Genomic DNA, 64,656 nt, shown 5'->3' with positions numbered 1-64,656 from the left:
AAAAATGTTTTAAGGGTATGGAATAGCTTCTAAATGAGGGGAGATTTAAAAAGACTGGGACTGGTTAGCTTAGAAAAGAAATGATTGATGGGGGATATGACAGAGGTCTATAAAGCCATGAATGGTGTGGAGAAAGTGAATAAGGAAGTATTATTTAACCTTCACATAACACAGGAACCAGGGATCACCCAATGAAATCAACAGGCAGCAGGTTTAAAATAAACAAAAGGAAGCATTTCTTCACCCAATGCGCAGTCAACCTGTGGAACTCATTGCCAGGGGATGTTGTGTAGGCCAAAAGCATAACTGGTGTGTCAGGGTCAGGCCAGATGGCTACAAGAGAGTGGTCAAAGACAGATACATTAGTTCCAGGTTAAGCAGGTCCCTGTTCCCTGGGTAAGATAACAGGAACTATTCCAGAATACTCAGGAACTTTCTGGAACTAATTAAGGCAGGCAGGCTAATTAGGACACCTGTAGCCAATTGGGAAGCTGCTAGAATTAATTAAGGCTAATCAAGACACCTGGTTTAAAAAGGCTGTCACTCCAGTTAGTGAGGTGTGCGCGTAAGGAGCTGGGAGTGAGAGGATGTGCTGCTGGAGGACTGAGGAGTACAAGCATTAACAGACATCAGGAGGAAGGTCTTGTGGTGAGGACAAAGAAGGTGTTGGGAGGAGGCCATGGGGAAGTAGCCCAGGGAATTGTAGCTGTCGCACAGCTGTTCCAGAAGGCACTCTAGACAGCTGCAGTCCACAGGGCCCTGGGCTGGAACCTGGGGTAGAGGGCAGGCCCGGGTTCCCCCCAAACCTCCCAACTCCTGACCCAACACAGGAGCTTCCATCAGAGGTGAAGGTCTCTGAGCTGGTCCCCGACTCACAGGGTGGATCAGCAGAAACTGCGGGGATTGTTTTTACTCTTTTTTTTTCCCATGCTGGCCAGTGATGAGGTTATCTGAGTGAACAGCAGATTTGAGCCATGAAAGTGGCCAAACTGAGCGTTGCTGTGAATCTCTGAGGTGAGCAAAATCCCCCAATAAGCGCAGGACCCACCAAGGTAGAACAGGAACTTTGTCACACTGGGTTCAGAAAAGAATTAGATAAGTTCATGGAAGATAGGTGCATCAATGGCTATTAGCCAAGATGGTCAGGGATGCAATCCCATGCTCTGGATGTCCCTAAACCTCTGACTGCCAGAGGCTGGGACTAGACAACAGGGGATAGATCACTTGATAATTACTCTGTTCTGATCATTCCTTCTGAAGCTGCTGGCATTGGCCACTGTCAGAAGACAGGATACTGGGTTGGCTGGATCATTGGTCTGACCCAGTATAGTTATTCTTATGTTCTGAATGCAGAACTAGAAGACTGTCCCTGCCCTGAAGAGCTGACGGTCTCCAAATGCTTTATTGTACTGACTAGTAGGAAGTGCCTATGGACAAGTGGTGGTCCATCAATCCAACTGCTGGCCTGTTGGATGTAGCTGAGATGCAGGAACTCTAAATTCTAATCCTGCCTCTGACACTAACTCACTGGATGGGCTGGGGAAAGCCACTTAAAATTATGTTGATGACATTGAGAGTTACTTTGTATCCTCCTTTAGGTCACTGAGGAGTGATACTACCGAGCGCAGAAGGACAGGGACCAAAAAGAGGTGTGAAACAGAAAAAATGGGTGGAAGTCTGTATCTTTTGGGTTTTAAATATAGATGTGGCAGAGGAGCCATTGGTCTGAAGGAAACATCCATCACGTGGCTCATAGCCTCAAGTGGTCTTCATACATAATTGGATTGCTCTCACTGTGCACCACAGCCAGCAAATGCTTGTTCGCTAAGAGGAAGATGGGCTGTGCAGGAGTGTTGCCAGCCTGCTTCTGGGAGGTCATCTCCTGTCTTGATCCTCATGATACGATCTTACATACATTAGTAAACAGAGGACAGGTCTTTCTTGACCTAACAAAGAGAAAGGGAGTGTTTTCTAGGGCTGCTGTTCCAGAAGCAGCATGGTGAGATTTTTCTTATACCAATACATCTGAATTTTGTTCTGTCACAATAAGCTACTCCAAGCAAAACTAGAGAACACCGGTTCCTAGCTTCAGAGTACGTCAGCTAACCACCTGAAGAATAAAATGCCCTATTCAGGTTAAGATGCACCAGTCATCATGGTATTTGAGTAGCCAAATCCCTGCAGAGCTGCCAGACCAGAGAAAGCTTGTGCAGGGGATTCTGAACGCCAACTCCATTGCAGCTCTCTGGGCACTTTGCAGGGGTGAGACAAAGATATAGCCAGACGTTCTGCAAAGTGAACAGAACCATGTATCAACCCACTTATGCAGGACCTAGTAAAACTGATATTTCTGCTATGCCCACATAGCTGAAACATGCCACCTGCTGTAGATTGGGGATGAAGACCATTCCTCAGCTCCACATGGATTTGTCTGGACTGTGCACTCTACCTGGATTTTACCCTTTAACAGCAACCATGATTCATTTTGGAAGCAACTTCCCCTCTATGATGGGCATGGTGATGCTTATCTATAGAGCTTGTAAAGGTGCTGTGTAAATGTAAGACATTAATTACTACTATTGTTACTCTCTTCTGCATAATGTGGGCTCATAGTAATTTAGAGATTGGCAACTGTATCTGTGCAAATTCTTAATAGTCCTTTGTCAAACCAAAAGTGATGCATGTATCTGTATTCTGGCCAATGAATGGAACAGGTTGGGTTATTTTTCTTTTTTCTGTTTGCAAACTGCATGACCAGATAATGAGTTTTATTCATTATCTGGCAAACAGTTTGCGCATCAGTTTCAGTCTGTGGCTTGCTCCTGAGCTGCAACTGGTCCAAATTTTCTATTCAAACTGTGATTGGTCACATAATTTGCATATTCTTGTTTCTTGGTCCCTGATTGGATGACTGAAACTTTGGAAAGTACCTGGAGCCCAGTTTTGCTAGGTGCTGAATAAACCAGCAAAGTAGAAGGCAATCCCTACTCCCAAAGAATTCAGTTATGCAGGACCTTAAAGGGGAGCATAATGTTTACAAAATGATTTCAGGCTTTAAAAAAAACAATAGTTTTGTAAATCTTTTCAGTAGATCAGATGTATTTTGTTTGATTTTAAATTCTCCTAAGTAATATTTATCTGTTTTCAGAAGGAAAGTTAAAGTCTGTGGATTAATCAGAGATAATCCAGGATTACTGGACATCCTGCACTTTTTTTTTTAGTAGCAGGGAGTGCTTTAATTAGAAAGGTACTAATGTAGATTAGGGCATTAACTGAACTGGACTCCTCCCATATTGCCAATGAAATGACAAATGCATTGGGAGAGCCATTTTGATGATCAGAGCTCAAAAATATTTAATTAAACAGTACCCAATAATCCTCGGTGTGATTATAAAAATACTCCAAAGTGTGCAAGGCATTTGAGACATATGAACAGTTTCCTGTCCCCAAAGAGTTTGCAATCTTAAGTGCCAGCTCCTGCAAACCCTTATATGAGTATACCCAACTAATTCCACTGAAGTCAGGGGGCTCATTCATGTGAGTAAGGGTATGCAAGACCAGTCCCAAGAAGACAATTTTCAGACAAAGGATAGCAATGCTGTAAGCTAGCTAAACAAAATGAGTTTCTTCTTACCTGACTAAGAACCTTCCGCACTAAATATTCCATGCAGTGCCAATCAAATGATGGTCTAGAGAGAGTTTAGTGCCATAAGTAAATCAGAATGGTGGAGAAAAATGGGAAGATATAATTTCTTCCCTCTATTTAAAAAAAAAAAAAGTTCTGATCACACTAAGGATTCGTTCATCTGTCCTAGAAACCAACCATTTAAAAGGCTTGAAAAAGCAGATGAAGAAAACCCCCATTGTACTGTACTTTCTGTCCAATGGGATAAAAATATTAATGGATAAAAGGATTGTTTTTGCTTAATGAAGAATCCTAGTTTTCAAATCTCATTGGACTGTGTACATCCAACAGAATTTGCTGCTCAGTAGCCTGAATTTTACAATTCTGCTGTGATCATGGAATCAACCATGTAATCATCAATTTTATTTCAGATACTGTGTGTTCTGATTAAGGCTTTTTGGTCTCCGTGTAATTGAGAGTTTTAAGACTAAAATCAAAATGCTATTGTGAACTATGTGAATTTTTCTGTATTTACAATTAGCTTAAGGTATTAATATTAAAAGTAGGTAGCTGCATCTAATGACTTTTTGGAGTAATCTGAACCATCTGCCTCTAGATACTAAGGAGTTCACCACTTTAATCCAGATTATGGCTGACGAACTGTTTTTGGCATCCACTTCTCACTAGCATTGTGCCCTTGAAGAGCTGCTGAGGCTGTAGAAATTCCTTTGCTGACAAACGTATTGTTATCTTTCAGGAGCCTGTTTGGTTTGGTTTTTAAATTTTCTTGGGAAGAAAATGGCTTTCTTAATGAAAAGCATGTTGAGCAACCAGGTCAAGAATTTAGGACTTGGTGGTGGAGGTGAGGAAAGCAAAGAAGAAAGTGGTCCTTCCGACCCAGCTGCAGCAGCAGGAATGACTAGAGAGGAATATGAGGAATATCAAAAGCAAATTGTTGAGGAGAAGTGAGTACACATTCCCTTATTATCAATGTGTGACTAATTCATGATGACTTGGCTCATCTGAGAATAACCCCAGAAAAAGCCAGAACATTGTCCCCTTACCCCACATTCCTATTTTAAAGCATAGGGAACATTGCTTTCTGAACAGCCTCTCCAAAACAAAAGCTCATCTAGTTGAAAATTGTAAGATGTTTTGTATCATGGTTTCATCCTTCACCCTCATCTTCACCCTCATTTCCACCCTCCCCACCTCCCCACACACTCACCTACACATCTTGTGCTGGTGTTGCTTTCTGCTTCCATATGGGCAAGATAATTTCTTTCAAGTTTATTTCTGTAGGTTTAATGGTGTAAATGCTGGTTGCAATCTAAGAATGCAGTGGTTAATGCTGAAAATCATATGATTGACCCACTTAAAACACTAAATCTGATATGCTTAAAATATTTTATCTCCCCCATTTATTGTTGCAAAAATTGAGGACAGGGAAGAATGAAGAATGTAAAGCTGGTAATGTTTATTTGAAGGATGCTTGACTAATTTCAAAACTATAAATTTAAACCATTTTTCCAGTTGTCCAAACTCTCTATTAAATGAAGCAGAGAGGTTTGCTCTCTGTTTACAGCTCAGGAATTTTATTTGGCTGATAATTGCAATCTGTAACCACCTTCTGACAAATAAAATGCGTGGGCATTGTTTACATAGCAGATATAAAGTAAAATAATGGGTTTCAAGCAGATAGGAGTTTAAACCCTGCATAATAATAAAGAAAGACAATTGAATTCTAAATCTCCACTGCATCTAGTTCACTAACGATCAATTACATAATGGTTGTATAAATCCTACATTTAAGATGATTATAGGTGAAAGGTTAATGACTTATGGAATTTAAGAGGTATCCAGGTCTATATTTAGCAGCAGCAATTTCAGTCATAAAATTCTGAATAAATATAACCTGTTTGTAAAAACAATTCAAAATGTTACCTTCTTTTGTGGTACATTACATAGTGGGAGATTATTTTTTCTTTTCAATCAGCCGGCCAAAAGATGCTGTGCTGGAATAGATAAGCAAAGCAAGAAATCTGGAGAGGAGAAAAGATTCGAAAGAGAAGAACATGTTATTTCAATAATGTTTTGAAGTGTGCTGTGTTTTTAAATATGAAGCTGTGCTATAAGTCAATAAGTGAACAATTTCCCTTCCAGCACAGGTGGGGATAGGGAAACTGTAATGAAAATGGTTAAGTGTTTTTGCATAGAAAAACTGAATGATGGAATTGGACACTGCACTAGTTCTGTAATTGTATGTCAGTTCATCCTGGAAACATGATCACAGATGTAACATCTGGTTTTAGTGACCTCCTAATTTTACTCAGTTTTACGGCTGCACAGCCTGAGGATCAAAGAGGTTAAATGACTTGCCCAAGGTCACATAGTGAGTCAGAGGCTCAGACTGGATTAGAACCCCTGACGTGACCCCGTTGTCTCCACTATTTTTGTTTAACCTCTAACCAACACTGCTTAGGTTAAAAATGTGAAAATGCATCAATCACCATTCATCAGGAAGGCATGTAAACGAGCAAATGAGAGACTTGTTAACAGCAAAGGGGTCCTCTAATGAGTCACATAGTCCATTCTCCTGCATTATAAGCAGGTTGATTTCACTATTCATGATAGATGGGCATCAATTCTAGCCTTGATTTTCTAGAACTTCCTCTCTGAAGTCACACTTTAACCCCATCTTCTTTGTAAAGATTTGATGATAGCAATAAATAAGTGGGAAATGACTATCTACAGGTATGTGATGGATGTAAAAATGCAGAAAGAGAATCTCTTATTATTGTACACAGGCAGGCTACCTAGAGTATTGGGATGACATTAGGTGAGAAAATGTATGCTGAATATCAGAATAAGTTCCTGAGTGAGGTCTGCTTCGGCTGTGGAATAGCTTTTCAAGTGGATGCTTAAAACTAGTTTACATGAAACTCTAGAATATGTTCCACAGAAAATAATGTTGCAACGGCAAGAGAGTGGATTACACGACCTAATAGATATGTCACAGTTTGTTATGAATCCACAACAGCCCATTAGCCTCTAGTGGACAGGAACAGGAAACTGCATGGCAGGCAATTGCATATTATGTATGCAGGTTTTTAACTTTAAAGGAAGTTTTTCTGCTAAATCCATGTATATTGTTCTGAAAGCTTATGGTTAAGATTTGATCAAACCACTTTTGGGTTTTGTACAAAAACCAAACATGTTATGAAAAAAATTCATGAAAATGAAGAAGTTTGGAGAATGGGGGGGGAGGCGCGGGGGATAGTTCTCAACCAGCTGTAGTGTTATCAACTTTACAGCTAAAAATATAAACACTCTAACCAAAAATCACAGTGAATGTTTTTTAAATCAATTTAAGTCAGATTTTTCCTTGATTCAGTAAAATGGCCATTCATAAATTTGGCAGTGACGAATGTCTGTTTACCCCTTATTTGGCTTCAGTCTTGGAAGACATTTGATAGGAATGGCCAAATCCTGGAGTTTTGATTAAGGACTGTTGCATTTGGCCCAAAAGTAGCGTCCCTATCAAATATCGCTTGGAAGCAATGGTCATGTGAGAGGTAAACAGACCTATCACCACTTTTATTTTATTTTATTTTATTTTATTGCTCCCATTAAATTTGTGGTGATATAGCTGCCTCCCTTGAACAGGCATATTTTTACTGAATGGAGGGTAAGAGTCTCCTCTCAGATTATCAGGGAAAGATTTGAACTTTCAGATTCTGCTGTAAAGAGCTCTCCATTGATCTCAGTGATAATCAGTGCAAGATCCAGCCAAGCAGAGAGAACAAAACTGGAGGCGAGACCAAAACATAACTTACATCATTAGACTTGTCCTTCATTTCTTACAGAGATTAATGACCTACTAGTCTGAGCACAGGCCTGGTAACCAGGGACTCCTGACTTCTAGTGCAACCTCTAACCGTGACTCCATTTCTAGCTTTGGACCAGTAACTTAACTTTGTGTCTCAAGTTCCTCTGTAAAATGAGCATAATACTAACCTATCTTCTATAGGTGCGATGAAGCTGATTAGTAAATGTCTGGAAAGAGCTCTGCATCTGTTCGTTGTTGTTTGTTTAGTCTGATACAGACTATGCTGTGTTAAAGCATAAAATGGGATGAGAATGACTTCAGCCTTTAGTTTTCTATAGCTGAGTAATTAGTTCCGTGACAATGACGAGTTGTCACATGATGGGTTTCTGGTTACACTCCTCTTATTTTGATTTCAGGATGGAGAGAGATGCGGCATTTGCACAAAAAAAGGCAGAGAGAGCCTGTCTGAGGGTTCATCTGAGAGAAAAGTACAGGCTGCCTAAGGTAAGACCAAGTCACAATCATGACCTAGTTCGCAGGCCAATTTTAAAACAGCTGCAATCAGACCTGCTGTCTGGCTAGGGAGATTTCCATACCCATGTCATCTTCCAGCAAATGTGCACATTGAGACTGTCAAGTCTCTTGGCCAAAGAGATCCCTATGCTATGCTACACTACACTTCACATAACACAAAAATGGAGGAAGGCTGGGCTCTAGGTTCTCAAAAGCGGCTAGTGATTTTCACGTTTCAGAGTAGCAGCCGTGTTACTCTGTGTCCGCAAAAAGAAAAGGAGGACTTGTGGTACCTTAGAGACTAACCAATTTATTTGAGCACAAGCTTTCGTGAGCTACAGCTCACTTCATCGGATGCCTCCAATGAGGTGAGCTGTAGCTCACGAAAGCTTAGGCTCAAATAAATTGGTTAGTCTCTAAGGTGCCACAAGTCCTCCTCATTCTTTTTAGTGATTTTTCAGTGCCTCCATTTTAGGTGCCCAACCTGAGATGCTTTAAAGGGATTTCATTTTAAAGGGTGCTCAGATAAATCTCCATCAGGTTTGGCACTTAGAATTGCTAGTCACTCTTGAAAACCCTGTCTCGTTAAGAAATGGGGATTGGGATTTGGAGATATTAGTTTTATTCCTGGAAGAGGTAGCTGAAAATTTTCCATCAGTATGATTTTTCAAGAAAATTGGGGTTTGATCAAATGAAATTTTGAGCAAAATGTGTCTGCTTTAGAAAACGTTGAGGTTTTTGTCAAATATCTTTTGTTTTTTCAAAGGAAAAATCAAAATTGTCCGGGGGGACGGGACATTTTCTGACCCACTCTAATTCCTGGCTCTTTCACAGCCTGCCTCTTGCTTTGGGACCCAATATAATATCACTTAACCTCTCTGTGCCTTAGTTTCTCCACCTTACATCACAGGATTATTGTGAGGCTTCATTGATTAATATTTATATGAGATACTTCAGATGGGCAACACTGTAGGAATGAAAAATATTTCAATGATAAAATTGTGTTACTGAAATAATTTTTAAAAATAATCTTGTGGTTTCTTACTCCAGTTGTCCCACCTACAATAATGGGAGTGAACTGCCCTTTGCAATATTGCCGGGTATCACCACAATCAAATATTTGGGGTAAAATTTTCAAAAGTGCCTAGGTGATTTAGGAGCCTACATTCCATTTTTTAATTTTTTTTTAAAGCTACAAACACACTGAGGAGGCTAAATTCCACTGGTTTTTCAATGAGACTTCAGCTCATACGTATGTTGGTCATTTCTGAAAATGGGATATAAGCTCTTTTGAAAATGTTACCCTTGGTTCTTGGTATGTATGATTAAGCATAAAAAGGGAGGACAACTTGCGGGTGAGACTACTGTGGCTTTAGGTTCCTGTTGCTCATCAGAGAGAGAATTTTGGAAGGTCAGTAAGCAGAGTGCTTTGGCAGCAAAAGAAAAGAGGAAGTTGGAGCTGAATTGGCATTTGGAGCCTTTTTTAAATTTAAAGCTTCATATAGAGGCTGAACACCAAGCATTGCTGCTGGAATATTGTATGACAGAGTCTGCGGTTAAGTGACATGATTTAGTTAAGGCTTAATTGTTAGGTTTTAACAGCTGTACTTACACTGTAAATATGGGGGAATGAGCATGTTTCTAGCTTTGTTCTGTACTGCACTGAATAAAGGGCCAGTGCTCAGCAAGACACACACAATAACGTTGAAAACTAGGGCTTTCAGCATTTTGATGGCATTGCAAACTCCCATTTCAGTGTTGTAGGTTCAAACCCTCTGAACCTTTTGAATGCTGAGTTTCATTTATTCTGCCATTCTTATAAGGTCAGAAGTTTGTTGCAATGGGTCCTTCTCCTGTCCCTGTCCCTAATGCCACTGATCAAATATTAACTGAGAAACCAAAAGGTAACCCTGAAAAGTAAAAGCTGTCAAGCAACAAAGACATCTGGAACATTATTAACAGCCTGGGCAAGCTGTGATGGCATCAGACGCATTGTAGATAGCATGGTTAACCCTTAAGACAGTGACATTTCCTAGACTGGTATCCAAATGAATATGTAGAAAGATGTGTATATGTCTGTCCATAGAGTTAAGTTAATGAGAAATCATAGTATCTGAACTAGTTGCTCTGAAAATTGACAGGGATTCATTGAGACTCCATCCTGTTCTTTCTGAGTTCATGCCTGGCCTCCTCCAGCAGCTGCCAATCTGACCCAAGTATGTGATTCATCTCCACTAATCAGAACTTGCAACCACACCTCCTTTTTCTTTTCTAGTCACTTCTGAGTTCATAGTTGTAGCATTTTGCTATGGTTTCAGCCTGTGGAAAGTAGCAAAATTTCCTTCTACGTTTCTCCGAGACAAGGCCTTAGAGACCACTGTGGAATGTTGTGGACCATAACTCACTGCCACGTGTTGAGGTGGACAAGGCTGGGTTTTTCCGCACAGTACTTGGGCTAACTGAGCTACTAATCAATTTTTTCTGATAGTGAACTTATTTTTTTCTCTTATTAGTGGACTTGCCTGGTGGGTTAGGAGAGCTCTGTAGGAAGATTGCTTTGGTTAACTTCATTTGCCAATTCTCTGCTTGAAATTTCAGCTTTTATTCCCTTTCCTCTAAAAGACTGATTTGTCCTCATCGATAATGTCTTTTTCCCCCTTGATTCCCTACTCAACCCTCTTTTTGAAGGCTAAGAAGCCCTGCGAATAATTCTGGGCCATTCAGCCTTCCTGGGAAGCTAATAGCTCTGTGAGCAGCTACACTAGACTAGGCATGGACGTATTTAGGAATGCTTAGTCTCTTCACCTTAAGCCCTTTTATACTGGACATTTCTGTGTACTGTATGAGCAACTGACTCCTTAAAATTTAAAAGCCAGCCTTACATCTTCACTTCCTCGTGCAAAGGTCTGAGTTTACATAATAAAGTATATCTGCTCTTCCAAGACTACCTTGTAATAAAAGTATTTTTCTGATCACAGTTTAACCAGACCAGGAACCAACTAGGTTTCTTATATGGAATCAAACATCTGCTGCATCAATTAGTACTACAATGATTGTCCTTGAAAATCTTTACACTTTTGCCTAGTGCAAAAAGATAAATGGTTCTCTGGCATATTCCATATACAGTGAATACATGTACAGTGGGTGGTATAGCATACGACAGCAATATTAATTACAATTGTCTTTGTAATTTTAATGTCAGACCCTTTGAAATGAATATATTAATCCTCATTATACTTACCATAATTGTATTGCATAATGACAGGTTTCAGAGTAACAGCCATGTTAGTCTGTATTCGCAAAAAGAAAAGGAGTACTTGTGGCACCTTAGAGACTAACCAATTTATTTGAGCATAAGCTTTCGTGAGCTACAGCTTATGCTCAAATAAATTGGTTAGTCTCTAAGGTGCCACAAGTACTCCTTTTCTTTTTACCATAATTGAGTCACTGTTTCCTTGTGCTCCCCACATCTGTTTGTTATATCCACCTGTTGTCTCTCATTTTATATATTTTTTTCCCACCTAGAGGGCTTTGCAGGATCAGATTCGTTAATTGTGCCTTATTATATTTGTCTATGCCTTTGTGCTTAGCACATTTAGAATAGAATGAGATGAAGCAGGTTCAAAAATGCTGTTGATATAGAACTCGGTCCAGCAGTTTTTGATCATGTATCTCCAGTGGGACTCTTCATGTAATTTAAGGCTGCATGATCAGGCCCATAATAGAAAGGGTATTGGGGAGTCATGTAAAAATTAGAGCGGGGTAGGAGTCAAATCATGTTTATAAGTGCAGAGATAGTGTTTGTCCAAACCCCTCAATCCTCTCCTGTGTTAACTGAGTTTCAAGTTTTCTCTTCCCAGGTTCAGAAATGCATTAAACACTCTGGGCACAATGGCAACACCTCAAAAAACGAAACTGGTATCTCTGAATCACCAACACACTTGTTGAATATTGTATTTCTATACAATAGAAATAGTATGGTCCTGATCCTGCAGCTTGTTGTCGGATGGACTGCTTTGCTACACACAGCCCATGAAGTTGGACTTAAATGGGGCTCCATGCAGGTGCACTGGGGTCTAGTAGTCCATATTAGTTGAGAGCCTAACTGTGGGAAAGTGGATAGAAGGTTAAAAATGGTTAAAGTACCTGTAACAGGCAGAGTTGGTCATTTGTTGCCTTTTCCCATCAACATTTATTTTATAGATGATTGGACCATTTTATAAACTTCCATCCACTTTCCCACAATTAGGCTCACAATTCGGGCAGGCCTATGAGGCTCCAATAGGATCACTTCACAGCATTTTAAAGATTCCTTGAGTGATTCTCTTTCCAGGTTGGATAAAATAGCCATTGTGTACAAATACAACATACAAGGGTGTTTGGTCTTTAACTATGCTGAATTTCTGAGATTTTAGATAGACTCATACTCTCAGATTTGAAGGTCAGAAGGGACCATCATGATCATCTAGTCTGACCACATTGCAGGCCACAGAATCTCACCCACCCACTCCTGTAATAGATCCATAACCTCTATCTGTGTTACTGAAGTCCTCAAATCATGATTTAAAGACTTCAAGTTACAGAGAATCCACCATTTACACTAGTTTAAACCGGCAGGCAACCTATACCCCATGCTGCAGAGGAAGGCAAAAAAACCCCAGGGTCTCAGCCAATCTGACCCAGGGGGAAATTCCTTCCTGACCCCAAATATAGCGATCAGTTATGGTATATTCCTTTGTCAAGAGTTCCTCTGGATGGCATTGACTGACACCTTCTTGGAAGAGGTGGCATTGTCTTGAGTTCTCTGCTTGGTGTCCTCCTCTGGATCCCTTGTTTGATCCTGTGACCTGCACCCCATCCCCGTTTTTTATTCTTTGTCTCTTGTAATCAGTTGAATTTCTGGCTCTGTGGTCCCTCCCTCACCTGAGAGGGTGGGCTTTCCTTTGTTTTGGTGGACTCTGTCCCCTGACCAGGATTCAAATAGGCTGAATCGAGATACATTTTATCGAACATATGACTGCCGAATCAAGGCCTTATCAGTAAAGCTCTAGTAACTAGTGTAGTGTATATAAACTTGTGGTTATTGTAGCAGTAAACTCGTAGCATTTTCCTGCAGTCTTCTTTTACTGGGTGGAGGCATTTATCTGGGATGATGGCCCTATTGAATGTTGAGAAGTCTCCATGCAACTTTGTTCTCTATATTAACTAAGCAGCAATAATGAAATTAACAATCCACAGGGAGTTCAAAACATTAAAAATGCCCTCAACTAACGAATTATTAATCCGCCAAGGTACTTCATTCATAATTGCTCAGGGTTACTATCACAGAGGTTATGTAACAGCAGGGAATAAAGAGTCAACCATGGGCCCATTGGCAACCACCTTATTAAGGCCCAACTTAAAGAAAAGTTAAGAAAAAAATCTTCCCATGAGCTGTCAGCTCTTGTAATTTTAACTTTGCCACAGCATAGATTTGGGAATGGATTTTTCTGGGAAGAAAAAATAAGTCTATGGCATCTTCTTTCCTGTGCAAAAAGAATGTGCTAACTACTGAAATGGGTAAGGAAAATGTAGAGTGCCAGCAATAAATCTAACACAGTTGAGCCCCTCTTATATTAACCCCTCTTATCTGAATGCTTCTGTTATCCTAATTTAGATTACGTTCTTCTGTGAGCATCACTTACCTGGAAAAACTCCCATTTTTATTGACACTTCCATTGACCACAATAAATTCCATGACCTCAGTTTTTATTTGGATAAATGGTGTTTTTACTGTAATAGCATAACCATGGCTGAAGGCTACCGATAGAGCTGGTCAGAAAATCCAGGAAAATGTCACTTTAAAAAAAAAAATTCCATTTTGCATGATTTCGAATGGATTTTATCAAAATGTCTTATTTAAGAAAAACAATGTATTATTTGTGGCAGGGGGGAGGAAAAGGGGTGTCCATTTTCTATAATGTCTTTTAAAACAATTTTAATAAAATTTGTCTAAAATATAGATTAAAGTGATGACAAGTTTCACCCCAAAAAATGGAAAAAATCTGTCATCAGTTTTTCTCAAAAATGTTTGTAAAAAGGCCATTTTTTCATTAAAATATTTTTGTGTTGAAAAATTTCCATCAGCTCTAGCTAGCAGTATAAAACCTTTTGCCATGAGTTTTGTTCTTGCTTATTTGAGCACAAAAGAAGGATTTAACCTGGTCAAAGTTGATAAAAATACTGAAGTCACTTGGTGTCCCTTCTTTGCTTTGATCTGGAAGGTGGTGTAGAAAAATAAACATACTGGAAGAGTTAGACAAGGGTGTTTTTAGCAGATTTTTGTTGGCGGTATTTTTTGTTGCCCAAACTTATCTGATTTAAAAATAGTTTTGAAATTTAGTGGGAATCGTGGCAGTGGAGTTCAATGTAAATATATGCCTTGTTTATGTATTGTTCAGGTTACTCCAATATATCAATGAGGTACAACAAGCAGTTTCTTGTTCTGGGAGAGGTGCATTTTGATATATTTCCTAAAATGGCTCTGTGGTACCTTAGCTAAAATGCCAAATGTTGTTGTTGTTGTCATTAATTATTTGAAATGTGGTAGTACCTTGGAGACGAAGTTATTGTCCAAGATCCTATTGCATGGAGCTGGTTGGAAATTTTTTGACAATTTTTTCATCAAAACCTGCCAATTCATCAAAACTGAAGCTTTGTGAAACAGAGACACTACTGGTAGCTGTCTGACTCCCTCTAACAACTCTCTGGGGTATTCACAGGAGTCAACCAGCAAAACTAAACTTGTCATGCAGATTTCTTAAAACAATTCCATTTTTCCATTGCATGTCAATAATTTTCCTGTACATGAGTGTTGATTGCTTTAGGAGGCCCATCACCCATCTCTGTGCTTTTAACCATTGTTACTTACAATCGTAAGAGAACTTTCTGCAATAATCTGGCTTAATGTGAGTAGGTAAGCTATCTTGTTTAAGAAATTTACTGTTGCCACTTCTCAGTCTCCCTGAAGAATATTATAACATTCATTAAACCATCACACAGCCACAAATTCGTCAAGGCCTTTGTTAGATCTTGTATCCTTAAGCAGTCTCTGGAGGGCAGCCTGTATGTCTTCATTTGCTTTCTTTCCCAAGGGGTGGCCCTTTTCAGTAGGTCTTTTGTGTGCCACTATCTCCACCCTGACTCTGTATTTGATGGCACTACGGAGGTTGGAGGGAGTTGTACTGTATAGTGAAAACAAAATCAAAATAATTCCCTAAAGCATTCATGAGCACAAAACATTTTAAGGAAGTTGCAATCTCTGGGCTCTACATAGTTACCCAGTGCTGTGTATGGGATTTTGGAGAGTCTTGCATCATTCATATATCTCCAATGGTCTGCAAGAAAAATAAATAAAACCCTACTGGTGTACCATCACACTGTCTCAGAGAAACGGTACCCTGACTATTGAAATAGTCTCTTTGAGAGCCTTCCCAAGGCAAAAATATGGTAAGGAAGTTTTCATTCACTTCACACGGCCAGCTTCATCTAATATTTTAATGTCATTCAAAAACTCTTCTGTTTTTTGCATGAAAACCTGAGACTGCTGGTGTGTGAATTAAATGGAGAATTTAAAAACATGTTCCCTAACCTATAGCCGAACTATATTTTACACATCTACCTCCTACAAAAAACATAACTTAGTACTAAAGTAGTTACAGCCACCTCTGCCCAGTAATTTAAAGAATTCCCTTCCGAAACATCAAAAATGTTAAAAAACAAAATGAAACAAAAAAAGCTGGGAACCTAACCACAAAGTAGTTAAAACTGATCTATCAGTTAGAAAACTAAATCACATAGCTTCAGAAAATTATAAACACACACACATGTATTATTTAAAAAGCAAGTATAAATCTGTGTATTGTATGTAGTGTAGTTAGATATTCTACTACTAACCTTTAGCCATTAAAGGCCCTCTGGTGACCTTTTCATAAAATTACATCACTCTTACTTTAAAGCATAACCAACTGTACCTAAAACTCATGAGCTTTAAAAGCAAATAATAGCCCTGTTTAAAAAAAAAAAAATCAAACTTGCAGCTTCATAAAATTATGCCATCTTTCTTTAAATGACTTGGCAAACCTTGTTCATTACCAATGTAAAATATTTTTTTTTTTTTAGTGATCCAATCTATCATTTAAAATATACACCCTTCTCCATAACTGAAAATGTGCTGACTGACTTTAATTGCTCACTGACATCAGTGAAAACTGCCGGTATCAGATGTGGTAGGATTATTTTTAAATAACACTGTAAAAATGAAATTGGCCTTTGTTTGTCACCTACTCCCTTTCAGCTCTTCAGTTTTGAATAATACATCTGTGAACTATTAGAAAGTGAAAACAATTTTATATTAGCCCTTAGACTGGGATATTCAAAGACTCCTAAACCTAAAATCACAGCCTAAGAGTCTGAGTGGACACACTTTTTCTTTTGCAGTTGAAAGTTATCTCACTTGTGGCTTTCCATTGGATTTCTCCATTGTAATAGCAGCACTAACGCTTCTTAAATCTTAGATTAATAGTTTCCAAGGTCAGAAGGGACCATTGTAATAATCTAGTCTGACCTCTTACATAACACAGGCCATAGAACTTTCCAAAAGTAATTCCAAGAGCAGATCTTCTAGAAAAACATCTAATCTTGATTTCAAAATTTCCAGGGATGGAGAATCCACCATCATTGGTAAATTGTTCCAATGGTTAATTCTGCTCACTGTTAAAAATGTATGCCTCATTTCTAGTCTGAATTTGTCTAGCTTCAACTTCCAGACATTTGATTATACTTTTCTCTGCTAGATTGAGGAGCCCATTATCAAATATTTGTTCCCCATGGAAGTACTTGTAAACTGTGACCAAGTCACACATTAACTTCTTTTTGCTAAACTAAATAGATTGAGTTCCTTTGAGGCTATCGCTATAAGGCATGTTTTCTAATCTTTTAATAATTTTTGTGGCTCTTCTCTGAACCCTCTCCAATTTATCAGCATCCTTCTTGAATTGTGGACACCAGAACTAGACACAGTACTCCAGCAACGGTTGTACCAGTGCCAAATTCAAGGTAAAATAACATCTTTACTACTCAAGATTCCCATTTTTGCTTCCAAGGATCGCATTAGTCCTTTTGGCCAAAATGTCACACTGGGAGCTCATCTTCAGCTGATTATCCACTGCCACCCCCAAATTTTTTTCAGAGTTGCTGTTTCTCAGGATAGAGTCCCTCATCCTGTAAGTATGGCCTGCATTGTTTGCTCCTATATGTACACATTTAGTCGTATTTAAAACACACGTTGTTTGCTTGAACCCAGCTTACCAAGCTTTGCAGACTGCTCTGTATCAGTGATCTGTCATCTTCATTATTTCCCACTCCCCCAGTTTTTTTGTGATCTGCAAACTTTATCAGAGATGATGTTATATTTTCTTCCAGGTCAGTGAGAAAAATGTCAAATTGTGTAGGACCAAGAACCATTGCTGTGGGACCCCACAAGAGAAACACTGCTTGATGATGATTCCCCATTTACATTACACGTTGAGACCTATCAGTTAGCTAGTTTTTAATCCAGTTAATATATACCATGTTAATTTTATATGCCAGTTTTTCAGTAAAAATGTGCAGTACCAAATCAAATGCCATTTAGAAGCCTAAGTATATTACATCAACACTATTACCTTTATCATTTATTGCAATCTCATCAAAAAAGATATCTAGTTAGTTTGAAATGATCTGTTTTCCCTAAGCCCATGTTGATTGGCATTAATTATATTACCCTCCTTTAGTTCTTTATTAATTGAGTCCCATATTAGTTGCTCCATTATCTTGCCTGGGATCAATGTCAGATTGACAGGCCCATAATTACCAAGGTCATCCCATTTACCTTTTTTAAATATTGGCTCAACATTAGCTTTCTTCCAGTCCTCTGTAACTCTCCCAGTGTTTCAAGAATTATTGAAAATCAGCATTAATGGTCCAGCAACCTAACTTGCATCCAAGAGTTTTAAAAGAGCTGGCTATCTGGACCTTCTGATTTAAAAATGTCTAACTGCTGTTTAACATCCTCCAGAGATTTTAGTGGAAAGCAAAGAGTGTTATCAGATTATATGACTGCATAATCTGTCCTCCCCCCCTCACAATACAGAACGGAAATATTTATGTAATGTTTCTGCCTTTCCCTGCTTTATTATTGATCATTCTACCATTTCCATCTAGTAATGGATCAATACCACTGTTAGGAGTCTTTTTGTTGCTAATATTCTTTAAAAACTCCTTTTTATTGTCCTTAGCTCTGCTTGCCATAGATTTCTCCTTGTGTCCCTGTACTTCCTTTATCGTTTTTCCACAGTTCCCTGGCTTCTGATTTATATTCATCACTATCAGCTTCACCTTTCTTCCTTTTGTTGTACTTTTTTTTTTTTATAGCTGCCTTCACTTCCCCTCTAAACCAGGTCATTTTTTTAACCAGCACGGCCTTATTCCTCAATTATGGGATTGTCTCTTTTGGGGCATCAAGTAAAATGTTTTTAAACAATTATGAATTATTAGTCACATTTTTCTGATTAAATTCCTGCTCCTGACTGACTTACCTCATAATTGTTTTCAACTTTATGAAATTGGCCCTTTTAAAGCACTAAGTACATATATCACTGGTCTGGACTTTATTCTGTTTGCATATTATAAATGTGATCAAGTCATGTTCACTCATACCTAAACTACCATTAATTTTTAGTTTTGTGGATCAGTTCCTCTTTGTCTCTCACAATTCATTCTAATATAGAATTTCCCCTTGTTGAATACAACACTTTTTGAGTAAGGAAATTGTCAACTATTATATTTAGAAATTCCATGGATGGCAGCATGACGTTTCCTGATATTTCCTTGGTGATACCCAGGGTGGAAGGTACCTCGCTACCATCTACCATACACATGAGGAAGCCTTGGCTGTACCTGCCCCACTAGTCTGTCAGCTCCCCAACTCCACCCATAGGCGCCAACTTCTCCTGGTGCTGGTGGGTGCTTGCCCCACCCCGCCCGGCCCTGCCTCCACCCCTCCCTGCCCCCATTCCAACCCCTTCCCCAAAGTCCCGCCCCAACTCCGCCCACTCCCTGCCCCTATTGGACTCCTTCCCCAAATCCCCGGCCCCGCCTATTCCCCTCCTCCTCCTCCCCTGAGTGCACTGTGTTCCCGCTCCTCCCCCTTCCCTCCCACAGCTTGTTACGCCACGAAACAGCTGTTTTGCAGTGGCAAGTGCTGGGAGGAGAAGAAGGGAAGGCGCGCTCAGGGGAGGAGGCAGAGGTGAGCTGGGGCAGGGGGGCAGGGCGGGGCGGGGAACTGCCAGTGGGTGCAGAGCACCCATCAATTTTTCCCTGTGGGTGCTCCAGCCCCGGAGCATCCACAGAGTCGGCGCCTATGACTCCACCTCCCATAAGCAAACACAAACATTCCCCTCTTAACCTATGCAGGCTCTGCTGTCCCTCTGCAGGCACACTGCAACCCCAGGACCCTCTGAGCATCCCGCTAGTTTCAACCTTAACTAAAAATGTCTGAGCCTTTAATTGGTGTAAGACATTCTCTTTGTGTAATTTATACATAGTGTAATAGTTTTATGATAGGCTTTAATAAGTAAGTTCACATAGTTTCAGTGTTCCCAAGGAAGCCGTACACACCAGATTACCAGTTTCACCTCAGATCACCACTCTGTTTAATATACAGCACTTAGATATGCTTATAGTGAAAACCAATAAAAGTAAACAAGTAAAAGTTTATTTAAGAAAGTACAGAGATTTGAGAAGTAGCAAGTCAAAGTATTGGAAACAAATGGTTACATGTCAAATAAAATTATAATACATGTTCTACAGCCTAGATTTAATTAGCCAGATACTTTCCTGTCTAATGAAGTTTAGCTCCCCAAAGTCTTTGCAGTGTTTTCAAGCCAGGTTGGCTGTGACCTTCCTTTCATAAGACAGAACACATTGACAATTCATCTCCTCAGTGAAGGATCCCAGATGTACCTCAGTACTCCAGGTTATACCCTAAAAATCCATTGTCTTTACCCGTAAACAAGATGCTCCCTGGCTGTTTTTGTTTTTTCCTGCAGGTCGCCTCTCATGTGAATTCATAATCTCTTCATTAGCATCAGGCTCAGTAAGACACTTTGAGACATTGACTACACAATGACCAGCCAGAGAGATGAGGGTCTACTACTCGCTCCCTGAACAGAACCTGTGTATCACCTTCTGGTGACCTGTCAGCTCACATAATTTAAGGACATAGTTTTCAGTATGAATGCATAAGTCCTTAAATATTATCTGTACATACATTTCACAATGATCATGATAACTAGTAAGCTACTGGGTCTTGGTAGACATCTTACATGCCGCTCTTTATGAACTATTTTATAGATACCAGATCCAGGGAACCCCTGTAAACCCCTATGTACATACCCTTTATTCCTTCTGCCAGTTTGCACCACCGGGTGTCTGGGTCACAGAGATCTCCAGCACATGTAGCTCAGGTTGATCATACAGCTTTGTTTCCTGCACATTATAGATAGGTGCGTAAGAAGCTGGTCATCCTGTTTCTCTAGTGTGATTTGGTGGTCTGTAGCAGACACGAATTAATTCCCCATCTTGTGCATTATCTGTCAGGATGTTAATCCATAAGCATTCAAGATGATTTTCCTCTGAGTTATCAGTGACATGGAAGCAAGCAATGCTATTTTGGACATAAAGGGCTGCTTCGCTTCCCCTTTTGCCACTAGATCCTTCCTAAATAAGTTATAACCATTGATTGTAACATTCCAAAAGTGTGAGTCATCCCACTAGGTTTCAGTAATACCAACTAGATCAAATTTATGCTCACAAACGACCAATTCCAGTTCTTGTTTGTTACCCAGGCTTCTAGCAATGGCACAGTCAAAGAACTTTTCTTCATGTCCCTTGATTAAGTTCGTTCTCAACATCTCAATTTTGTGCTAAATGACGGCTCATATCTTCCCTCATTTCACCCTCCCTTTTGTTATTAGTTTAACTCCCTCTAGTACACTAGTCAGCCTGTCCCTGAGGGGATTGGTTCCCCGTCCACTGAGGTGGAAGCCATCCAAACTTTTTTTGAAACTGTTTGTTGCCCCCAAACCTGGCACTTATTTATACAGAAAACTTTTACTTTTTTGTCAGTGGCTGGAAAGAGTGGGATTTAGATGGGCATTGACATCAATGCAAGGGGTAGAGCTTATCCTTAGCTATCCACTAATCTCTTATCCATCCAGCAATCTCAATATGACATTTGTTGGGGTCAACATATCATGCGTGCCCCTAAGGCCTGAATACTTCATTCTTGGAGAAATGGGTTTTGTAACATCAGTAAGTAATGAAGAATAAAAAAAAAAAATTGAGGGCAAATTTAATTGCAAAAAAGTTCATTCTGCCACCATAGAACTTAGAAGTAGAGATTGGGTCACAGGCCTAAATCTGTTTAAAAAAAAAAACAAACCTAGCATTTAAATTAATGGATGAGTAGAAAAAAAAATCATGAAACTTTGTTTTGCCTTCTGGGAATGTGTGATGAACCAGCTAATGTACATTCCTTTCCTGGAGCAATATTTTACTGCTGTTACTTCTGTGGGGCTAAATCCTCAAAGGAGTGGTTTTCAAAGGCACTAGCGTAGTTAGGGGCCTAGTCCATGGCAGTGCCTGACGGTGATGATGAAAATCTCCCCTGTAATACTAAGGGTTTCTCAGGGAGTCTCCTGGAATCTGGCTCTATCTCCCGGAGGCTACTGAAGCCAATCCGGGAGATTTTAGCCCACTTAAAGTCCAGTGGTGCAGCAGGGCTAAGGCAGGCCCCTGCCTCTGGCCCCGCACCACTACCAGAACCAGCCAACGCATCCCTGCAGCCCCAGGGAGTGGAGAGGGTACAGGGAGTCTCTGCATACTGCCCCTGCCTGCAAGCACCGCCCCCAACAGTCTCCATTGGTCGGGAACTGTGGCCAATGGGAGCTGCGGGGGCAGTGCTTGTAGGCAGGGGCAGCACTAAGAGCCCCCTGCCGCCCCTCCCCCGGGAAGTGCTGGCTGCTTTCACAAGCGGTGTGGGGCCAGGGCAGGCAGGGAGCCTGCCTTAGCTCTGTTGCGCTGGCAACTAGAAGCCACCCGATGTAAGCACCGCCTGGCTGGAGCCCGCACCCCTCACCCCCTCCTGCACCCATATTCCCTATCAGAGACCCCATCCCCTGCCTCAGCCCTGAACCCCCTCCCACACCCAGACTCCCTCCCAGAGCCTGCACTCTGCACCCCCTCCTGCATGCCAATCCCCTGCCCCAGCCCTGAGCCCCTCCTGCACCCAGACGCCCTCCTAGAGCCTGCACCCTGCACCCCCTCCTGTACCCAGGGTGCTCAGCTCGGAGCCAGCTCCTACACTCCGAACCCCTCAGCCCCAGCCCAGAGCCAAAACCGCTCCCGCAACCCAACCCCCTACCCCAGCATGGTGAAAGTGAGGGAGGAATGGGGGATAGAGTGAGCAGGACAGGGCCTCGGAGAAGGGGCGGGGCAGGGATGGGGCCTTGGAGAAGGGGCGGGGCAGGGCCGCAGAGCAAAGGTGTTTGGGTTTGTGTGATTAGATAGTTGGCAACCCTAGTAATACTTCGGCCCTGATGCTGCAATAATCTCTACACAAGTGGTCTCCTCTCCCCAAAAACACACACACACACCTTTGTCCAAAATCCCAGTGATCCCTATGGATTTGTCCAGTGCTCATTGTAGTATTCTGGCCTCATTTTTCATTCAGTCCTCTGATCAAACTTCCAATGACAATAGTAGGAGTTCTGCCCAAGTAAGGACAGAAGCTCTGAGTTGGCAAAACAGTTAAGCACGTGCTTTGCTGAATTGGGGCCCAACTGGATAAGTGTTGCAAGATTCACCATTTTGGATTTGTGCATCTATATGATCTATTATTTTCTTGGTCGTAACCTAACTTTCTTCCCTCTAATCATAGAAAAAATATATAAATTATACATTGAAAAAAACAAATAATTAGATTCAAATTATCTCCCCCACAAAAGCATAGCTCTTCATTATCCTTATAAAGCACTGCATAATACTCTCAAAAAGGTAATACAACAACCCAAACTGCATTAACCATCTGGAAACATTGGCTTGAATCTAAATAACAGGCTATTGAACTGAAAGGCATAAATGTTAACAATATCAGAAAGAATCCTAAGGTGTAAATACAATAATGAATGTCAGAATTAAAAAGGGCCCCCACATCAGTGCAAAACCTAAAGATCCATGCTATTTGGACCAGATTTATAGGAGAAAACAATTCCTTAATGAACCTTAATCCTATTAACAGCATTGTCAGCTTCGGTTTGTCATTGAAAAGATGTTTTCATCTATGAGAGGTATGATTTGTTGACAACTTTTGCCTCTCCACAGTAGTCAGCATATCACCTATTTCCAAGATAAGATTTGTCTTTACTGCATGTTTTTAATACAGTGAACTGGATTCAGCTTAATAATTTATTTTTTACCCAACACTGGCTTGACCTCAGTTGAATATTTCTTACCCACATACATGGTCCTGTTGAAGTCTCAAATTTGTAGGATTAGGCCTCAAAAAGAAGGTGAAAATAAGAGATATCTCATGAGTTGCATTTAAAAAGCTTATCTGGGGAAAGTTCCTGTTATCCTAACTAAGGTTATGACCTCCAAAATTGTGTATTAAATAGTGTGTCATTTGAAACGTCATCTATATGGGACTGTTAGGCTAGTCTGAGCAATTGATATAAATGTACAGCTAACCTGAGATATTTTATCAGCCAAGGTAATTCGAAAATCAACCATGAAATGCCAGTAACAATAGGAAATTATTTTAAAGATGATCAACAATGAAAACAAAATTAGGTCTACTATTGTTTCTTTATGATGTATTCAGAGAGCCTTTTTTTTTTTTTTTTTTTTTTTTGAAAGAGGCTGAATGAGAAGTTGCTGCTTGTTACTTACTTTAGAAAGACAGGCCTTGTCTCTTGGTTTTCTTCGAAGACTTAATGGATGACTGGAGAACTGTGAGGACTATGTTATTAGAGAAAGCATGCAAGGTGAAACCTTGATAATGTGTGAGGGGAAGTGATTCTTATTCAAACTGTTTAAAATGTTGTTGTCTGACACCTATCTAATTCAATGGACTGAATAAGAGTTTGAAGAAAGCTCTTTTGGTAAAAATTCTATAGCTTCCCACTTCAATTGAAGGATGAGAAAGTTCCAGATTTATATGTCTGGCTCCTCTAAGAAAGACTTTGAGCAAAATAGAGAAGATGGGACTTGGCTTTCCTAATATTTATAAGGTAAAACAACAAAATTAAAGCACCTAGCATGATGAGACCCCAGTCCTGGTTGGGGGGTTCTGGGTGCTAAGATATAAATATTTAATAATAATGATGATGCACTTTGGGACTGCATGCACAGAGGAGCCAAGAAACATAGAGGTGATTGCCCCTCTCTGCACAGAAAAAGAAAGCATAATGGTAAGGGAACTAATCAGTAATCAGCAAAGCATTCTCTGCGAGATATGGGAAGAGCACAGCTCTCTGCCTTAAACATTGCATTTGGAGACCTGATTCATCTCTACCTAACTTCAGTGTTATGCTGGTGTAATAGTGGAATAACAGTGTGGATTCAATACCTTGACTGGTAAGCTTTGTTATATCTGTAGATATGTTTCTGTGTTCTGCCTACTGTGATTTGTCTAAAAAAAATAGATTGAAAATTCAAAGACATTGGTGAGACTAACATTTTAATTTTAAATTATACCAAATCTGATGCTAAAAAAATTTGTGCATGGGACCTATCTCTGAATTTGACACCTGAGCAGCACCTGAGATGTCAATTTTCAATGTTAAGTTCCAGGATTTGATTTATAGCTGTTAGTTAGACAGAGATGGTATTGCATTATTATTTTTAATAAGTCAAAGCTAGGGATAGAATCCAGCATACTGAGTCCTGTGCTAAATCAAGAGATAGCCACAGCTTTGCTTCTGTTGGACTTCTGTATCAGATAGGGTTTGTTTTTAAATGTAGGCCTAGACTGTGTTTTGCTTTACACCAGTGTAAATCAAACTAACATGATTATCTTTTTGTCATAGTGGTACCTAGTGGCTCAACTGAGATCCCATTGCACTGAGCTGCACTGTACAGACATACAGTAAGAGACTATCTCTACCCTGCAAAGTTCTCAGTCTAAATAGATGAGAGACAGAGTGGGAAAGGATAATGGAGATGAGATGACAACCTGCTCAAGATTAGTGGTAGAGCTGGGAATAGAGCCTGGGTGTCCTGAGTCCCAGTCCAGTGTCTTATTCACTGGCATCTCTAGCACTACCAACGGCAAAAGTCTTCATGAAGTCTGGATTTACACTGTCGTAACTGGGATCAAAATATGGTTTGGAGTCATCATCATCCATCCCCCTTATCCACTGGTGCAAGGTGCACCTTGTCTCCTTACTTCCTTATATCTAACCCCTCCCCCGCCCCAAAAAAGGGGCCATTCTTTCTCTGTTTAGCAGTCAGTTTCTCTCCACTTTGTAATAAAATCAGAATGTGCCCTGTTCTTCATCTCTCTCTGGGAGTATAATCTATGCTCCGAAAAGTCAACTGGTTTATTTTCACCTTGGACGGTGCTGCTTCTTGGTTCCCACCAGAGGTGAAAGTAAGCCTGGCTTCCCCGGGGGCAATTTAAAGGGCCTGGGGCTCCCAGCCCTTTAAATCGCCTCCAGAGCCCCACTGCTATTTAAAGGGCCCAGGGCTTTAAAGGCTCCGGCAGCTATTTAAAGGGCCCGGGGCTTTAAAGGCTCCCCTGCTTCTACCGCCCCGGCCCTTTAAATAGCCCCCAGAGCCCTGGGCTGCTGCTGCTACCCTAGTGGGGGGGGCACTTACCTTACAGGGTGGGCTGGGGGTGGCTCTGACCCCCTCAACCCCGCCCCTGCCACCCTAGGCCCCGCCCCTTCCGGAGGCCAGAGCTGGCCCCAGTGTACCGATAAGTCTTACTTTCACCCCTGGTTCTCACCTGTGTTGTGCTAATGAATGCCCAATAATAAGACCGTGGAATGGAATTCTTAGCTCTGATTTTTTTGTGTTTATCTCTTGCACATTTAAAGCCCAGACTGGCATACTTAAATCAGTAGCTCTACATCTCACTGCTTATTGTGCCCAGGTCATTTGGAGGTGGCTAGAAAATCTGCTTTCTTGTTGCCTTACCAAAAAAAAAAAAAAAGCCAGGTAAGGGGGAGAAGATGACATCTCTCTAGCTGTACATGAATGGCTTATAGCTTCTTTAAAAAGAAGGTATGAGATGGCAGTGAGGAACCAGGTGGAAAAATTGCAGGAAAAATTTAGGAGATCTGGGCAAAATGTCAGAATGAAATGGTCAAGGGAGAGGGAAAGAATTGTGGGACTTTGTCAGTTTCTTGAATTTTTGTCATGAATATTTTTAGAAGTGAAATGTAAATTCCCCCCCCCCCCGCAGCTTTTATGTAAGACTTTGCAAAACACCATCTGGTCTGCAGTTGAAATGTACAGTATAATCTAATCTCCCCACTTTCACTGTCCATTGACATTGCTGTGACAGATTCCTGGTTGCTGTAAAGAGTCTCAGTCATTGCCATTTGAAGGAAAAAGTTTACAGATATCATCATCCATATAACGGGCTCATTATAAAATAATGCACTTACATTCTCCTTTTTTTAAAAAAATAGTTAAAAAAGGAATACATTCTCCTCTTACAATGCATGAGGAACAAAAGAAGCATATAATTATATACAGCCTCATAATCCCTAAATACTTTTTTGTATTTTGGAGCCAGACTATCACTGACTCAATTTAATAACTGCACTATTCTGAAAATAAGCGATTTGCTAAACGTTACGCTGCATGCTACATAATCCCTTTCTGCCTCATAGATATTGTCAAAGCACAGAGAGAAACTTTCCTGAGGAGAATTTGGAACACTGAGTTTTCAGAGAACTGTCTGTACAAAACATATACTGTACTTTCTTAAAAGGCCAAATCCTTTGTCTGCAGGCCCTGACCTAGTAGAACAGATGTAGCTCCACTGTAGAAAGAGGAGTACGATTTGGGGATTCCATGCAGGCTCCACACACCAGTTGTGCACCATGGAGCTCTACAGGGGTGGGAGGTGGGATCTTTCTCCATTGCGAAGGGAGTTTGTGGGGAGAAGGGCTAGTGGATCCATAAAGCTGCTAGGCATTCTTCTCCACAAAAGTGGGAGTGCACTGCGCACAGTGTAACTGCCATCCTGAGGCTACAGCAGTGCCATAGTGCCTAGGGTTGCAGAATTGCTTCCCCTCAGTGCACCATGGCAATCCCAGCACACAGCCACAGGCCCTCATGAAGTCAGATTTTGCAGGCGACTTTCATTGTAGGTGCAGATTCACTCTAATTGGAATTGCCATCTGCCCATTGCAAAGCCCTGAAACAACCCTGAATTCTGTTCAGTGTCACCGTATCCAAATACTGTTGTACATTAGGCACAGGCAAATCACATGATAAAATGATAAATCTAAATGTGGTCTGTTGCTTAATGATATTGAGGAGATCGTTTGGCTCCTGTATGGATTAGTCTGTGATCTTTCATCCCTTTGGCTTTGATTTTAAATAGAGTTGATCAGACTGAATGGTTAGACTAGATGATTGCTAATTACACTGATGTATAAGGTCCACAATCAGGGCTCTGGCTTAGAGCAGATGCTGCTTTAAAGGAACTAGGCTAAGGCAAAACGGTGGCTAATGTACTCTATACTCTCAGAAGTGCACGTCCTCAAGCAAGTGTTGAAAAGCACTTGCAGAATCACGTAGAAAGTAGAGTGTGATTCATCAGTAGACCACAAGCCTTCAAGTAACATTATGCTTTCCTCAATGAAAAATAATATTTAAGTCTGTGCTTTCCTCAGCAATGAAAACGATATTTCCACCTATCTACCTTGGGATTTTATACTGGTACCTATTTATAGTGTCTGAGCACCTTCCATTTAAAATCATTAACAATAATTTGCTGGCTGGGATTGGTGGGTTTTGGTATAAATGTATTACAAAGGATATTTTAATGTTTTTTCCAGCAGGCTCTGAAATGAATTTGATATTAAGGCCAGGACTTTCAAAATGGGGTGCTAAAGGTGGCCACCTAATTCTGTATATAGGCACCTGAATGATAGAACTGATTTTTTTTTAAGTGTTGGGAACCAGCTAGCTCCCACTGAAAATTTTGGTCTGATTTTCTAATAGAACAAATCCCTTATTATGTCTATCAGGCTTACGCAAATCAATAAAATCCAGATATCTAAACTAAATTTCCATTAAACAGTCAAAGTAGGAGAACTGGAACTGGAACTCTGAGAAGCTGCCTCGAAAGGAAGGTTGAGGTTTATATTCTTCTTAGTTTACCATTGGTAGTCTGTTCCCTACTAGAATTCTTAGCATGATTAGCAGTCCAGGATCTTCAGTCCTGGGATTTTGGTTCAACCCCATCATCGACCATGGTAGTGGTGGGCCAAGTGAGTACCGTGCATGTATGGATTTAATATACAGTAATTCATTATGTAGTAGTGTTAATATATTTATTGCTACAGTTCTAAAGGTTGGGAAATCTATGGCTGACTGGTTAATGTGAGTTTGTCTAATTTGTAGGATAACTTTTGTTATCTGAAGTCCACCCTCATCCACCTGTACTACTGGCTGGGAAGAACCTCAAGAAGAGAAACTCCTTTTGTAGCAAAAGTTTCCTTATTAATGCATTGTTAACTGTATAAAGAATATTTATTATAATATTGTTGCTGTCTTCAACAGATTAAGAGGTAGCAAATCCTATTCCTATTGTTTCTTGCAAGCATCTTGATATTATTTGCATCATATTAACTCTGGTATTGCCCAGGCTATTTTAACAGCATATGAAAAAAATCAGATTTGAGGTAAACAAAGCTATCAAATATACTGTCACGTGGAAACCTGTAACAGTAAATAATGATTAAGCAGTCGGGTAAGCCAATCTGACCTCCCTTGCTATAGAACTGAGACTGAATGTCCATTGCACATGTGCATTCTTGCATTCATTCTTACATTGATTCATTCATACAGTCATTCGGATACCAGAACCCTCTCATTCTCTGAAACACCTCCTGCTGACTGCATTACTGCTTATTCAGATTGGGCCTTAGCCACTGTCATGCTTCATTTTGGAGATATAATGAGGCATTAATGCTTATCTTTGATGTGTGAACTGTGTCAAAATATCCTGCTTTTATGAATGCTGGACCCATCAGAATTCACCATAAAATTTAAACAAAATGGCCATTGTTTGAAAAATTGACATAGTCCCATTGGCAGGGCTTTTCAGCAAGCAAGCAGAAAACAAGCGTGTATAGTATTTGCTGCATTTTGCTCCCTTTAATTGCTTAACTAGTTCCTTCCCTTGCCTCTCGTTTGCATTCTCAGACTCATGCCCAACTTCCATCCTCTCTTTTGTTGTCTAAGTCCTCCCATTACTTCACTTAACAATGCTGCAGCTAGTGCTTTGATTATGCACAATACAACCCCTCACTTTCAGCATGTCATAGACAGACGCTGACTGGAGACCTACATATAGTTTCTGTTTTGTATGTTTGGTTTAAGGAAGATGGAGAAGAATTTGTCCAGTTATTTTATCCTATAAAGAATCTCATACCACACTCGTCACTGTAGTATGTGAGCACCTTCTCATGCTAACACACTTTTTTGAGGAGCCTTTGGTGGAAGAAGTTTTGTTCTTAAGGCTTGTTTACCCATGGAGTAGTTCCTGATTAACTCCATGTATGGACATTCTTATTCCAGCATAAGAGTACCGTGTTCCTGTTTAGCAAACACTTAAATTCCACGTGTTGACAATCCCTAAAATTCCTTATTAGCCACCAGATTCCTTTTAAAGTTAGTTAATAAATGGGGCCTTTCAGAAATTAGCACTCACTACATATTATTTACACTAATACTCCGACACACCACTCTAGCAATGAGAAGGGTTTTGAAAGTGGGTATAAATGTAATTTGCTCCCATGTTAAGACCCTTTATGTTGTTAGAGAGACGTAAAAGGGTCTTAGTGTAAAACTGAACAGGGCCAAATTCCAAACCCTCCTACACCAAATAACGAACATTGCCTTCAGGTAGCACTACCTTCTTTTTAAGGTTGCAGAATAGTTTCCATTCTATTGCACTGTTTTCATATGCTTCTGTCTTCCAGAACTTTTGCCATTTGAACTGAAATGATATATATCTTTATGGTGATTTTTTTGTACAATTTAAGCAGAACCTCTTTAACCTACTTTTCGGTGAATAGAATATTTTAAAAAGCAACAAAAATCTTCCCATTGTCAATAAATTCTAGCCACATGGGAAGAGAAGGGATTTAAAAATACTTTGTGGAACTAATAAGATATACTGAACATCACCTCAATCACATTCTTGTGTGCTTAGATACTTTCTCCCAGATCTCTATTGTATTTTGGCTACTTAGATTGTAAACTCTACAAGACCTCTCTTCTCACATGCTTGTAAAGTACCTAGCACAATTTTAGCTGCTATATAAATTATCCGTGGGCACTAGCTAGGGGTTATGGAATAGTGGTAGATAGCTGAGGCTTAGGACAGGAGAGTCTTGATCATGACCCATAGGCCTGTTCCTTCCATTGTATTTCAACAGAACAAAGTACGTGTACAGTGTGAGAGTTTGCTCTCCAAACCACCCTTTAATACAAAAGATGGTTAATCAATGAAGTAGTTCAATTAAAACCAGGCACTGTTACCTGGGGTTATCTGAACCCAAAGCTATGCTAACTAATCTCTGTTTTCCAGATGGGGGACAAAGCACCCTCATCCGATAAATGATTGGTACATATAAGAATGCTTCCACTGGAAAAAAAAAAACCCTTGTTTTGACTGAGTACAAAATACACATCAAAAATAGCAGTAGTCTAGAGAGCAGCGCAGAGATAGCTACCCAAAGTCTGAGGTGCTGTCAAGTGGCGGCAGCAGGTCTCCAGTGGCCAGCCGTCGTCCTTGCCACTGGGGACATTGATGTCAGTCAGTTTGCTCATAGAAAATCCAAACTTCTCCAAAATGCACACTCTTAACTAATCTTTTTTAAGTAGCTCAAAACAAAGCATAACTCAAAGTAACTTCTAATAGACTAACAATTTCCCTAGCAACAGCAAAAAAATTCCTCATAATTTCTACTTATCAGCAAAGAAACTTTCAGCTAAAAATTTACAAATACAGGCACCTAGACCAAGGTCAGCTATTCTTGTTATAACTGCAGCTGTGCAGATGTTTTTGTTCTGTCTGCCAAGGCTAAATTCTTCTTGACTATGTGGTGTTCCTGTTTCCAGCTTATGATTGCTGGGTATACAAGGTGGCTGCGGTAATATCTAGGCAGAGGTGAAAGTAAGCTGGTATAGTCCGGGACAGCGTACCGGCAAGAGCCAGCATGCCAGACCGGACCGGCTTCCCCAGGCTGGCGCTTTAAAGGGCCTGGGGCTCCCCACAGCGGCTGGAGCCCCTGGCCGTTTAAAGCGCCACCGGAGCCCTGCCACCACTACCCCAGGGGCTCTGGCAGGGCGCTCGGGCAGTGCTTTACCCCTGGGGTAGTGGTGGCAGGGCTCCAGTGGCGCTTTAAAGGGCCTGGAGCTCCAGCCGCTGCAGGGAGCCCGAGGCCCTTTAAAGCACCACCCGAACCCCGCAGCAGCCGGAGCCCTGGGGCCCTTTAAATCACAGGGCTCACAGCAGGGCTCCAGTGGTGATTTAAAGGGCCAGGGGCTCTGCTGCGGTAGTGGCGGCCGGCATCCGGGGCCCTTTAAACTGCCCCTGAGCCCTGGGGCTCCCAGCTGCCTCTGCAGTTGGTAGCTCTGGGGGTGATTTAAAGGCCTCGGGGCTCCCAGCCACAGCCGGAGCCCTGGGGCCTTTAAATCTTGATTTAAAGGGCCCGGGTATTTAAAGGCCCCACCTCTTCTGGTCAAGGCCATGACCCCTTGCTCAGGACTCTGGAGTACCGGTAAGTTCTTTAAGTTACTTTCGCCCCTGTATCCGTGTTATGTTAAGTCCAGTTCTCTTGTAACCGGACCATTAGCCTGGTATTATAAATAGAACACTGTTTGACTCTAGGCATAATATATGTAATTTAGTAGCTCAGATTCACGCTTTTTAAAATAATTGCTGATTATTTTACTTCTCTGTATTAAGCTTACTCCCCATATTTTGATTTAGTGGAAACATAAGAACAGCCATACTAGGTCAGACCAAAGGTCCATCTAGCTCAGTGCTTTTCAAACTTTTTTTCTGGTAACCCAGTTAAAGAAAATTGTTGATGCCCACAACCCAACAGAGCAGGGGATGTTTGAGCCCCTCCCATACCCCAGGGATGGGGCAGAGGTTTGGGGTGCAGGGGTGAGGGCTGTGGGGTGGGGCTGGAAGTGAGGGGTTCAGGGTTTTGGAGGAGGCTCTGGGCTGGGGCAGGGGGTTGGGTGCAGGAGGGGGTCAGGGCTCTGGGCTTGGGGTGCAGGCTCTGGGGTGGGGCCGGGGATGAGGGGTTTGGGGTGCAGGAACGGGTTCTGGGTTTGGGGGGGCTCAGGGCTGGGGCAAGGGATTGGGGCACGAGGTTGGGGTGCAGGCTTACCTCAGGCGGCTCCCAGTCAGTGGTGCAGTGGGGGTGCTAAGGCAGGCTTCCTGCCTTTCCTGGCACCACAGACTGCACTGTGCCCCAGAAGCGGCCAGTGCCAGCAGGCACAGTCCCCCCTGCTCCCATTGGCTGGGAAGTGGGGAGCTGGTGCTAGGGGTGGGGGCAGCACGCAGATCCCCCGTGGACCCCCAACTAGGAGCCGGACCTGCTGCTGGCTGCTTCCAGGGTGAAGCACGATGTTGGAACAGGTAGGGACTAGCCTGCCTTAGCCGGGCAGCACCGCTGATGAGACTTTTAACGACCCAGTCGGTGCTGTTGACCAGAGCGGCCGTGACCCAGTGCTTTGCGTTCCGCTCTGGTCTAGCCCAGTATCCTGTATTCCAACAGTGGCCAATGCCAGGTGTCCCAGAGGGAATGAACAGAACAGATAAACATCAAGTGATCCATCCCCTGTTGCCCATTCCCAGCTTCTGGCAAACAGAGGCTAGGGACACCATCTCTGCCCATCCTGGCTAATAGCAACTGATGGACCTATCCTCCATTAATTTATCTAGGTCTTTTTTGAACATTGTTATAGTCTTGGCCTTCACAACATCCTCTGGCAAAGAGTTCTACAGTTTGACTGTGCATTGTGTGAAGAAATACTTCCAATATATCTTTTTTGAGAAGGGGCAACCACATCTGCATGCAGAATTCAATATGTAGGTGTACCATGGATTTATATAGAGGCAATATGATATTTTCTGTCTTATTATCTATCCCTTTCTTAATGATGCCCAACATTCTGTTTGCTTTTTTGACTGCCCCTGCACATCGAGTGGGTGTTTCCAGAGAACTATCCACAATGACTCCACGATCTCTTTCTTGAGTGGTAACAGCTAATTTAGCCCACATCATTTATTTGTATATTTGGGATTATGCTTTCCAATGTGCATTACTTTGCATTTATCAATATTGAATTTCATCTGCTATTTTGTCGCCTAGTCACCCAGTTTTGAGAGATCCTTTAGTAGCTCTTTGCAGTCTGCTTAGAACTATCTTGAGTAGTTTTGTATCTGCAAATTTTGCCACTTCACTGTTTACCCCTTTTTCCAGATCATCTATGAATATGTTGAATAGGGCTGGGCCCAGTACAGACTCCTGAGGGACACCAATATTTACCTCTCTCGATTCTGAAAACTGACCATTTATTCCTAACCTTTGTTTCCTATCTTTTAACCAGTTACCAGTCCATGAGAGGACCCTCCCTCTTATCCCATGACTGCTTACTTTGCTTGAGAGCCTTTGGTGAGGGACCTTGTTAAAGGCTTTCTGAAAATCTAAGTACACTATATCCACAGGATCCCCCTTGTCCACATGCTTGTTGACCTCCTCAAAGAATTGCAGTAGATTGGTGAGGCATGATTTCCCTTTACAGAAACCATGTTGACTCTTCCTCAACAAGTTATGTTAATCTATGTGTCTAACAATTTTGTTCTTTATTATAGTTTCAACCAGTTTGCCTGGTACTGACGTCTGATTTACTGGCCTGTAATTGCCGGGATCACCTCTGCAGCCCTTTTAAAAAATTGGCGTTACATTACCTCCAGTCATTTGGTACAGAAGCTAATTTAAATGTTAGGTTACATACTACAGTTAGTAGTTCTGCAATTTCACATTTGAGTTCCTTCAGAACTCTTGAGAGAATACCATCTGGTCCTGGTGACTAATTACTGTTTAGTTTATCAATTTGTTCCTCTAATGACACCTCAATCTGGGACAGTTCCTCAGATTTGTCCCCTAAAAAGAGTGGCTCAGGTTTGGGAATCTCCCTCGCATCCTCTACCGTGAAGACTGATGCAAAGAATTCATGTAGTTTCTCCACAATGGCCTTATCGTCCTTGAATGCTCCTTTAGCATCTCGATCGTCCAGTGGCCCCACTGTTTGTTTAGCAGGCTTCCTGCTTCTGATGTACTTAAAAAAATTTTTGCTATTACTTTTTGAGTCTTTGGCTAGCTGTTCTTCAAATTCTTTTTTAGTCTTCCTAATTATATTTTTACACTTCATTTGCCAGAGATTATGCTCCTTTCTATTTCCCTCACTAGGATTTAACTTCTGCATTTTAAAGGATGCCTTTTTTGCCTCTCCCTGCTTCTTTTACTTCGTTGTTTAGCCACTGTGGCTCTTTTTTGGTTCTTTGTTTTTTAATTTGAGGTATACATTTAAGTTGAGCCTCTATTATGGTGTCTTTAAAAAGTTTCCATGAATCTTGCAGGGATTTTACTTTTGGTGCTGTACTTTTTAATTTCTGTTTAACTAACCTCCTCATTTTTGTGTCATTACCCTTTCTGAAATTAAATGCTACAGTGTTGGGCCGCTGTGGTGTTTTCCCCACCACAGGGATGTTAAATTTAATTATATTATGGTCACTATTGCCAAGGGGTCCAGCTATATTCACCTCTTGGAGTGATCATGTGCTCCACTTAGGACTAAATCAAGAATTGCCTCTCCTCTGGTGGGTTCCAGGACTAGCTGGTCCAAGAGTCAGTCATTTAAGGTGTCAAGAAACTTTATCTCTGCATCCCATCTTGAGGTGACATGTACCCAGTCCACATGGGGATAGTTGAAATCCCCAATTTTTATTGAGTTTTTTTTTTTTTTATTTTAATAGCCTCTCTAATCTCCCTGAGCATTTCACAGTCACTATCACCATCCTGGTCAGGTGGTCAGTAATATATCCCTACTGTGATATTCTTATTATATGAGCATGGAATTATTATTCATAAAGATTCTATGGTACAGTTTGGTTCATTTAAGATTTTTTATTTCATTTGATTCTATGCTTACTTTCACATATAGTGCCACTCCCCCACCAGCACGACTTGTTCTGCCCTTCTGATATATTTTGTACCCTAGTATGACTGTGTCCCACTGATTATCCTTCTTCCACCAAGTTTCTGTAATGCCTATTATATCAATATCCTCATTTAATACAAGGCACTCTAGTTTACCCATCTTATTATTTAGACTTCTAGCATTGGCATATAAGCACTTAAAAATGTGTCCCTTTTTAGCTGTCTGCCATTACATGACGTAACTGAATGAGACTTTTTTCATTGGACTGTTTCTCATCAGATCCTACCTGTATTTTATCATCTTCCATCCTCTCCTTACTAGGACACAGGGAATATCCATTTATAGATGCTCCCCCTAAGGGATATCTCTGTCTGAACCACGTGCTCCTCCGCACCTGTCGATTTTCCCCAGAGAATTGATTGTATGGTAACTGCAGATATCGTTTACAGCTTGGAAAGAAACAGATCAGAAAAAATGACTTACTGAGTTTCTAATTTGGGGGTAGGGATGTGGCAGCCCAGCATAACATTACAATGGTCAAATTTAAACGGGCAATCCCCACCCTCAGCCCAACCACTGCCACTATTCCTTTGATCGGAGGCCTTTTCCAACGGTCCGAAGAAATCCATTTTTTTCCAGCTTTCACTTACACTGCGCAGACTGATACATTGGCTTTGTTTTCAGGATCTAATAGATATTCTGTCAGCGTTCCGACAAAAAAAACAACAGCAGCACAATTTCGCTAAAGCTAATGCCTTCTGGACCACCTGTACAATCAACTTCTTAGCCTCAAAAACATTGCTTCATGTCATCTGTAGGTCACAGCTGAAAGAATAAGCTTCCAGAAGTGAGTTTATACTGCAGATTAGCTCCGGGAGTTGCAACAGGTTGATTTTAATGTTGTTGTTCGTTGTTTATGTAGCTAGATCACACACACAGAGTACCAACTTGTCACCACAATTAATAGTGATGACCAAGATTTTCAAAAGTGTCAAGTGATTCTGAGTACCTCCATTTTTGGCAGTGTTGTTTGAAACACCCTAAAGGAACCTGATTTTCAGAGGACATGTGCTCACCACTTTCTGAAAATCAGACCTCTTAATGGTTTCCCAGGCTGGGCACCCAAATTCACTTGTTGTGTCTAAAAATCTCCTTCAATAGCTGATAGATCAGGTTCTATATTAGCAAAGGCAGTGTGCTGTCATAATGGAATGGACTATATTTGTTTTTCTCACAGAGTGAAATGGATGAGAACCAGATACAAATGGCTGGTGATGATGTGGATTTACCAGAAGACCTTCAGAAAATGGTGGCAGAAGATCAAGTAGAAGAAGAAGACAAGGAGTCTATCCTTGGACAGTTACAGAACATTCAGAATATGGATATAGACACTATTAAAGAAAAAGCTCAAGCCACTTTCACTGAAATAAAGCAAGCAGCTGAACAGAAATGTTGTGTCATGTAAAAGAGAAACCAGGGCTTGAGTTTTTTGCAAACCATATGAATTTAATACTGTATCATGGGAGTTGCTGCACAAGCAAAATTGATGGAATGCCATATAGTTCCAAAGCAGTATGTGTACATATGAGAGAGCGAGAGAGAGACTTCTAAACCTCCAGATTTAAATCAATGTAGGAGATGTACCTGCTTAAATCACACTAACCTAGAGCTGGTCAGCATTTTTCAAACAAAAATTTTTTTTTCCATGAAAAAATGGCATTTTCAAAAACAACATTTTTCATGAAAAATTGTCAAATTATTTTTTGCAAAGAGTGCTGCCTTTTCTCCAGAATTTTTTATTGAAAAGATCAAAAAGCGTATCAGAATGGTTTTCAATTTTTTAACCAGAAATTGGGTCTTTGGTAAATGAAAAATGTCCATAATCACTGTGATATTGTTTTCAGAAAAAATAAATCATGAAAAAAATGTTAAAAATGAAAATTGGGTCCGTTTCAAACACTTCAGAACAAAAATAATGTTGAAATTTTGACATATTTTGCAAAACTAGACTTCCCTTTTTTGACCAGCTCTATGCTAAGCATAAAAAAAAAAATCCTGAAATGTATAACACTGCATCCTAAGACAAATGCTTTATGGATTTAGAACTTGCAGTAGATGCTGCACAATCGCACGGCTCTGAGTGAATATAGTGATTTTTGTGGTGAGTCAAAGATAGGTGGCTAGCACTAGAGCCAGGAATAATGAATAATGCAAACTTCCTCCAATTACTTTAACTGCTCCTCAGTCCTGAACTACAACACAAACTTATTCTTACAGTAGTGGGTCTCTCCTGGACTGCCATTTGTGCCAAATGATGTGGGTTTCTGATGTTGATAAATATCCAGCATAGGCTAAACTGAGAGAACCAAATTTATTTTATTTAATACTTATTCTACAGGTGAAAGATGCTGTAGAAATGCAAAGTATTATCATTGTTATTAGATCCCAGATCTCCAGAAGTGACAGGTGAGTATTTTTAAATTCATGGTGTCACCTTGTACTCCTGCAGTTATCTTTGTTGTGCGTCTTATACTATATACACATGTGGTGTGTTAGCAGTGAATCTGATTGAAGTCTGGGATTTGCGCAACTTGAATAGAAGCTTTGTTTCTTTTTCAGCTGTTGATTTTTTTTTCTCTCCACTATTTCTCATGCTTTTCTGTAACTCTAAATTACAATTATTAGCCACTGTAGAATATATTTTACTTCTCATGAAATGTGCTATTTATAAATCTCAGAACAAAGAACCAGCGAGATCAGGAAAGAAGAACCAGTGCACTTGTTAGACACAAATATTTATCTTATCTGCAGTTTTAAAGGTATTTAGAGTGGGCTAAATCCTAAATTCCTTACTCAAGACAAGAGTCTGATCAGCTACACCAGTGTCAATTCTAAATAATTCCACTGACTTTCTTCTCATTTACACTGCTGTGACAGCAGAATCTGGCCTTTAGGTTTTAGTCTTGACTCAAGTAAAACTTTCAATGTCAACCAGAGACTTGCCTGAGTAAAGCCGAAGTAAACACCAAGAGCCTGATTTCTCCTTTCACTTACCCTGATATAAAGTGGGAGTGACCGTAGCATAAATGGGAAGAATTAGGTCCTGAATAAGGACTTTGGGATTCGGTCCTGTAATCAGGTGAACACTAAGATAGGATAATTTGATTGGTTTAGCCCTTTTCATCCCAAAAGTTCTCAAAGCACAAAGGTATGCAATGACCAGCTTCCCGCTGAGACAAGCTTGGCACAGCCTCTACTGGCAGACATGAGGCATTTTTTTTTCTGAGAGCCTATAATAAGAGACATTAAATTAGGGACTATGAGATAACTTGTCGATAGCTAGTAAAAGAGCGTAGTCTTGTGGTTAAGGCAGTGAACTGGGACTCAAGATCAGATTCAGTGCCTGGTTCTGTCACAGACTTCCTGTGTGCCCTTCAGCAAATTATGTACTCTTTCTCTGCTGGAGTTCTCCACCTGTAACACAGAGGTAATAACACTTCTCTGTTGTAAGAATACACTAATTAATGCTCAATACTGCGGTGACGTGGGCTGTGTAATTCCTTGGACAGATAGACCAGGATGAAACTGACTAATATTCTACAATATGTGTACCTGGATTAATGCTCTTTGAGAGGTTTATATGTCTGTCTCTCTCTCTCTCTCCCTCTCCTCCCCCTTAGTTTACATTGAACAAATGCATTAAAATATGGTCGCTTTTTCATTGTGAACACACAGGCCAAACCTGGTCTCACTTATCTTCCTTGAAACGGCCAAAGGCAGCTTTAAAGTGGACTTTAGATATGAGATCCATGAAGAGTTCAACACCACTGCCCCCAGTCCTCCAGTTTTTAATTACTTCTTCCCAACAGCTTCCACCTTTAATATTGGACTAATGGATTTATTTGAGTTAAAACTGGCCTCTGGGGGATCAGCCCCCTGAACTCCCTAGGGGAGGGAGTGCCTTGTATCTTTCAGGATCTACAAAAGTGGTTCTCAAACTTTTGTACTGGTGACCCCTTTCACATAGTAAGCGTCTGAGTGAGACCCCCCATTCCTAAATTAAAAACACTTTTTTATATATTTAACACCATTATAAATGCTGGCTGCAAAGCGGGATTTGGGGTGGAGGCTGACAGCTCATGACCCCCCATGTAATCACCTCACGATCCCCTGGGGGGTCCCGAGCCCCAGTTTGAGAACCCCTGATCTACAACGTGGTCAGTGAAGGAGCTTTGTTGAGAATTTCCAAAGGAATTCCTGTTTGATGGTCTTCAGAAAAGAGGTGTGGTTGCTTTGAAATGGGACCTTCAGAGGGTGGGTATAATGTGGAAGTAGCTGGGCATTCTCAGAGCCCAACGGTAGATACAGAGAAACACCTGCCTCTCTATTATTGAACATTTAAAGGGATTCTGTCAACTTAAACCAGGTCTGCTACACACATTCCTTTTCCTATGTTACTAATCATACCCTAGGTACTAAATGTGAAAGACCCTTTAAAATCTAGTGTACCAGTCTTTGCTGATGCTCTCTCTTTACCTGTTGCATATCCCTTGGCTTGGCACTGAATATCAAAAGAAGCCAGTTTCACTTTCAGGATTTGGTGCTGCAATGATTGGATTGCAATGTTTTTATTGATTTAAACACAATGGTTTTTACTGGAATTTAAAAGCATTGAAGAGACATTTATATTTATCCTAAGCATTAGTTTTATTAAGTTTTGCTTTCACAAAATGTATATTTTGCTCAATTTAAGAGGGCAACATTCCCTGGGAATATAAAGTTCTTCTCCCTTTATCCCAGCCCCCTACTTGAATAAATGGAATAAATTTACATTAAATAAATAAAATAAAAAAATTTACAATAAATTCACTAGCTTTATGAACAACAGCATATAATGTTTTATTGAACCAGAAAACATTCATGTGAACGACTGCTGACAGTTTACTCATCCCATGTATGTAAGAAAGAGGAATTAGAAGATCTCAGTAGGGGATTGATCCTGCACCATTCAGGTCAATGGGAGTTTTCCACTCATTTGAGTGGGAGTAGAATCAATTTCTAAGGATGGGTCGATTCTCTAAATGTAATATATTCGCCCGCCTCCCCCACCACTCCATCTTGTTAGCAATGTCAAGGCTTTGGCGTAGGTGTTGTATCAGTGCTTGCATTTAGCCTGCAAGCTTACCAATATGATACTCAAGAAAGAAGCAATATCTTAGGTGCTTTATCACAGGAAAAAATAGACTGGATAAGTTCATCCAAAACTTTTACAAGTTTATCATCTCATCAACAATGTGTCCCCCATCCACAGTGCAACTCCAGTTGCTCAAAGGGATTGAGAGCACTATATGGCTTCAAATGTTCATTATATATCATATCAAGGGCCATTTTTGTATTCATTTGGCGGAGTATATTCATCATTTTAAACTGGTTACCCTTTTGTGTGGAGTGGGAAAACGTAGGCAATCTTATTTAAAATCTTTGTTTGTTTCCCAGCACTTGCTTCAGAAAATATGCTCTTATCAGTTAAGGTTATTTAGCGATTTTAGCAATGTTTATGTATTTAAGACATCAGTCCTGGCTGTTGAGCAGTTAGGAAAGATTTGAATGTCAGGGATGGGTTTATGGGGCATGAAAGAGACTCAGGATATTGTGTCCAGTCCATTTTTGCTAGCATTATGTAGGTAATATTGTTTCTATGGTTGCTTTGAAGGTAGATAGTAGCAGCAACAGTACACAGCTGTAGCCCCACTTTCAGACCCTCCCATCAAAGTAACTGTAGTTCAAGCCACCAGCTGTACTGCTCTGTTCACATCAACTGTCCCGATCTCTGTGTTTTTCTGTGTCTCAATCCCTCACCAAGCAGGGAAAAAAACCCTTTAAGGTTGTGGTTATCAGTCCCAAACTCCCAGGCAGGTGTCAATCAAGTACAAACACACACCACGGCGGCATCAGTCTGATGTTGCCTGGCTTCTCAGAAGGGGCACTTCATTTTAATGTAATATATGTGAAAGGAACTTCTGCCTTTGAGACCGTGTGCTAAGAATGATGTAAGTTCCCCATAAATCACAGGTCCTGAGTTTTTAAAGGTGACCCCGGCTTTTTAGGTCCTTTTTGCTTTTCTATGATGTTTAATGAAAGTCTAAAATTTTTTTTTTTTTTTTTTTAGGACTAAATAAATAAAAGATTACTGGGAGGAAGAGTTTCCCTACTTGGTCTTTTCCATCAAAAATTCAGGTCCTCTCTCTCTAGCATTTTGTGATCCCAGAGATTGAAAGTTGGGCAACTACAGCCCTGATTGATTGTGAGACACCTGCAACTGACTATGGAGCTTAAAATGGGTGTAGGGCTGTGCCTGCATATAATTAATTGCAGGATCTGGGCCTGAGAGGAGGTGAGATTTGAATCAAGGTGTTGGCCATGTTTACATGCAAAAGTTGTACCATTTTAACCATACTGGTATAAGTAAAGTGGTACAACGGCCCTGGAGTGGATGCAGTTATACCTGTATATCTTAGGGCTTGTCTACCCGCTGGATCAGCGGGCAGCAATCGATCCCGTGGGGATCATAGAATATCAGGGTTGGAAGGGACCTCAGGAGATCATCTAGTCCAACCCCCTGCTCAAAGCAGGGCCAATCCCCAGTTTTTGCCCCAGATCCCTAAATGGCCCCCTCAAGGATTGAACTCACAACCCTGAGTTTAGCAGGCCAATGCTCTCCTGTCAACTCCGGTACTCCACCAGAATGAGAAGCGCAAGCAGAGTTGACAGGAGAGCGTCAGCTGTTGACTTACCGCAGTGAAGACACCGCAGTAAGTAGATCTAAGTACATCAACTTCAGCTATGCTATTCACGACCCCGCACGGTAGCGTAGACAAGCCCTTATGCCTATGTGGGCAGGGGGAGAAGATATATCTGTAAAAGGCATCTTTACACTGGTATAACTGAGTCTACACAAGGGATTGTCTCGGTATAACTACATTGGTAAAAATAAAACCACATTCCTTGCCAACATGGTACAAAAATGGTGGGTAGAGCTTGACTCTGAGTTTGAACACCATTTAACTTTAATGACTTTGATTAACATTTCTGGGGAAAGAAACATTTGCTAAAGATTCAGTACTGTCCTTCAATTATGGTGGGAGATCCAACAATGTAAACCTGCTACGTCCTCCAACAAGACCAGGTGAATCAGACCTATCATTCCTAATACCAGTAAGGTAAGAAAACAGAAAGTAGAAGAAGAAAACCTTTCCTCCCCTCTTTGTACAGTTGTCAAGAATCACAAATGGTACAAGACCAAAGTTTTAAAAGTCCTTCACAGGTGACTTTTAGGACAAGCTCTGAGAAGGCTTCAGCACATTTAAAGGCTTCTCTTAGAAAGAGGAGGGAATCTTCAACACAAATTGTTTCAATGAAATTATTATTTTTTGTATCTTAACTGCTTTAGCAACACAGGTAATGCATCCTGTGAAAATGGGCTATCATCTTGACCGAGGCAGAAGTTGCATTTATTATCAATGGGGGTTCAACCTGTGTCAGGCATACAAGACTGGTTTCAAAATTTGGCAAAGGTGATGTATAAGTAAAGAGAAGGGAAAAAATTGTATATATTTATTACCAGTAATTTATAAATCATGCTTCCCAAAACATGTGCAATCAGCATTATAAAACAGTTAGAAAAATCGGCTGTCAATTCTGATATTGTATAGTAACCAGTTGATTACAGATACACCAGATGTCATGCAGTGTGTCTCCATTATAAACATTTAAAGCCTCTTAAAATGTATTCTTCTCCTTCTGATGGGAAGTTGCCCATGCTTAACCCTGTACAGTTAATCAAGCTGTTGGTAGCAATTTTGTCTCTGAGTCAAGTGTTGCAGGTTCAAGTACCAGTACAGGAACGTTGGCTCACACCCACTGTGGCCACTGTAGGAGGTGCTATAGTGCTAGATGAGGGATGACACATCTAGCATGTTTAAACTGACTGTCCCTTGGGCCTCCTAAGCTGGAAGTTAAAAATCCAGCAGCCATGTAGAAAAGAGGAAAGGAAAACTCTGGCTTTGTGTGACGGGGTGGACTAGGCCTAGAGGCCCCCTGCTGGAGGCCTCAGGGTCCTGCTATACTCATCCCAGGGAAGAAGCAGTGGAGAGGTCCTCCAAGCAAACCAGAGTGGCTGCAGGGGAAGCAGCCAATAAGGGCCCAGGAGGGCCCTATAAAAAGGAGCTACAGAGCTGGAGACAGGCAATTCCTTGCTGGAGCTAGAAGAGTGCAGAGGGGCTCCTGGCTGGCAAAGGGAAGACCAACACAATGGACAGCTTAGTGCTAGTAGAGACCAGAGGAGCAAAGAAGAGCTCCTGGCTGGCTACTGGGCCTGAGCTTAGAAGAGCCCTGAGCTAATGGTTAGGTATTGGTCAAGGCTGGGGCTGCAGGCAAGTGGCCCAGGGAACTGAAGATAGTTTTACTAAAGGGACACAGTGGTGCATGGCTGCTATTCTTAGAATTCCTAGGCTGGGACCAGAGTCGTGGGTGGGCCTGCCCTCCTCCCCACTCTGGGGAAGGGCCTACAATTGGACATCAGTAAACCCCCAGAAAGGGACTGAACTGTCAGGAGGCCCAGGTGAAGACTGGGGCCAAAACAGGTTAAGAGAGCAAAACCATTGCCTCCAGGGAGGAAGCCCTGGGGGTGCAGCCTGATGGCAGGGCTGGGACTGGTTGAAAGACCGCAGACACACCCAACCAGAGGGGGTGCTCATGAGAGGCGGACGCTGGCCCCATTACAGTGTGCTTGACATTTCCTCTCTAAATTTCTTGAAGAGAGATGCTAACGTCTATGCCTGTGGGTCAGCTATTGCTAAGCTCCTAATAGCTACTTCATTTGCCTTTGTATTCACTGCAATACCAGTAACTAAGGGCCTTGTTCTTTGAGGGGCTTAGAACCCTCAACTTCTGCTGCAGCTGAGACCTGGGCTTACTAATGTTCCACCTTTCAAACATGGGGGATACATATACTAATTAGTTCTCAAAATTATCCAACACCCTAATCCTCCCTGCAACTGATTCTCCCTCCCACTGAGGGAGCTGGCTCACTCCCAGCCTCTGACCCAGCCCCACCCTCACCACCTAGCAATCCAATCTAACACCTCATAGGAGTTATTTCCTTCTTCTTAAGTGCTGCCCTGTTACCATCTGCTCCAGCTTCCCAACAGTTCCCTCTCTTTGGAGAGGCATACATCATCCAATCACCTCCCAACTGCCAATTCCTGACCTAGTGGTCCAACCTGGGCAATGGTAAGGTAAGTCGCATGGAAAGCACGTGCTAGAAATAGAAGTAACGCTGATCAAAAAAATGGACAAACCAGTTCATGTGGAAATCTCAGCTGTTTCCACTGTGCAGGGTTTGAAGCAGAATGATTTTTTGATTTTGAATATTTTCTAGGACTGTTGTTTAATCGCAGTTAACTCACATGATTAACTCAAAAAATAATCTCAATTAATTGCAGTTTTAATCGCACTGTCAAACAATAGAATACCCATTGAAATTTATTAAATATTTTTTGATCTTGTACATTTCCAAATATATTGATATCAATTACAACACAGAATACAAAGTGTACAGTGCTCACTGTATTACTTTTGATTAAATATTTGCACTCTAAAAATATTTTTCAATTCACCTCATACAAGTACTGTAGTGCAATCTCTTTATCATGAAAGTGCAACTTACAAATGTAGATTGTTTGTTATATAACTGCACTCCATAACAAAACAATGTAAAACTTTAGAGCCTACAAGTTTAGTCAGTCCTACTTCTTGTCCCCAATCATTAAGAGAAACAATTTATTTACATGTATGGGAGATAACGCAGCTTGCTTTTTATTTACCATGTCACCTGAAAGTGAGAACAGGTGTTTGCATGGCACTTTTGTCACTGGCATTGTAAGGTACAGTATTTATGTGCCAGATATGCTAAACATTCATATGCCTCTTCATGCTTCAACCACCATTACAGAGAACATGTTGATGACGCTTGTTTCAAAAAATGAATTAGTTAAATGTGACTGTCCTCCTTGGAGGAGAATTGTATGTCTCCTGCTCCATGGGTTTACCCTCATTCTGCCATATATTTAGTGTTATGTTAGTCTCAGATGATGACCCAGCATATGTTGTTTGATTTAAGAACACTTTCACTGCAGATTTCACAAAGCAGGTTCCAATATCAAATTTCTAAAGATAGCTACAGCACTGACCCAAGGTTTAAGAATCTGAAGTGCCTTCCAAAATCTGAGAGGGATGAGGTGTGGAATGTGGTTTCAAAAATCTTAAAAGAGAAACACTCTGAAGCAGAAACTACAGAACCCAAACCACCAAAAAAGAAAATCAACCTTCTGCTGGTGGCATCTGATTCAGATGATGAAAATGAACATGTGTCAGTCTACGCTGCTTTGCATCAGTGTTGAGCAGAAGTGCAAGCATCCAGAGGCCTCAGTCAGTGTTCAAGACCCCATTGTGCTAGGCTCCCCATATTGTAAACTATGATTTGGATATTCTCATTATTATCTTTAGATGCAAAATTTTAAAAATAATATAAGCCTAAGGTTCGGTCCTTGATTTGGTTACAGGTAATTTATTTAATTCAGTCTAAGAACCTTTAGTGACACAATGAGTGATGAAATTCAAAATTCTATTATGATAAAACTAAAACATGCATGTATAGAAATTGCAGTATAACAAATTAACGCTACATTTATACTCACATTGCTGAGATGAAATAACACCACGGGGTGATCACTCCTTTGCTGAAGGAATGGGTGTAGGGTCCTCCCTTTTAAGCTGTGTATGGGGCTCTCCATAAATTGGTAGCTACCCTATTTATAAGAAATTACAATTAGCTAATGAATAGTAAATAGTATATCTCTTTTTCCACCACTATAGTTATTCTGTTATAGTGATAGATGCCTGAAGGGGTTTGATTAAACAAATTATTTTTAATTCCTTACAAATGGGCTAGTCCATTTAATGCCAAAGTTGTACAATATGTACGTGTGAAAAGCAAGGTGTTTGAACTCTAGGACTTAAGTGTGTGGGTGTATATAAGGGTGTGGTTGTAAAAAGACATAGTTTGATTTGGCACAACCTGTTGTTTCCACCAAATTAGCCCTATATGTAATGCAAATTTGACCCTGATCATGCCTAGGTTGACAGATGTCAATATGGGCCTTTTTTGTGTTTCCTATGTAATATTAAGGGGCGGGGAGGAATGGACTCGTGCCACTTTAAAAAAAGCTGGATTTGATTTTTTTTGTTTTATAAAGTCCATTCTTGTCTGGCCTAGAAGACTGGAAGACTGAATAACTAGGAGAATAACAGCCCAGATACCAAGGATGTGAAAGCTGGTTATGTCCCCAAATTCTCACTCATGCTTTGCTGCACTACAAGTGTTCTTACTGAAGTCAATGGGCTACTAATAATAGTAAAACTAAGCACATGCGTGAGTTTGGGCAGGGTATAAATGAAGGCTCAAGTGATTTTTTTTTTTTTAAAGACTGTTTAAGTTCTTGGGCCAGAAAGTTTTCTTTCACTCTTACAAAAACCTGACAGCCTAGGTTTTTGCTTTGTCATCTTTGCCATGTTTACACTGTATGCACAGCTATTGGCCAACAGATTCCTGAGTGTTGAATCAAGCCATTTAGTTTTAATTCAGAATTCCCTTATCAAAAAAGGGCTCCCAGTGCCTGTGACCATGGGATCATAGAGTTAGTGATAAGAAAGTTCTGTAGATCCATGCAACTAACTTCACCATCTAGTATAAGGTAGTTCCATGTGGTATATTTTCTAAGTTTTTTTAATTGACTGCGATGCAATAGAAGCTGCTCTGTATTAATTTATGAATACTGTGTGTAGACCTGGTTATTGAGATATTCACTGTATGAATATATTGGTTTAATTTTAATAGGGGACTGTCAGGAAAGGAAAGAATGACTCAAGATAAGTCACTTGAGCGTTGTTGAGGGACAATGCCAGAGGAGGATCCTGGCTCCATCTTCTACTGAGCCTACAGGCTGGGTTTGTCCAGAAGGGCCAAAGCTCAAGAATGCAGAACAAAAAAAGAACTCTGGCTGTTTAAAAGGAGAGTGTCTCTTAATGGAATGAAGAGCTGTTCTGGGAAACCAGACTGAGAGACAGGAACTTGCTGGCATGTCTGAAGAAGTTAGGCCTGCCTAAGTTACCATAAGGGGATGGTATCAACTGTTTGGTTTTTAAACCCTTTTTTCCCCTAAATGCTTTGTTCTTACTGCAAAACAAACAACATTTTTCGTTTCAGAAGGCTGTCTTGTCACTGTGTTTACCTGTGGACACAGGCTCCTGAAGGGAAGAACTGCAGGTGCCACACCCTGTCAGATCTGGTGGGCAAGCCCGGTGGATCCACAGGGGACTATAGCCCCAGGGCCTGGTCTAAGAGTGGAGGAATTGTGAAATTCCATCCCAGAACAGGTGAAGACATGAGGTCTGGCACCTGGAAGATGGATTCGGAGATACCAGAGTGGGGCAATGGTACAGCTAGCCCTGTAACTGTGACACCCATTGTGTTGTATCTCTGGGCAATTATTGTTTCAAAGGTGAACTGCAGTGGATTGCCAATAACTGGATTTGTTATAATATGGTTCTCCTCTAAGCCAGCTACAAGCATGGGGCCTTCCCCCCAAAATGGGGGGTTGTTTTGGGTGTATGTTTGCTTTTTCACCTTAGAAAATAGCAGGAATGTCAAGTTTTGGTCTTCCCTTTTTCTGAAAGGCTTCTGGGACATCTCAAAGGTGTGTATTGTGAGTACTCGCATCTTAACTGAAGGGGTGAGGATAAGCTTTAATAAAGACCCCCTTTCTCCAAAGAGTACTTTAGACATCAGAGTTTAATGTGTTTTCTGCCTGAAAATCCCCCCCCACCTTGCCTGAGTTTGTCTCTTGTGATGTCATCATGTCACCAGTCCCCACAGTTGTTTCCAGAATGTTTTTACTTAGGTTAAAAACAAAACAAAATAAAACAGATTTGTGTTAAACTAAAAAGTTTCAGCCTGCTTTTCTACATCACCAAGGGAAAAAAAGTCACAAGCCCAATTTCAACTTATCTTTTAACTTCTGGTGATCAATCCATGCCTCCATTTGTATTTTTTCCCTATATCAACCTGATACTACCTCCAAACCTTTGTCTAGCTTTGCAGATTAAATTACCTTATCTAAAAACACCACAGTAAACACATCTAAAGCATTTGACCTTTGAATTAAAACGTGACCGGAACATCTTGAAAATCTTATTGAAAGCATCTAGTGGTTTCAAGCAGCTAATTAAATTCGTCAGTACATATAGGATCAGCATTTTCACAGTTTAAAGGGTCAAAGGAGAAAGTACAATCGGAATCACTGCACAAGTGATTAATGAGATTCCATAAAAATTAAGGGTTGAATGAAGCGAATAGATTTGAAGTGTAATGACAAGTCACTGTTAAAAAAGACTTTTCGCTGTACGCTGTCCCGCATTACTAAAAAGTAATGTATTTTTTTAATGTATGGGTGATCTGTGCCAAATTATAGGGGTTGGGGGCAGCTATATAAGAACTTCAAAGCAAATGGGTGCTGTCCCAGGGCTGATATTAACAAGAGTGAAGTGAACTAAAATGCCTTTTGAAAGGGATCTGATTATTCTATGCACTACTTAAAAAGATAAGCCAAGGACTTAAAACAAAAACACACCAGCTAGAATTTTGAAACTTGGGTGACTAATATTCGGTACCTGGATCTACGTTTAGGCCCCTAAGTAAGGGGCTTGATTTTTCACTGGAATCTGTAAGTGTTCAGCTCCTCTGGGAATCGAATCACTTATTTGAGACAACTTTCAAAACTGTATACGGAAGAGATGGCACTTTGCTGAAAGAGGCATGGTGCGGCCTACAAAAAACACCCCCGAGGACTTGTGGACTGGAATGCAAACACACCTTGCACTTTGTGGAGAAATCGGTTGAGATTCCCAGCCGGGCTTAGGTTAGCAAAAAATCTAAAAGCAGCAGCCAGAAGAGAAAGAAAAGCAAGGGGCCTGGCCAGTAAATCCTTCCGGGCATCTGACCCACGGGCTGTCACTTAAAGACGATGATCTCATGCGCTGCTCGTTAAAGGGCTCGCGTTTTCAGAAATTAGCTTGCCACTTTCTTCAACGGCATTTACAAACCTCGACAAATACTGAGGGGAGGAGTTTCTGGGTAATGGACAGGGGTTTTTTTTGGTTTTGTTGTTTTTGTAATGCAGGAGTCGCATATGGGAAGACATTTGCCCCAGTAACTGTGAGCACTAGGTCCCCTGCCTTCAGTGAGATCACTGGCAAGAGATGGTTAAATATGGGTGCACATCTTTGAAGAATCAGTGTCTTAAATTGCCTCACAGGGAATCTAGCAGTTTATTACCAGTCAAAACTGACAAATTCCTTAGTAACACCACTTACTTCTTAAATAGCATTTTTCTTCTATGGATTTCAAAGTGCCTTACAAAGGAGGGAAGCATCAGTAATATCTCCGTTTTTCTGGTGAGGAAATTGAGGCACGGAAGTGAAGTGACTTGCTGTGGGCAAGTCAATAGGCCAGTGGCAGAGCTCTGAACAGAACTGATTTTACACACAAAAAGAGCTCAGCCATCCCACCTGCATAAATCAGAAGCACAAGCCCCAGCGGGTACCGCTCCATTGGTGGTAACAAAGGGGGAAGGGGCAGGGTAGACCTGCTCCCAGCCTGTCTGTCTTTTTAAACACAGCTGTGACTGATCTGCACCCATGCTCCCATGAATGGGGCTGTGCAGGTGCTCGAGCAAACGTGGGAGAAAATCCTCAACGCAGACCAAGCCCGCTACATTTCTGCCAGTTCACCTCGTATCGGCAGGTGTCTGAGCTTTGTGGAGGTGGCCCTGGACGTGTGGGACTCAGTCCATGCCTCCGCGTCCTCACTGAAACTCATTCAGGGGGCGTCAAGGCTGAGCCCTGTGTCGCTCACCTCTGCTCCCCCTCGCCCCTGTTACTTCTCAGAGAAATGATTACTCTTATTTCATGTGTATATAGAGGAAGTGCCTAGAAGCCTCCGCGAGGTAACACACACACAACGTATAGTCACGCTCAGTCCTTCCTACTCCCACCTCACGTGTAGTAACCTACAAGGGGTCTCTAACCTCTTCAGCGTGCGCTGTTCATGATGCGTGTATGTTTCATCTGTACTGGGCTGAATAGCAGCCCGCGAGTGAAATGTTTTATTGTGTTTGTTTGTATTATATGTGAAACTCCACAATTTACTTGGTGCTACACAAGACACAAAATGAGAGAGTCCCTGCCTCCAAGGGGTTCCCCTCTAGGAGCAGGTTTTGGTTTGCTTTGGTCTCTTCTATGTTTCTTGTTGGCACGTTGTTCCATTTTAAAGGCATTGCAGTCTTAGACTGTAATCTTCATTAGCTGTATCTCACCCTGAATGTTGTGGCACTGGTGGGCCTTTTAGAAATAAAGCTTGGGATTTTCCAAGGAGTTTAAGAGATTGAGAGTCCTTTGATAACCCAGCCGAAATGATTCCTGTACTGCTTATTTATTCGTGCATCTGGACAGCAGGAGTGTTACTGCAGTTTTGCATTTACAGGGCACCTAACACCGCTTCACAAACGTGAATTCACTCTCTCTGCATGGCTGGAGGTAGGTACACGGCTCCCCTTTACAGGTGTGAAAAATGGAGAGACGGCAAGTCCAAAAGAATGTCATAAAGAGACGCTAGTTGTGAGCGCCTTGAGGGGCGGTGCCCGGTTTGAGACCCCCCTATTACCAGCAGGAGAGTGGGGTGGGGGGAGAGAAAACCTTTTGTGGTGATAAACACCCATTTTTTCATGGTTTGTGTGTGTAAAAACAAACATCTTCTGTACTTTCCACGGTATGCATCCGATGAAGTGAGCTGTTATTCAGGAAAGCTTATGCTCAACTAAATTGGTTAGTCTCTAAGGTGCCACAAGTCCTCCTTTTCTTTTTGCCAATACAGCCTAACACGGCTGTTACTCTGAAACCTTGATTATCATACACATTGTAAGGAGAGTGATCACTTTAGATAAGCTATTACCAACAGGAGAGGGGGTTTCAGCGGTGGGGGAGAAAACCTGGATTTGTGCTGGAAATGGCCCAACTTGATTATCATACAGATTGTAAGGAGAAAGAAAAGGAGTACTAGAGTGATCACTTTAGATAAGCTATTACCAGCAGGAGAGTGGGGTGGGGGGAGAGAAAACCTTTCGTAGTGGTAAACACCCATTTTTTCATGGTTTGTACGTATAAGAAAATCTGCTGTATTTTCCACAGTATGCATCCGATGAAGTGAGCTGTAGCTCACGAAAGCTTATGCTCAAATAAATTGGTTAGTTTCTAAGGTGCCACAAGTCCTCCTTTTTGCAAATACAGACTAACAAGGCTGCTCCTCTGAAACCAATAATTAATAAATGATCTTGCTCTAAGTACTTTCTCTCAAGGTTCTGGTCCCCATTTCCCGCTGGCAGGGGGCCGCCTACGTGGGGCGGGGGGCTCGCCAGGGAGACAGCAGATTAGCAGGGGTCTGTCACATGGGAGCTGCTGCTGCTAAAGGGACTCCACCTGGGATTTGCATTCTTACCGCTAATAGGATCGCTAGAGCTCAGAGCCGTCATCCCTTCAAGCTAAACGTCTCTGGTGCCCACTTTTAAGCAATCTGAATTCAATTAGGCTAAGTGGAAAACAAGTAAAGAAGGATTGCATTAACATAGCTTTGCTGCATGAAACTCACAGCTCCGCCCTCTCGGGAGAAATCACTGGTGCAAGGGGCCCAGGTCTCAGAGTGGTCACACACCTGGCTTATTCACCGAAGGGAGAAGTGACACATGGTGTATTTATTCTTTAACACTGCTCCTATTCGGGAAGCACCTTGACGCTTTAACCAAATCGGGCTTACTTGTGCTGGACGCTGAACAGACAGTTAATCTCAGTCTTTCATACTCCCACGTGTAGTAACCTACAGGGGATAGCTAACCCCTTCACCGCGCGTTGTTAATGGTGCGTGTGTGTTTCATCTACACTGGGCTCAGCAACTATAATCAACTCTCCAAGTGGATGGGAACTGAAAATGCGTCTCTCCAGAAATAAACGGTACAGGGGACTGCAAGGGAGCCAGCAACAAGTATTAAACTAAGGACGCCAGTTCCCCAGTAAAGTTCAAGTTGTGTTTTCAAAAAGAGCTTTTTAATATGCAAATAATATGAACTATTTAGAGACAGGAAAAACACAATACACTTCCTATAGCTTTTTATAACAGCAACAGCCTGTGCCCTATGGGAAGGTTCGTATTCCCTGTTTGTTCCTCCAACAGACTGTCTTGTGTAATTTTCTCTCTTAGTTTAGACATTGCTGGCCATCCAGAGAGCCATATTTACCCTTCATAAGAAGGACCATGCTGGGTCAGACCAAAGGTCCATCTAGCCCAGTATCCTGTCTTCCCACAGTGGCCAATGCCAGGTGCCCCAGAGGGAATGAACAGAACAGGTAATCATCAAGCGATCCATCCCCTGTCGCCCATTCCCAGCTTCTGGCAAAGAGGCCAGGGACAACATCTCTGCCCATCCTGGGTAATGGACCTATCCTCCATTAATGTAACCAGTTCTTTTTTGAACCCTGTTATAGTCTTGGCTTTCATAACATCCACTGGCAAAGGTTAACTGTGCTTTGTGTGAAGAAATACTTCCTTTTGCTTGTTTTAAACCTGCTGTCTATGTTAAGCCTGTGTTCGCACTCTGTTGTTTCATACACCCATATTAGGAAGTATCCTAACGTTTTTAAAACTGTTTATGTACCGTTTAAATGTGGGGGGGGGAGGGGTGAAGGCAATGATAATTTGATCTAGACAAATAAAGGAGATGGGAAAGGGAAGCAGAATTCTGTGGGTCAGTGCTTTGTGGTTCTGCTTCCATCCTGCCCTATAAGGGAGAAGTTGGTGCATATTGCTGAGTATTATTGACATGAGATAAATTAAGTCTCTTCTACTCTGGATCATGTGTAGAAGCTGGTATATAAACGCTTCACAGATTCTCTATTTTTGTCTCACACGTTTTTTCATAAAGTACCTGCAACAATAATAGGAACAATACAAAGCACCTTTGCAAGAGGCTAGGGAGCGGGGAGGGGCGGGGACTATCTCACAAAGGCAGGGAATATCCCAGCTACTTGGTTCAGATGATGGATATTTTCAGATCTTATCCTATTCCCCTGTTTGTCATTTCCAAGTGGAAATCGTCTTTGCTAAGCCCCGGCCCATCGTGGGATCAGTTTCTGAGACTTCACACTAGGGTGAGATGGGATTCAGTGGCGTGCAGAGGATTTACCTAGCGGCTAATGCCTTACTATCAAAGGAAGACGTCCAATCACTTACCCTTCCTCCTTTTGTTAACCTAAACTCTGCAAGTGTTAGACTTGGTTGGGGGGATAAAGTAAGACAAACTTGTTACACTGTCTGTGTAGTAATCGCTAGTTCTCTCTGAGGGAAGTTGACAGCTGCCCCCCTCACATTATATACATCATGCTCTGGTTAGTTAGTCCAAGCCTGTGTGGTAATGGATGCCATATAGACATTTATAATAGATTATGAAACTCTAAGGAAAAAATAAAAGAGGGGCCCCTTAGCCGCGAGGAAAGAACCTTGGGTATTGGATGGGACATTATCCTGCTGTGTTAGGTCATAGTGGAGGACCCCTGCCCGCTGTGGTTTGGGAACCTGGGCCCTCTTGCTTCACTCTCCCTTTGATCCAGCCTGGTGAGACAGGAAAACAGCCCATCCGCAGGACCACAGTCTGTGGCTTTGGCAGAAGGTGCGTTACCCGGCTTCCCTGTCTCCTTTGTGCCCTTATTCCCTGCTCGGGAGCTGACCAGCAATTTGCAATTTCATCTTCTTGTGCGTTTTGCTGCATCCTGCAGATGGATTCCGTGCCCCGCGTTACTGGAGGGACGGGCGCGTTTTGTGCGCGGGTGTGAAGGCCCTAAACATCCAGCTCCAAATGAGAACAAATTAGGGACATTGCACAGTCCATTCATCTTCACTAATAGAGTTCTTGGGAAATACACATGTACATTAAAAGAGCACAATGACCCCCGGCTGATTGCTTTGAGTACCCTCCAGTGCCCCCACAATGGTATTGACTGGCTTTTTGTACTGCACACAAAAGCTAGCCTACCCTTTTCTTGTCCTTTCTCCGTCTCTTCCCTCCTTGCCAATGGCGGCTGAGGTTTTGCCTGCTTTCCTCCACTACACAGTAACTCCAGGCTAACCTCACCAGGCGCTATTCGGGAGAGCCGGGCAGCTCTAAACGGAATTATCTTTGGGGAAACAAACAAAACCACAAGCCCCTTCGCAGCGTGTGGGCAGGGGCGCAGGAAAGCGCTGCCAGTCTCCGTTGGAGGAACAAACAGGGAACCTGAACGTGCCCACAGGACACAGGCTGATACTGTCTTATGTATTTTTCTCTCTCCATTTAGGCTTTTCTGTCCACCCAGAGAGAGAGTCTAATATGAATGCTCGGTTTAATATTGAGCATGCATTTTATGTAAACTTCCTCAAGTAGGGGGAGAGACAAGTGCCAAGGAAAAATTAACTAGCTCGCTAACTTCCTCTCCCACCTGGTGAGCAGAAACTGGACAGGAACAAACTCCTCTCTGACTGTCCTACGTGATGGGCGCACGTTGGCCATACCACTGGTGTAACTGTTAACTCCGACGCTATCCGAGACAGCAAAGTACTAGGAATGGTTTCCCTGTCCTGTGGGTAGTTCATTTGCAATTTATTCAGTCCCTCTTCTTAGCTGAAGGTCCACTCAGTGGCCCCCTGTCTGATCACCCAGTACAAAATCGTTCCATCTCTAGGCATTAGGTGCATCTGATCACGTCCTCAGTGCGCCAGGTTTATCGGCTCGCCAGGAGCCAGGCACTCCTTCCAGACGTCGGCTAATTCAGAGTCTCAGCTTTAACCTCCTCTTATTTATGCTCAGCTTGTTTTAGGAATAATGCCAAGATCCGTTTTTAGATTTAGAAATAATGGTAGATCAGTAACTGGTGATCCCACCACATAACCCCTCTTCGGTTGAAGTCAACTTCTATTTGAAAGCTAATGATGGTTTTTTTAAAAGAAAATTACATTGGCGAAATTTTGGAGAGCAAAACGTCAACAGATCGTCAGAGAAAACGTCTGCCTTTGAATGGATTCTTTATTGTTATGGTTAATGTAATTAACGGGTTTCTGGTGAGCTGAGACACACGGTCGAATTTTAACTACCCTGTCGGACTTCGTGAAAGGCTCAAGTGACCCCATTGTCAATTTTATGTCGGTTCTGCCTGGGATCGCCGAGCTCTGAGCGATGAAAAGGGGTCGCTGTGCTCTGAGTGCTTCGCCTGGAACCTACCCAAGAGTGTCTCTCCAGCACCCCTAACTGTTGCTGAAGAAGTTAGCTGGTCTATTGAATGTGTAGCTGGTACCCAATGCAGAATTGCTGGAGAGCTCTCCCCTGGTGAAGGGAAATGATCTGATCCGTCCCAGCGGCTGAACAGCACCAACTTTGTCTCCCTGTTCTTCCTGCAAATAATCTCTGCTCACTACCACGAATATAGCCCGTAGGGCACCCCTCGGGCGGGGCGGCGGCGAAAGTCTGCCTACGAAGTCTCTTCCCTTCCCTAAGCCTGCACTGAGGTCAAGGCATGACGCCAGACCCTGCTTGTTTTACTTACTCCCATAGACCCACTGGCTTCAATGAGACTGGGACGTTAGTGGGACAAACTGGGAGGAGTAAAACGAACAGGAAGGAGCTGAAGATGTCAGGAAACAGCGCCCCTTTTCGTGCAAACCGGAGTGAAGAGGAAACGTTTAAATCAGAAGCTGTGTGAAGCCTGCGGTGGGTCCGTACCCCTTTTCTCCAGGGTCTGAGGCGGTAGTTAATCTCTGACGCCAGTAACATTTGACTTTTCAATACACTTCGTTCTCCGGAGTAACCATCCCTCTTTTACCGGGAGAAACGCGTCTCATACTTGTTTGCCTTTCATTTCCGTTCGCTTCGTTTTTCACACACCTTTGGAAATCGATCCACAAATCTGCACTAACACTGAGAGCAAGGACGGATTGTTTTAAAAAAGCGGAATAGAAAAAACAATTAGCCTGTGTATTGCTGAACGAATTTAGGAAAAGGCATTTCCCTCCCAACAAAACAGAGAGCCGTTAAACATTTTACAGAGGCCATTAAACCAGAAATATCCAAATACAGAGCAAACTAAAAAGGGAAATGGGATAGCAAGACAACCCAGAACGCAATATAATCAGAGTCTAGCAAGACGGCCTGATTTCTTTTTAATAAATTCGATTTAAAAAGTAAAAAAAATATATGTTTTTTGAAAGCATTCTTCCCAAACTCAGGATTCCGCTAAGGCCGGCGGAGTTGTTTGAAGCATTATGATAGCAACACAGTAGGTTAGATTTCGAGAAACACAGCATAGGTCACTGCATCTGATTAGGGCAGGAGCTGCATTTCCCCCTGGGTTGTGTGATTGGCTTTGGTCAGTTGAATCCACTTTTTAAAAGACCAAGTGGTTTTCTAACCGGGTCTTCCCCCACCTTCGGGTCTGACGATGCAAACCCGGCCCAGCGCCAAGAGGATTTCAGAGTCAGGAGTAACTGTGGAATAATTGTTCCTCCTCTGGCAAGCCTCGGGCTAATTCCAGCTTCGGAAGCTCTGGCCCCGCGAAGCTGGGCCTGAATGCGTCGGGCGGCCCCTGCTCCCTGGCTGCGCGGGTAGGAGTCGATCGCCCCATTCACTCAGGTGGACACAGCGTCCGCAGGAAGACAAAGCCGCCGGGCTGAGGCTAATCGTGGCAGTGGCGGAGAGGAGCCCGCAGCGGGCGCAGCTGACCACTGCCCGTGGAAGGGCGCTTTAAAACTCTCCGGCGAGCCCTGCCCGAGCCATTGGGCGAGGAGAGGTCACCGGGCGCCCAGCCGCGGCGCTTCAAGGACAAGCAGCCAGGCCCCTAGAAGGCGGCCACGGGCTCTGACACCCAGCCCAGCTTAAGGACTCAGAGCGTGCGCAGGGGCTGGTTTGCAGCCTGCCCGGGCTCTGACATCAGGGGATCGGGGGGCGGCTTCCCCCCCTCCCCTCCTCTCCCCCCAGCCCGGAGCTCCGCGGGGCTTCGCCTTGGAGTCAGCCCAGCCCAGCCCAGCTCGGAGGGGCAGCGGGTGAGCGCCGAGGAGGAGGGACGAGCCGGGGCAGCGGGTCTCCATGCACCTGCCCGGCTCCCCTCTGAGCATGGCGGACGGGAGCTTCTCTCTCTCGGCCCACCTGGGCAGGAGCCCCGGCGGCGCCCCGTCCCGGCTGCACAGCATCGAGGCCATCCTGGGCTTTTCCAAGGAGGACGGGCTGCTAGGCGCCTTCCAGCCCGTGGGCAGCCCGCGGGCCCTGAAGGAGGCGGACAAGCGGAGCCCCCGGCCCTGCTTCCCCAAAATGCCCGGGGAGCCGCCGGAGGAGCAGGAGAGCGGGGCCGAGGAGTACGAAGGTGAGCCGGGGGCTGGGCGGGGGGGGACCCGGCTAGGACGGACTCAGCCCCCTTCGGGGAGGGGGGGGCGCCCGGGCCTCTTTCCCCGGGGAGCAGGGCACGTGCGCCCTGGGCCGCGGCCTGGCTGGGCAGCCCGCGAGCTCTGCCCCGCCCGGGAGCCGCCTGACGGTCTCTTCCCCCCGTTGCCCCAGAGCCCGGCTGCCTCCAGCACCCGCCGGAGCGGCTCAGCCCGCCGCTGTTGGACGCCAAGCTCGCGGACGAGGAGCAGCCCAAGAAGAAGCACCGCCGCAACCGCACCACCTTCACCACCTACCAGCTGCACGAGCTGGAGCGGGCCTTCGAGAAGTCGCACTACCCGGACGTGTACAGCCGCGAGGAGCTGGCCGTCAAGGTCAACCTGCCCGAAGTGCGCGTGCAGGTAAGCGAGCCCCGCTGCCCGCCTCGCGGGGCCAGGCCGGAGCGCCCCCGGGGGCGCTAAGCCGCTGGCCCCGGGCGAGCGCTCCCGAGCGCCGCTTTACCTCGCACGCCCAGGAGTCGTGCGGGAAGGGATTTTATTCCTCGCGCCTTTCGCAGCGGAGATTGCGAGCTGCCTGCGTTTGTTCCCAGGAGGAACATTCCCCGCTCGCTGCGCAGCCCGCAATTTACCTTAGTTCCCACCGCGCGGCGTTTGGGTGGTAAACTGTTTTGCTTTGATTATGGTCTAATTATCTTTAATCCCCGGGTCATTAAAATGTTTGAAAAGCCTTCAATATTTACTAGTCATCTGTGAAAAATCTGGGAGCGATTCCAAGCGGTGTGGGGGTTTTAAAACTGCCTGCAAGGGACATTGGTGCTTATTTCATCACAGCGACTAGTGGTGTAATGAGACCAGATGTGGGTGGATGGGGAATTACTTGGTTTGGGAGGGTGCCTCTAAATTGCCTCGAGGCGTTTTCTTTTAAAAAGATCAAGCTTGATTTCAGCCGGGGAGCCGGGATCCCGCTTTAACGGGTTTTAGCTGACACTCTAGCTGCGGGATCTCCGGAGCCTAGCTCGCAATGAGAGCTCACCGTTTTGCTTTCGGGGCGTGTCGTGGGGCTGATCCAAACCCGCACTGAAGTCAGTGAAAGGCTCCGATTAACTTCAGTGGGCTTTGGATCCGGCCCGAACTCATTGCGTTTAAACCAGGGCTGTTTCCCATCGGTCCGGACAGTGCATGAAATATTTCTGTGTCGTGATTACCAGTGCCTCTTGGAGAAGGTATTCGGGATAACTCCAAGCACCGAGCAAAGCTATGGGTGATGACTATTTCCTGCATTAAGGCCAGAGTATTCCAATAAAGCCACACCGAAGGCTAGGAAAGTTATCCCAAGAGAACTCCAGAAATAGCTAGAATTTTCCACCACAAATAGAGAAAGTGAGAAGAAATGATAGATTTGTACGTGTGTTTTCCTATCCCAGACACTTTCCTTGTCTTGCTTTCTTCTGCCATGCCTGTCTCCTTAAAGGAGTCTTCAGATCTATTCTTCTGGCTTCAGAAAGTTTCTCCCCAACCCAGAAACCAGCCGATTTCCCTCCAAAAATATATATGGTGACTCTCCGCATAAAAAGCAACTCTGCCTCCTTTGCATCGCGGATAACCCGCATCTTTTCTCGCTTTTTTTTTGCTTTCGGATGAAATTCAATCCCACCCATATCCCGCAAGCGATTTTGAAAAGACTTCGGTTTAAAAGAAACGATTTCAACCCAAGGAATCGCTTTTCCCCCCCCAGGCCGCGCTGGAACTAGTTCAAGATTCCAGCGTTTTTGTTGGCCGCTGTCTCAGCTCGCCGCAGAGCTGGGGCATTCTCCGAGAAGCAAAGAAGCACAGTGGGTAGACGGATTGTTGTTACCCCATGATTTTATGATTTGCTCTTTGCATTGGAGTTGACAGGAGGAAAATTAGAATCTCCTTTTCGGTGCTAATCCCCAAACTGTGTTTTTAGGTGTGGTTCCAGAACCGGAGAGCCAAATGGAGAAGGCAAGAGAAACTGGAAGTCACTTCAATGAAGTTGCAGGACTCCCCTATACTCTCCTTCAGCCGATCCCCCCAGCCCTCTGCCATGGGCACGATCAGCAGCAATTTACCGCTGGAGTCTTGGCTCACCCCACCGATGGCTAACAGCACTCCCCTGCAGACTCTGCCCGGCTTCGTGGCTTCCCCGCAAAGCCTCCCCAGCAGCTACACCCCTCCACCTTTCCTGAATTCGCCGCCACCCATCAGCCACACCTTGCAACCCCTGGGGACAATGGGGCCTCCTCCGCCCTACCAGTGCGGGACCAATTTTGTGGACAAATTCACTTTGGAAGAGACGGATCCTAGGAACACCAGCATAGCTGCGTTACGGCTCAAAGCAAAGGAGCATATTCAGTCCATGGGGAAACCGTGGCAGACAATCTGAAGGGACACACAGACATCCACCTCCCCAGAACAACAGAGGACCCTACCAGCATGGCTGGTAGCTTTCCACAAAGATCCCCCCAGGAAAATAAGTCACCGATCGTAGATCTTTCCTCTGCAGTAGGCATGTAATTGAGAGGAAGGAACAGTGTCCTGGCACAAGCTGCTCACATCCCAGATGGAGCTAAGCACTAAAGAAATGCGTTTCCTAGATCCCAGTAGCCTCCCGCCCCTGAAGTTGCTTTGTTTGTATTTTTTTGTGTCCCTTCTGTATCCCTGTGCAGATTAGGGTTTGATTCTAGTTTCAGGAGCTAATAATTTGATATTACTTGTTGACTGGACATTTGGTTATATTAAAAACTACAGTAGGGGCAGAGAAATGTGTAGTCTTAGGGGGGTTTGTAACATTAAAGAAGGACGATTTTAAGACCATGCATTGTACTTGTTGATTCCGAATGGATCTCGACTAAATATGATCAGCAGCTAGTGTGTCTTCTGTTTCTTTTTCCTGTTTTAGTACACAGTCTAAATGCATGGTCTCACTAAACCAGGGGTCGGGAAGGGGGCAAGCTCCGGGTCCCGGCGCGGAGAACCACTGTGTTAGACTATCATTGTTCTCCACAGTTAGAGAGGAAAATACAGAGTAGTGTTAAGGAGGTAGCACACGACGAGGTGTGTTCCCGATCCATTTCCAGTGCAGAGTGATCTGTGCCTGGCTGCCACCCAGACAAAGTCAATATACAGGTATTTGTGTGACAACCACCCAAGTTAAAACAGCTGTAAGTAATAGACAGGGCGCCTCTCTTTAAATTCTCATTACCTTCCCCCTCCCACCCCCATTTCTCTGTTTCAGTCAAAATGTCATTTTGCAAATGTTTTGGCCTTGTCTTTAATGAAATGACACGAGCTTGGGGGGCGGGGGGGGGCACGGGAGGCCTGCGGGTTGTACCGCACACGTTTGGAGGGCTGTGAATATAACCTTTTCACCCCCTCAAATCTGCTGTAGCCGCATGTTCCTGCCATTCACCTGCATCTCTCTCCCGCTGTTACCTGTGACTAAAAAGTCACTGCGGTGTGGAGCCGGGACTGGAAAGATCAAAAGAGCAACCAGAGCTTTTCAGAGCGGACTGGATTCCATTGGTGTTGCAGAGGAAGGGATAAAGAGTAAATTGTTCCTATCCAGTTGTCACTTTTCCCGAGGCTGGCCCCCTTTCCACAGCTGAACTCGTCCTGCCTGTCCCGAGTCTGACTCTGCGGCCACCTAGGCGGTGCAAATCAGAAGTAATTAAAAAAAACAAACAAACAAACCACCCTTGTAAGGGCTCCCTCCTGCAAGTGGCTGAGCATGCTGGTCACAGCCCAGCAGAGCCCAGTATGTAAATACCTGCTTAATGTTAAGTGTAGGAGTAGCCCCAGTGACTACTACTCGAGGGCTTAAAGTTAGGCGGGTGAGCAAGCGTTTTGCTGGCTGAGGGGCAGAGTGCTCAGCACCCATCTGCCCCCAGCCCTAACTGAGGGCTTGTTTGCTTTTTACACCAGTGTACCTACGTCCATGCTGCTGTATCAAAATCAACGGCTGGTGCGAATTTCCTGCGCTGGTGTAAAACGTGACTTGTGCCAGCAGAGGAGCTACACGGATGCAGAAAACCCAGCGCCCGGAGAGCCTGAGACGGCACTCAATCAGGCTCAGTGAGGTCAAGGGACCTCAAGCCGGAAGGATCCCTTCCTAGTCTACCCCAGAAGTTCGAGCCCTTACGACATTCAGAAGAGCTATCGCGCTGTGAAGCGGGGCTTCGTTTTCCTATAACAGGGGAAGGGAATTTGGGGTTCAAAGGGGGGCATTCTAGTGAATATTGAGTTAAGAAATATCACACGCTTCCTTTCCTTCCTGGTGCAATCAGAAAAATCCCACCCACGCCCTCGGGAGCCCGCTGCCTACCGACTCAATAGCAGGATCCAGTGTGAAAGGAGAGCTCTCCCTTGAACAGAGATATCTCGCGATAAGGGTATAAAACTTTGAGACAAGAATGCAGAGGGCGATTCACACGGCCAGTGTAACTCCTTTAGCTAGGCTGGCACGCCTAAAACAAAGGTTAGCTCTGAACTTTCCGGTCGTTCAGTTGTCCTGCACAATATCGTAGTGAAATAAGGAAGTCTAAGCTGAGCAATGAATTCTGCATTAAACCGTTTTTCTTAAATCCGGAGCATGACAGGTGTCTGCACAGCTGGGTCACTGGAACCTCACATTAAAACAAAAACCAAACAAAAGCATGGAAATAAATTCAACCTCCTCTGCTGCCCATCTATCTATTTTTGCTAAAATTCTTCCAGTTTTACTTGGCTGGTTTAGATGTTAAAGCACCTCCCTGTTTTAACTTCTCCGGTGTAGTTTGCACTCAGGGTGACGGATTGAAGTTATTTCTTGAAGTTAAAAGTGTCGTATTGTTGCCATTTTGAAAAGGCACGACAAATATTGGTATACTGTCCACACCCTTCCTCACCCCACCCCCCTTTTAGAATTCCTTCCTTGGGGCCTGATCCAAAGCCCTTGAAATCAATGGAAAGTTTCTCGTTGGCTTCAAGGAGTTTTGGATCAGGCCCTGTCCATGTGAGTCACTCTCGGAAAACCAGCTCTATTGCAGTGCGGGGGTGGAAGTGTCCTCACCGCTGTCTCTTCTGTACGAGGGGCCAGAACTCCCCACAGGGTCTCGCACACCCTGATCGGGCGGCCTGGTCCTGCCGTCGGAGCAGCTGGCCCCAGCTGTCTCATACACTCTCTGTGACTTTGGGCAACTCGACTAACTTCTCGGCGACTCAGGCGCCCCATCAGTAAATGGGGCTAACACTTGTTCACCCACCTCACAGAGATGGGTTGAGGCTTAATGAGTAACTAATTAGTCTGTAAATATTATGATACTGTGATGCACCCGTGGGGTGAATAACTGATGTCAGCTTCTCCTCCGGGAACCGCTCCGCCTTTCCCCGGGACAACCTTCCAAAATGCCCCGGAAAACAGAAAAATGGAACTGCAGGCTGACCGTATTTGGCTAGCAAGTCCGTTAGGCGCGGGGAGAGTTGCCGCTTGCCCGTGAGCTCCGGGGGCTCGTGGCTGACACAGGGAGCTGGCTGGGCCTGGGCAAGGTACCGGGAGAAGCCACAGCCCTGCCATTGCAACAGGTGGAAAGGGCCGGTGACGCGCACAGCTCTCTGGAGGGTCAGGGGCAGAGGTGCAAATGTGCCAATTGGAAATCAGCTTCACACTGGCTCCCACCCTGCAGTCTTTACACAGGTAACCCCCGCGCCCCCATTACCTTCATAGGGGATTTAGGGTCAGTGCCCCTGTCTTGCACAGAGCTTACTCGCCTGAAATTCCTGCGAGGAAGTGACTTTCCTCTCGCTTCTTTATTACTGGTCCGTTGGGTTTGTTTAACATCATCAGGCGCCAATCCGCAAAGCCCCCATTAGCGCGTGGGAACTGCGGGATAATCATTACCCTCCCCGCATATGGCAGGAGATCGCTAACTAAACTGTCGGGCCAGGGGATGAACCCAGGTTGTTCCGGTGCAAGCCAAGAAGTGAGTTCCCCGGACAGCAACCGGAGTTCCCAGGAGCTGCTGTTCTCATCCACGGGGCTAACATTGCTCCTTCGAGCAAAAGCTCCGTGCCGGGTAATGTTAAGCTGGGGCTCTTCGGAAATAAAGTCCCAAATCGCTCTCGCGCGCGCACGCGCACTTTCCTAAAGCCCCCCCACCCCCACCGCAGGCAGCTCGGGGCGAGCCGGCAGATTGCAGGGAGCAGCCCCCCGAACGTGTCCGGTCCCAAGGCTGCTGCCCGGGGGAAGCTGCAGGCTCCACGTGAGGGAATCAGCGGCAATTAAAATTACACATCTGCAGCGAGCCCCTCGCCATTGTCCGAGCTGCAGGAATTAAAACCACAGCGTTTTTATTTCCCATTATCTCTGTTACCACATTTCCTGGGGCTGAGAACCTTTTAAAGAAAACACCCCTTCTTTTGGCCGGGCACAGGGTGCTTTACACACTCTGGAAATTGTGGCAATTAACGTTTCTCATTAGGGGAAGGAGAAGGACTCAC

The 64,656-nt window shown here is 43.1% G+C and overlaps 2 protein-coding genes across 2 annotated transcripts; both read left to right on the top strand.

Moving 5' to 3' along the window:
- Positions 1-4,423: 4,423 nt before the first annotated feature.
- CPLX4 (complexin 4) lies at positions 4,424-37,005 on the top strand (the record flags this gene model as incomplete). Its single annotated transcript, XM_084628786.1, has 3 exons — positions 4,424-4,590; positions 7,871-7,958; positions 36,778-37,005. 3 exons carry the CDS (start codon positions 4,424-4,426, stop codon positions 37,003-37,005), a joined length of 483 nt encoding a protein of 160 aa, XP_084484912.1.
- Positions 37,006-57,858: 20,853 nt separating this feature from the next.
- RAX (retina and anterior neural fold homeobox) lies at positions 57,859-60,975 on the top strand. Its single transcript, XM_084627775.1, has 3 exons — positions 57,859-58,145; positions 58,337-58,563; positions 60,110-60,975. The coding sequence occupies exons 1-3, from the start codon at positions 57,872-57,874 to the stop codon at positions 60,563-60,565; spliced, it is 957 nt and encodes a 318-aa protein (XP_084483901.1). The 5' UTR covers positions 57,859-57,871; the 3' UTR covers positions 60,566-60,975.
- The last annotated feature ends 3,681 nt before the right edge of the window (positions 60,976-64,656 follow it).

This window comes from Lepidochelys olivacea, assembly GCF_965140295.1.
Source record: "Lepidochelys olivacea isolate rLepOli2 genome assembly, chromosome: 5".
Taxonomy (NCBI): Eukaryota; Metazoa; Chordata; order Testudines; family Cheloniidae; genus Lepidochelys; species Lepidochelys olivacea.
The sequence above is the reverse complement of the archived record's forward strand: the minus strand, read 5'-3'. Positions and strand labels throughout refer to the sequence as shown.

Bases quoted from the DNA above. Each gene is read 5' to 3' on its own strand.
- RAX (XM_084627775.1), top strand. From the start codon at position 57,872: ATGCACCTGCCCGGCTCCCCTCTGAGCATGGCGGACGGGAGCTTCTCT. The intron at 58,146-58,336 runs GTGAGCCGGGGG...CCGTTGCCCCAG, and splicing joins CGGGGCCGAGGAGTACGAAG to AGCCCGGCTGCCTCCAGCAC. The intron at 58,564-60,109 runs GTAAGCGAGCCC...CTGTGTTTTTAG, and splicing joins TGCCCGAAGTGCGCGTGCAG to GTGTGGTTCCAGAACCGGAG.